The sequence below is a fragment of the Peromyscus eremicus genome, chromosome 22, assembly GCF_949786415.1.
Source record: "Peromyscus eremicus chromosome 22, PerEre_H2_v1, whole genome shotgun sequence".
In the NCBI taxonomy this organism is placed as follows: domain Eukaryota; kingdom Metazoa; phylum Chordata; class Mammalia; order Rodentia; family Cricetidae; genus Peromyscus; species Peromyscus eremicus.
The window spans coordinates 30,257,546-30,329,634 of NC_081437.1; the positions used below are offsets into that span (position 1 = coordinate 30,257,546).

The window sequence follows — 72,089 nt, forward strand, 5'->3', positions numbered from 1 at the left end:
AAAGGAGACCCTGCCTCAAACAAAATGGGAGGTCAGGACCAAGACATGAGGTTGTCCTCCAACCTCCGTACAAACACCCCAAGACACACAGGTACACACACACACACACAGTTTGTCAACACAATCCCTTAGGTCCCTATAAGTTATCCAAGAAAGGAACCAGTTATAACTTTCAGGCTTAGTAGCTCTGTTTTGTTTTGATCAGCCTGAAACATGAAAGTAGGTATTTTGTGCAAAATCAATGTTAGTAAGGATTTCTACTGATGGTGTTTCTCATTTACTTTAAAATCCTATCACTTTTTCCAAAGTCCCTCCAGAGAAGCTCCCACACCAAAATGAAGAGCAGGGAATGTTTCACTTTTTTTTTTTTTTTTTTTTTTTGCAGTTGAGCAGTTTGGAGTTTTTCGTGCATGGGCACTGCTCCACCCCATCCCACTCCATCCTAAATTGAGTTTGAGGCTTTTTTTTTTGTTTTCACTCTTGCATAACATGAAAACAAGTGAACACATTTTACTCAAAATTTCCATCTCTGAATCCCCTAAGTGGTGTGAAAAATCCTGGAAAATCTCAAACCCAAAGACGACGCTAGGAAAAATCGGGAGAAGTGGAAACAGCAGTGAGGAATGCACCCCAGAGTCTGTGTCAACACAATCAACCTTCCCTGAAGATGCCTTCTCTCCAGGGAGGCTGGGCTGCTGGGAGCTAAACCATGGGCCCACCACTGCACCTCAGTCACAGCCAGGGCCTGCTTGGTGCTCACTATCCCTGCTACTGCCCCTGACCTTTGCCCACAACCTTTCAGGACCCTGTGAAAATAATACCCCCAAAGAAGTATTGGCTGTAAAGTCAGCAAGAAAACTGGAAAATTGAAATTAATATGGTCAATTTAATATGCACAAAACAGAACAGCATGTTAACTAGTGCGTTAGAATTCACTTCACGTGCATTCATATGTGTGCATAGATACATACATATTAATATTATGCAAATGTGAGGGCATATGGGGAGGCGTTCACAAACAAATCTCTGTGTGTATGGTATTTAATTAAGATATGGATATGCTTCAGTATGCTTTGTATAGTGTAGTGGGTAGCCATTCCAGCTTTGATCTGGAAGTTCCAACCCCCATTGAGGCTTCCGTAACTGTCACGTCTACAAGGTGGGGACAAGAGAGGACCCTGAAGACCCGAGATCCGGATGCGCTGGCTGGCTCTCTTGGTTCCTGGACCCAGGACGCTGAAGGTAGACCGAGTAGAGTTCTCCAGGGGACACCTCTGGACTGCGCTTCACCTTTCCCAGACCCCATAGCCTATCCCTTTACTTGTAAGTTACCCCAAAAAATAAACCTCCCTTTTAACTACGTGGAGTGGCCTTAATAATTTCACCAATAGTATAGCATGGCTTGGGTCTTTTAAAGTATTGGAAGAGATAGGAGGAAGGCAAGAAAAAAGCTTTCAAACAGGCTCTGCCGGTTTCTGTGAGATCTGGGCAGGCAGATTCTGTGAGGTTATCTTACCGGGACATGTCTGCAAACTAGCAGAGTAGAGGTCTTGTTGAACAGATACGGATACCAGTGGCCCAAAGGCTGGGAGTTGTTCAAATTTAGCTCAAATTCTCTAAGTTCAGCTTAGACGCCACCATGTCATTTAAAAGGGGAAGCAGAGGCTTTTGCTGTGATGATGGCAGGACACCAGCCCTTGCTCTCCTTGCTTCCGGATTTCTCTGCCCCCCCCCACACACACACACTCCCATGCCCACACCCTTAAAATTCTTTGGGTGGGGTTCTTCTCAGCCTGCTTCTCCTACCCTTAAAGCTCACCCAACCAAATTCAAACAAAAGACTAACTTCATCTCTCGTTTACGTCTAAACCCCTGCCAATCAGGCTCAGGTACTGGGTGGTAAAGAGCTTGGCCAAAGGACCACCAGGCTGGCAACACATTTTCAAGTCCCCTCTCTTGCTGCTGGGAGCCGCTTCTCTGCCTCAATAAGCTTTGTTTTTTTCTTATTCTACTGTGTATCATTCTTCATCTGTATGAGCTAATGAACCTGGGAGCCACAGGCTCCGAGTGGCTTTGATGGACACTGAGTTTCCAAGACCCTGGTTTTCTAGTATAAACCTGCCTGAGGCAAGAAATAGGTTCCACCAGTCTCAAAGAATCCTGCAACGGCATGGTCTTAGTCCTCCCCATCAGCTGAACGCTGCACTTCATTATTCCTTCAATCGAATGGGAAAATGTGCCAACATGAGGAGGACAGACAGACATCTGAAAGTACAATCTTTTCTCCAAAAAGCACAGCAATACACTTGAGGTAGTCACTTCAGAACAAAGTTATGATATTTTATGAACATAACTAGATAATGAGCAATACAAAAAGAAGAAGGGGAAGGGGCTTTAGGGTGGCACTGGTAAAACCTACCACAAGAACCTGGAGCATGGCTTAGGTCTTGGGGTGGAGCTGAGGGTGTGGATAAGAGAGTCAGGCTAGAACTTCGAGAAGGAAGCGGCAAACAGAGATGGCACTCTGAGAACCCTTTCTACAGCCTCTTTCATATACACAGAAGGTGCTAGAAAGGTGCTTACACTCCAAAGATCTGCAATATTTTCATGATATGAATATGAGTTTGCTAACATCTGATTGCTAAAGTTTCCTCGGCCCATCAGCAGGATCAAGAGAATGGATGGATTTCAGAAAAAGGAGTCAGTATTGGGCAACTACTGAAAAACTAATTAAAACTATGGGACTTAATTTACCCAAAAGATAATATGACAAGATATTCAATCTCTGTGCTAATTATGACCTCTATTTTGGGAAGTCTTCAAAAATCCTTTCTTAAGTGACTTCTCACAGAGGCCATTATTGTAGGAATCACATCTCAAGGATGTTCATTGGTAAGACTTCCTTTCTTGTCAGTGGACCCTTTCTTTCCACACAGAACCTTAAAGAGATGGATCTTGGGCTGGAGAGATGGCTCTGTGGTTAAGGGCACTGGCTGCTCTTCCAGAGGTCCTGAGTTCGATTCCCAGCAACCACATGGTGGCTCACAACCATCTGTAACAATATCTGGCGCCCTCTTCTGGCATGCAGGCAGAACACTGTATACATAATAAATAAACCTTCAAAAGAAGAGACAGGGGAGAGAGAGAGAGATGAATTCTTGTTTTAAGTTCCCAGAACATTATGTTCATATCATTACACAATTAATATTTCCTTCCTTGAGATGAGGTTGTGTCAGTGCACATCTGAAGCCCCCTATGGATAGTGAGATCTGTGACCAGGCACTGGTAATGGAGATGCTTCCTGTATCTATTTCAGCATCCCCAGTACCTGGCACAGTGTCTAAACAGTAACAGAGAACTGGTGAGAACAGCAAGTGCAAAGACTCACATGAACAAATAAAAACACAGGCCTAAATAATGTCATATGCACATGGATGAAAAGATATAAACAAATGAGAAAGAGGAGAAGAAGGGAGAGAGGAGAGGAAGGGAGAGAAAAGAGGCGGGAAGTAAGACAGAAAAAGGGGAAGAGAAGAAGGGATTGAAATGAATGGGTATGTAGAGAAGGTAGGGGAGGGAACGAGGAGAGAGAGAGATGCAAAATGAAGGGGGGGAGAGAGGAGGGGATGGGAGAAGTAGACTTCAGGTTGATATAATAACCAGAAATAAGAGATACAATGGCTTGCATTTTTATACAAATTATAGCAATTGGTGGTACCGCCACATAACAGGAATTGTCACTATGACCCACCATTCCCACATGGTATAACGAAGAACCCTTGGTTCTTCTGACGCTTAATCTTGATTTTTCAACTTCGACTGGATCTAGAGACAACTTAAAGGCAAGTCTGGACACCCCTCTGAGGGAGTTCCTTGATCAGATTATTTGAAACAGGAAGTCTCACTGTAAATGAAGATGGCACCATCCCATGTCACCCCAGAGTGTTTTTGTTGTTGTTTTTAAAGGGAGGTGGAAAGAGAAATTTTTTTTTTCTACTTGCTCGCTTTCTCTCTCACTGGGACATTCATCTACCTAGCTGCTGCTGTTGTCTTTCTCTGAGAGCAAAACTCACATTTTTTGAGCTTCCAACATGAACTGAAGACCAGTGGTTCTCCAGGAATTCTTCAGGCTTTAGACTTGATTGGTACTTTGGAGATATTCAGCCTTGTGGACTGAGATGCTACCAGGTTCTCAAGGTCTCCAATGTGAGACAAGTATTGTTGGACTAACCAGACCTATATAATAAATATGATGAATCCTATTTTAATAAATAATTGTTCTATTAGTTTGGTTCTTCTAGGGAACCGTGGCTATTACGGCTCTAAAAGTCACAACAAGTTTATGTTTTTGTTCTCTGATTATAGAAACAGTGAAGATGCGATTTACTTGGAAGCGAATTGGACCAAAGAACACATCCTTGTCCAAATCTGGCATTCTTACTGATTAGTTTTGTAATATCAGTAAGTTGCCTATTCTCCCAAAATGTCTCTATATCCTTTGCAGATTAGAACATTATGCTAGCACTGTTGATGTTCTTAAATCAATACATACGGTGACACCTTATTTATTATTAGTTATTATAAAAATAACATGTCTGTTCAAATGTAGAATTCCCTAATTCAAATTCTCTAACATAAATTTACTCTATGGAGAGAAAAGGAACACTCCCCACAGACTGAAGTGTGGAGAGCCCTATACGTCACTGAGATAACGTCCTTCCTCTGATGGTTTCATCTGGAACTTTCCCTTGCCATGAGTGCAACTGGATGGATTTGAAAAACAAAAGATCTGACCTAGTCTAACCTTGGTCACTTTCCCATGAGGAGCCGAAAGGTTTTGAAAGGAGAGTAGCTTGCCCAGATTCAAAGAAGCGAGGTCCTTGTCTGGAGAGCAGCACATGCCAGCTCTGAACACTCTTTTGCTCTGGGACCACACTGTCCCCATGAGGAAAGAATGTCACATCACGTGCCTGCATCTGAGGACCTCCTTGTTCGTTTTAGCTATCTTTCTATATGAAGAACTCGGGCTAGGATTTGGGAGGAGGTAAAGTTGAGGTCAAGGGACCCTTTTGTTTGTGCTTGAAACAGGGACTCTAGAGATGAGCTTCTGTAGATTCTCACAGGAAAACTCAGTTCTAAAGAGAGGTCTAGGTGTAATTCTGATTCTCACTCATGTCCCATACCCGCCTCTCCTAGACACAACTTACTAGTTTTGAAATCATAGAAAATCATTTAATTTTAAACCCTTGGTTTCCTATGTAAGACCCAAACAATAGGTACTGACAATCGAAAGTTCTTATGGACAATTAACCACGTTTCCTTTAGCAAAGTACTTACTTAGCATGCTGTCTGGTCCACAGCTAGGGTCTCAGTGCAAGGAAGAACATTCTAGATTAGTATGTGTCTATAAACAAGATAGAAAAAGCAAATAAATATCAGCAATAAATATTACTGTAATAATCATATTGTACAAACTGAGAAAAAAATCAAAATTTGAGTATATGAAATAATATTCTACATACACACCATACAATGAATTTAGTCAGTATAAATGCATGATGAATGACTTTGAGTATACCAGAAGGAGTCGTTAAGCACCTACATATTTCTTCACAGAAAGCACATGGAACCCAAATCTCTGAGACAATCCACAAGGTTGGAATACGAACACAACACAGTGAATATTTTGTATTCCAAGGGACATGTTGGGATAGCTCACAGCACGAGAGCGAGGGTATTTTAACTGACTGAATTTACTGGGAGCCTTGGCTTGGCCAATTAGAACAGTCATATTTAAAAGACCAGTAAAAGGAAAGAAAAGGTAGAAAACAGCCACTACATAATCAGGTATAAGCTTTGGTTTGTAGTGGCTGCGTTGAAGAAGAAGAGTATCTTGGTGGAAATATACATATAATAGTATCTTCTGGGTGAACAGATGGCTCAGTGGTTAAGAGCATGTGTTGCTCTTGTAAATGACCAATGTTCAGTTCTCAGCACCCACAAAGGTTGGCTTGGATCCACCTATAACGCTCCTTCTAGAGGATCGGAGGCCTCTGGCCTCCCCGGGCACCAGTACTCACAATACACACTCGCACACATGCACATAATTAAAAACCAAAAAGCAAACTGAAATCATTTCCTTTTCTCAGCAGATTAATTAAGATTGTTTATCTGTCAACAAAAGAGCACAGTGTCGAAAGTCTGTATGTTTACAGATTTATAATTCGTGAAAAATTATCTCATGAATTAACTTTTTTAGAACCTCCCAAGATATTGCTATCACCTGGGAGCCTAGACTTGAATATGTGAGCCTATGTTGGCATTGCATATTCAAACTCTAACACTTAGACACAAACATTGTCTTTTTTTTTTTTTTTTTTAACGGTTGCTGCCTTTTCCTCCCCAGCTGTCTGAATCCGCAACTGGAACTCTGCCGCCAGGCTGCAAGGTCCATAGCCGGAGGGAAGTCTGTTCCCTCTGGCTCCAACTCTCGCAAAGCTGCGAAGGGAACTTAACTAAACCTCTCTCCCCCTAAAGAACTCAAGATTCAAAGCTTAAGGTGGAACTCTGCTCTTCTGCGGCTGAATAGCAAGTAGCTCACCTCCTCTGCTTGCTTGTGTCCTCCAAAAAGCCTTCATGCGGCTCTTGCCCCTCCTTATAAACCCTTTCTCACCTGGCTCCTCCCTACCACTTCCTGTCAGCCAGTTGCCGACTCAGCCTCCTGACTGCAGGTGAATTTCATTTAATCAAACACATCTTCGCATCATTAAACAAACGTTCCAGAGTGAGCATAAACAAAAGTAATACACCGTGAAATAATATTCTACAACACACAAATGTGTAAACACAGACATATGCATATAATGGAGAGGGAGAGAGAGAGAGAGAGAGAGAGACAGAGACAGAGACAGAGACAGAGACAGAGACAGAGACAGAGAGACAGAGACAGAGAGAGAGAGACAGAGACAGAGAGAGACAGAGAGACAGAGACAGAGAGATTGAGAGATTATTTGTTACCTAACAAATGAATTGTTCAAGGTGGGTGTGCTCTAATAACAGAAGAGATATAAGGTAGAAGCTGTGTCATTTGAAAAGCAGAATGTCTGAATAATGGACTTAAAAAATGACAGACTAAGAGGCCGTAAAATTTTGGATGAGCTCTTTAGGAAAACCTCAGAAGGTTCTTCATCCTGGGGGTTTACATATCTATCAGCTTGAAGACGGATGCTGCTGATAGCTTCCTCAGCTGACTTTTTCTACTTTAATTTTCAAGTAGCAATGGCTGCCGTGGAACACTTACAATGCTTGAATAGCCCCACTAAATACTGCATGGGACCTAGTGACACTTTTCATAGAACATTCTTATAGTGTGCATGTCCCTGGGTGTATGTGTGAGTATAAAATTTAATTTTTGTAGCAACTGTTCAAACATTTAGTTAAAGCTAATGGCCTTCAGGGGGATTAGCATGAATATCACGCAATCCCGTGATGTGATTCATACATATGTGTATCTGCTCCATACTCTCTGGTTCTAAAACATTTTCTCAAGGACGACATATGAAAACAACCTTGACATATTCTAAAATTTAAAGAATTTAACCATTGATTGATAATCCTTTAAGAGGGAATGGAGCTCATGAAAACTAAAAAGACTCCCAAGTCTGTCTCCCAAACAATGGTTCAAGCATGTGATGTTTTTAATGTCTTCCAGATCATTAAGCAAAAAAAAAAGCAAAGATGTATCCTCTCTTAAAAAAATCATTAGTGCAGCGGTTTTCAACAGGGGGTGATTTTTGTACCCAGGGGACATTAGGTAATGTCTGGAGACATTTTTGTTTGTCACAAGAAGGACCACTAGTGAAATCTAATGGAAGAGAAGCCAGGAAGCCAAACACTCTACAATGGACAGGGACAGCCCCCACAGCAGAGAATCCTCCCGTCCCCAAATGTCAGTAGTGCTGACTTTAATTTGGGGTTGAGAAACCCAAAATTAAAATAATCTGTTTGAGTTTTTAATGTTTTCCTTTTTATTTTAAGTCATGGAACTTTGTGCAGAAGACTGGAAGAGGGTGGAAGTATGGTGGTTGGGGGGGGGGAGCGCTACGCAGGATATGTTCTGAATTCCAAACAGTTACAAAACCAAAATCCCCTCGCAGAGTTCAAGTGAGCGCACAGGACGGACTGGATTGGGTCCTTTGGAACCTGGAACCTCTTAGTGCCCCAGGACACAGGGCTGCTCTCTGCAGATCTGTCCTTCCTGCGCTTTTCCCATGGTCAGGTTTTCTTGGAACTGACACTCCTATTGCATTGGTGTGCAGGCTATTCTGGGAGTTGAGATGCTGATACAAGTATGTCTTACTATTGTACCCCTCAACCGTCTTGGCCACATGTGATAAGCACAGAGCCAGCCTGGGATCCCAAGTCTTGCATGTTTGCATTCTATCTTCCTAGCCTTAGCCATAACTGTCGTTCCAGATGTTCTGTTTGTCTGAATGTAATTGTGATACGGAGGGAGATTGCAGCTCAAGGACACCAGATGACTGCAGAAAGCATAGAACGGGAATTAGACAAAAGCTAAAGACAGTGTCAGCTCATCTGTCTTTTATCTACTACCAGTTGGGCAGTTTGGAAACTCCCATGAATACCAGAGTCAACAACCATTAAATGAAAATAAATAGGTAAATAAAGAAAAACAAGTCTGTTGCAAGGTAGCTGTGTGTGCTGGGGTGGGGGTTATGAAAGTGTGTTGCTATGGCAGCATGTGTACACACACAAAAGCACAGAAGCTAGAAGTTAACCTTAGGTGCCATTCCTCCAGAGACATCCACCTTCTTTTTTGAGACAGAGTCTCTCTTCAGAGCTTGCCAGGTAGCCTTAGGGTGGCTGGCTGGCCTGTCTACCATTCCCCAATACTGGAATTACAAGGGCATGCCACCACTGGCATTTTTGTCAACAAGTTTTGGGGAAGCCAATTCATGTTCTCATGCTTGGGTGGTAAGCACTAGAGTGAGCTATCTCCCCAGCCCATGACGAAGTTTAAATAAGATAAAACTCGTTCCATGATTTCCAAAGCATTGCCCAAATGGACTAGAGTTCTCAGCAGATGGTTGGCAAGGGTGTGCGTGCATGCGTGTGTGTGTGTGTGTGTGTGTGTGTGTGTGTGTGTGTGTGTGTGTTTAGGTTAAAGCAACTATCTATGTTTGCATTTATTCATGCTATTGACAAAATCCATTTTAGGTGCCATGTAGCAGAGGGCCTGCCCTTCCTCAATTAAAGGAACAGAACTGTTTTGTGAAATTTGTTTGTTTAAACAGTCTCATTTTTTTTGGCCTGGTGGGTGGTTAAAGAGAGCAAAATAACTTGTTCTTCAAACAAACAAATGTAAGAAATACTTGATGTTGCTTGACAGGACTTGTTAAACAATGGCCAGTGCTAGCTGTTGATGGCCTTTGGGTCCAATGGACTGTGAGTGGTACCTTCAGCATCTCTTGACAGATGACAATTTGTACAGTGAAAAACACCAGACTGACCTCTGCTCTGTGTTGCAAGCTCCAGAAGACACCAAGGGTAAGAGCGCTCAGCTTCCAGGAGGCTGAGCCCGGCTTCAGGGCACCGCCCTCCGTTGTCTTTAAAGTGCCTTACAGAGGAAGTCACGGGAAGACTCTGACTCCTTTCATGAGTTGTTAGTTTACTAGGTTTTATTTTCCCTGCTTTGTTGGGTTTTTTTTTTCCCCCTGCTTTGATGGAGTTGTAGAACACGTGGAGCCAGGGGACGGACAGGAATGTAAAAACCATAGTTATATTTAAGATTCGTGTTCTGTCTCTTACAGCTTGCCACACTGTGTTACCTTTTGCTTTCACATCAGTCTTCTGTATGAGACCGTGGACCTTGCATCTCAGTATCCTGCAGGCCCTGTCTATTATATGCGATGTGTTCAGTAAATAAGATGGAGAGGGAGAGACAAATAAGGAGGCTGAGAAGGAACAGGAGGAATGGTCACGTGACCGTGTGGCCCGACAACAATAGAGTTTAGTGAACCAGGTCCCTCTGGTACATGGCTATTTGCCTGAAGTGCTTGCTTTTTGTAAAGAAGCAGGACACAGACTCTAGTTTTACAGGGTTTGCCCAGAACCTGGATTTGCCTCACCTATAGGTCAACCCTCCTGGCTTCATCTTCCCACCTACTTGTCCACTCTCTTCAAGAACCAGCCTCCCTTCATTTCTCACTCATCCACACTCACTCCCACCATCCCTTCTTGAATGTGACTATTCATCTCTGGACACTGTTTCTGTCATTTGGTGGGAAATGCTGAGGAGTAGTCCTCCTGAGAACAGACCCACTCATCTCAATGGGCAAGAGAGGTCTGCATATATGCTAAGTCTAGGCAGACTTGAAAGCCAGAGCTGTGAGCCCCACATCTCAACAGAACTGAAACCAGAAGGTATTTTCAAACAAAGGTTCTCACTGGGCAAGACTTTACAAAATGTCAATGGTACACCCCTGCTGGATGCTGAGAAGAGCACAGACCTGGGAATAAATTTGCCTTTGTAGAATCTGAGTTCCTATATCTCTTTAATGTCAGTTTGGGTGTTTTTCATCCATTGACCAATAGCCCTTGCTCAATTGCAACAGCCCTGGAGTTTGCTAGATGTCTCTCATCCACCATGGCAGACACTGTCCCAGTAAAGTAAGTTGGCTATGTGGCTTCTAACTTGCCAATCTCTTTGGATATTTCCTCAAAGTACTATGTGGTGCTGAACAGCCACTACCACCCACCACACTGGTTATCTTACCTGAAGTAGGTTATCTAACCCCATCAAGTGAAGGGTTGCTATGGATTGAATACAAGATGTGTTCTCTGGGTGGATGGATCTTACTTGTGCCTGTTTTTGATGGGTATAAACCTGCAATCCTAGGGTTTCCACCAAATGTCAGAGCCCCATCGTTGACCAGCTATCTAGTCTTACATATTGCAGGTTCTCAGATGACTCAAATAAATTCATTTGAAGGAAGATTGAGGCCTACATGATTTTTTTAAACTTAGACTAGACTTAAGTAATAAAAAAAAAATCCAAAGGGCTGCATATCATTTGCTATGGTTTGGGTGTGAAATATGCCCAGAATTTCATATGTTTTAACACTTGGTCCCCAGAGAGTGACACTGTTTTTGGTATGCTGTGGAGCCTTTTAGACACAGGGCCTAGCTGGTTGACATAGCACGCTAGCAGCAGGCCTTGAGGGTCATAGGTCATCCACTTTTCCTGTGTATCGTTCAGTGATCCTGTCACCATTTAAGACATCTCACTACATCCTCCAGCCACCATGCCCTCTCTGTCATAACAGACTGGCATTCCACGAATTATTAACCAAAGTGAATCCTTCCTTCTTCAAGTTTCTTCTGTGAGATCACTTCATCTTATGATTAAGAGATTATTCAATATAATAGAAGTTTGTTTCTTCATTAACTTTTTTTTTTCAATGCTGGTCTTAAAACATGCAAGGGAAGTACTTTCCCACTGAGCTACATTTTGAGCTCTAGACATTTATCTCTGAATTACTTACTAATCCTGTATGGCTGCAGGATTGAGGGTTGTAAGGGAGGGGATTCTGCTCCATGGAGCCATTCACAGAGTCCAGGGTGACAGCAGTTCAGCGTTTGTTAACATGATACTTAACAAAGCAACCCTGGGAGGAAGGGACAGTTAATTCTCACCAGTCTTAAAGGTTAAAACAATGAGAAAACGAAATTGGCAGATTCAAATGGGCCACAGTTGGAAAGGGTACCCACAATTCCCTTGGCTGGGGTTCAGTCCTGTTCTCACACCTAGTGCATGGGACTCTGGGATGTGCCGTCTAGTTCTGTGCTCAGAGAAAACAGGACAGTGGCCTTGGCTGTACGGCAAGTGGTCCTCGCCACAACGTTCAAATGTCTGCTAAAGGCAAAACATAATTGGATCATTTTTAGGTGAGCAATGGTTTCCTAGGGACTGTGTGGATGGTGGTTAAGGTGGGTGTGGTAGTGGAGGTTATAGGAACTAAAACATGAGTAAGATAAGACAGAAGCCCAGTTCTGTCCCTTCCTCAACTGCCTAATCATCAGCTGGGGAGTAAAGCCAGCTCCCCAGCTTCTCATTGGTACAAATTAAAGCCAGTTCAGTGAATTTGGGTATCACCCTTGCAATGAGATATGGAAAGTTGCATCTTCTATCGAGGCAATCATAGCCATGCCTGGACTACACAAGACAGGGCAGTGGTTAGCAGACTCAGGGTATTTCCAAGGGTGCTAGTGGGTGGCAATTTCACAGAAGGAGACAGGCACCTTACAGATACCTATGCTAAAACAGAACTTATGACGCTCCATGAATTCCTATTGCCACTTTGCAAGCCATCTGTGCATATCAAAGAGGTGAAGTCCCAGTTCAAACGGGAAACTGTGATTTGGCCATTGGAAAATAGTCAAGTGAATACTTGTAATCAGCTAACGATTGCACAAAGAATCCGTATAAAAGGAGTGCACTTCAAAAAAATCTGCATGCACTTGCATATTTTTCAGCTTTCTTTCCTATTTTCATTCTAAAACCAAGATGTAAGTGGAAAATGTTATTAGCATCTGGGTAAGGCCCCTTGCCAGTCTTGAAAACCGTCATCAATCACTGAGTTTCTCACTCCCAGGTTTCGATGGAGGGTGACTCATCAACACAAAGCCGTCCGAGAGGTAGCTGGATTCTGAATTCTCAGGCTTTCCTTGCTTCACCATTTTTTTTTTCCCCTCCTGGAACGTAAGATGACTTTAAGTGAATATGCATGTGTTTATGAAAGAGAAGCGAGGCAAACAAAATGTACTGTAACTGAGAAGTGATATTTATGTTTAGGATTTCCTGTCCTTTGCAGTGTGGGGTTTCGTTTTTAAGCACATTCTGCCCAAGGGGAAGGAGGTCTCCGAGAACTGCTGAGGCCCCTTCCCATGGCTCGTACTTTACCGTACACTCGTAAGTACACGAGGTCACATGCTCTCCTATTCTCTTCATCCCTAATATTCTCAGTGGGAGGGGGGCAGTAAGAGAAGTGGAAGATGTCCTTGGGAAGCAAGAGAGAGATGGCTTAACTACTTCCCTTCCTCAGAAGGAACATTCCGACTTAATTCTTTGTCTGTCACAGCACATGTCAAGTAAATTTGACTGTAATTCGTGTCAGCTGGTACTGAAGTTACTCTTTAAGAGAAAAAAAAAAAAATCAGTCAGCAAAATACCTAGGAACGAAGAGATATTTTTGCAAAATTCTTTAGTTTTCTCTTAAAAAATGTGGAAATAGGAAAACAAAATTATTGGCAATAAAATCAGCTAAGAGCTCATATGTTTTCTCCCTCTTAGCTTTGTGTCTCTCTGAGGAAGAGTCTGGCTTTCACCTGAATGCCATCATGAGCTCTTCCCTAGAAATGTAGCGGTGGGTGGGTTTAATAGTCAATGGGTGAACTTATCTATACCTGTAATCAAAGGACAGATTTGTGCAGCTCAGTTTCCATACCCATGAGAAGACACCTCCTGTTCTTCTGCCAATGGGCCCATTGCATCGCTGGCCTCAGTCTTCTTTGGCTCAGGTGACCAGGGAGTGAGTCCCTTAGCTTCCAGGGCTCACAGGCTGCTTCCTCTCCTCCGAGGAGGTAAGTGGTCTGACTTGCTCTCTGGGGTCAGCAGCTGCAGGAAGAAGAAATGAAAACTCTCCTCGCTGTCATCAGGTCTCTTTCACTGCCAAAGAACAACTGAGCCCTGACATCGCTAGCGGAGGGATGAGGCTTTCCAAGGACAGCAGAGGAAGTAGACTAGCCCAAATGATCAGCCTCCCTGGGGACGGGGAGTTGTCTAGCAGCAAACAGTAACAGGAGCAAGCTGCAAGCACAGCAGGCCCGGGGAAGAGCAGAATGTCCTGGTCCAGCCCAAAAAGGATGGAGATAGCGGGAAGGTCTGGGAATCCCCAGCAGATGCCTCTACACTTAGTAGGGCTCTTTCTAAACATGTTGCCCAAGTGTTAATGAAGTCAGACAAAATCTAATTCCAACAAAGCCGTTCTTCCCCAGGACAATACATACTTAGATAAACAATCACTGAGATGGGTAGTTTAGTGCCGGTCTTTGATGGACAGCATTTCAACTTGGGAGTTCATGAAAGGACTCTGCAGAATAGTTCAGACCTCATACAAACTGACCTCACCCACATGAGAAAACAGAAAGTATTCAATGGGCAAATAAAAACCCATGAGCTATTGACCAAGTTTACTAGCAAAAGATTCATTTTAGAAAATACTAAATCATGCATTTAAAATGAAAAAGAAGACAATCTCTGAAGGATGGGATACAACCCAACATTACTATGTTAGGAAAGACAATGGCAAAATCTGTCAGTATGGCAAAATCCCTTCAACTGGAAGTCACCAGCAACATTGGGGCGTGGTTTAATTACAACACAATGAAAACAGACAATAAGAGAAGAAAATTAAGAGGCAGACAAAAACTTTATAAAATCTTTCTCATAATGAGAAGGGGGATGAGATACCTACTTTGACTTGTTAGAAAGTTATGAATTTTAAGTTTTCATATATTCATGTTCCTCAGTAACTCCTTTTATTTAAAAAAGATTAAAAACAAGACTCCAAAACAATTGTTGTATAAGATTAACATAGTTTCTGAGTCTTGAGTACATGATAGCTTTGATTTTTTCTACAACTAAAAACATGTGCTTGTCAATGATATGGAAGCTCTCTGATGGATGACCTAATGACTTTTACTAAATACATACTTCTGTGTAAAATATGCTTGCCAAATTTAAAATATAAGAGTAAGGAATGAGGAAGATGGAATGAAAGGAAGAAGAAAAGGAATGGAAGAAAGAGAATAAGACAAAAATCCCAAGAAGACAAAGTACTCAGATACAAAAGGAAGATTTTGAGACCAAATCCCAAAAGGAAACAATGGTCTTATGTAGAGCTACTTGAAGGGAGCAAATCTCTATAAAAACCAATCAACAAAGGGTGATCTTATGACAAAAATAGGTCATCTCCTTAGTAAAAAGTGGTTAATTTTCTGCAAATCGTAACGAAGAATGTGTTTAACGTAACATGAAAGACAAAGAGCTGAAGCTATGAGAAATCTGGTACTCCTTGGTTCCTTCAGGTCTCTGGGTGACTCCAATAGGAATCCTCAAGAGATGTACTGCTGTAGTGCATGACTGTAGTGAATGATATACCGAGTTCTTGAAATTCGCTAAAAACGTGGATTTCCCATGTTCTCAACAACGGCATCAAAGCAAGTGCAGTGGTTTGGGTGGGTTTGCTGCTCAGGGGTGTTTTGCTGGGGTGTTTCCCCAGTGGGGTGGCGTTGAAGTGTCTGAAGGTTTAAGTGGTCAGGGCTAAGGGAAGAAGATTTGGCCTGAATTCACGGAGGCTCCAATCTTAAGGATGATTCGAATTATCTTGGTAGGTCAGGGCTGATAATGTTGAATCAGTACACTGTAATAAAAGAAGAGCGTGGCCACTCTCCAGTCCTTTGCTTCTGATCTCACCTTCTGACCTCACCTGCACAGGCGCCTACCATTGTTTGGCCATAAGGCACGAGGGCAGAGTCAGGCAGATACCATTGCCAGACACCTCCAGAACTGTGAGCTAAATTAACTTCTTATCCTATAAAACACTCAGGTCCAAATATTTTGTTACAGGAACACAAAATGGGCTACAAAGGTAAGAATGTGAGATAATGCTATACATTAACTCAACTCATCCAGTCCACAATATGTGCATGTTTTAAACAGTCTATATATACTTTTTATTTGTTAATTTAAAAGAAAAAAAAAGGGGACAGAAAGAAGGGATGAAGAAAGGAGGAGGGAAGAAAGGAAGGAGGGAGGGAGGGAAAGAGGGAGGGATAGAGGAAGGAAGGAAGGAAGGAAGGAAGGAAGGAAGGAAGGAAGGAAGGAAGGAAGGAAGGAAGGAATTACAGCATTCAGAATCATAAGGCTCCTATTAGAATTCCTGATGCTTGTCAGTGAAATGTGATGGATATATTATTATTGTTACTTAAAGCTTCTCAATCATATCCAGTCTTACTTAGTATGCAGACTTGTTTTTTTAATATTTTCATTTTCTTTATAATGTCTCAAGCTAAAGTATTTCTATGGGCATTCCTTTAACCCATCTACTGCCTCTCAGGTTAGAATCTAGTTAGACTTGTAGTACCAGCATGTGGCTCCTCAGTGAAAAGATACAACGCATGAAAAGATACAGCCTGCTTTTCTTGGGTTGGCTCTTCATGCTACGTGGAAAACTCTTGATCTCAGAAACACACTAAGGTGGCTGAGAATGACCTTCAAGACAACAGGGCAGTTTCAGAGAATTAGAGATATGAGATGTGCTAACAAATACTAATATAAGAGATGACATTTTTCAGAGAAATTCACGAAGTCCAGTTGTAAATGTGATCTTTCTTGAGCATTACACAAGACGCAGGGCATTTTACAGAGTGTAGCCACCCCAAACCTGAACACCTTAGCCATCAGCTGGGCATTTCACATCTGGTTTGCATCCTCTCCCTGGGATTTTCTTCAGTTGGCTGGCTAGGGTTCATTTGGAATACAACTATTATTAGGGAATTATTAGGGAATTACTATTATTGGGTTCTCCATAGGGTCTCTGTAAAGTGTAGCTTGGAGGAGAATCTCATTGGGCATGGGCACAGGGGAGCCCATAAATCCACCCAACTGTCTCTGCTATTGAGAAATCAAAATGAGAAAGGCAAACCTCTGGAGGAAAGAAGGATTTTCCTTAAATTCCCTTTGTTTTCCCCACTCATACATGCACACACGTGCGCGCGCGCGCGCACACACACACACACACATGTGTGAGTGTGTGTGTGTGTGTGTGTGTGTGTGTGTGTGTGTATGCATGACATGAAGGACATTTCACACATCTGTAACACAGAATAACTGTCACCTTTGTAGGACCTGGAATGGAACACCAGTCATAAAGCCTGGATGCCACCTTCTCTGCCTGATGAGCAATCTCTCTGGCTCACCACTTTTCTCTTCACTTTGTAGCTATTCTACCACAAAGGCAACATAAATAAGAAGGTTCTTTGTTCCTGATTTATATTTAACCCATTGCATTTCGTAACTGAGTTTTTATTGCCCGTTTTGTGGTGGGAAAAGCATAGATTATTTTGTAAGTTCTTGGGAGACACATCTTCTGAGAGATTATTTTTTACAATTCAAATTTGATATAACTTAAGGCACATTTAATCACTTAATTTATTTACCCTCTATGTGCTAAGATCAGAAAAATAACTTTACTGTATCTACAAATATGTGATTTTCAAAGCACTTTCTCAGTACAGTAACTCCTTCAGCTCTGGGATACCCTATAGGGTAAGCAAGAAAGACAATCTTTCATTAGCTTTAGTAGGTAGGGAAAGTTATGACCACAAAGGTTGCTTGGAGAACAAACAGCCAGAGAGCAACTGGAACAGCATGTTAGGACCCTCAGACAGGATGTGTTCTACTGAAATAAAATTCCTTATCAAAGAGCTACTAGAAAGGTTATAGGTCATGTCTTGGCAATGGAGCTTAAAAACGATTGGCCATTTTCACACAGGAAAGAACTCAGGAGGTAGCCTTTGAATAACACCATCCTCACAAAAGTGGACAGCAGTCTCTAAAGTCAATTTAGGTTGACTACACCGCAAGAAAGGTATAATAGTACCCAGTCCACTCTCTCCAGCTAGTTAGGGGTCATTAAAAAGAGGGTACATCCTCTTTAGCATTCGTGTTTTGAAGATAGTTTTGGAGTGAAAGAATCCAAACAAAAAACTTCCTAACATGAGATTTGAACAGACAGTGGCATCCCTACACTGGCTGAATACACTGAGAAGAGTGGAACCATAGACATGGTCTATGAGCCTTAGCTACCCTTTATGTGTGACCACGCATGTGCAAGCCTGTCACAGAGCTTAATCATTCACCATTTTGATCTGTCTGAGAAACAAGGATGGACAATAAATACCCTTTAAAGAGAAGGGAACCGAGAACCAAGAATGGAAATCCACACATCTTGTCACAGGGTACCCACTTGTGAATGACCAAGCTGGCCTTAGAAATTAGTTTTGTCTTCATCTAAAGCTTGGCCATTATACTCACTTGGAGTTAAGAGAAAAACCAATGTTAGGGTGACAGTAAGGGCAGAGGTCCTAGATTCGTCTGGGCTAAGACGGTGGCTTCAGACTTACATTTTTTTTTTTTTTTTTTTTTTAGGTTGAGAGGAACATGAATGAATCTGAAAGGGACAGATGAATAATTATGACGTAAGAGCAGGCCAGGAAAACGGTTTTAAAATACTCGTCTGTATAGCTATGTCAAGTGCAAACACATACTTTTATCTATTTCTCTGCTTAAGCATACTTGAGGCTGATGGTTAAACGTTATCCTGTTAGAGCCAAGAAGTCACTCTGAAGGGATAAACTTTCACACATTTTCTTGTTTCTGTACATCACTATGAAGTTAAAAAAAAAAAAAAAGTCCCCTTCTTGTTAAAAACTGCCAAAGGAACAGGCACAGAGCACTTTCTCGATTTTTATTTGGAAATTAGCTTGGTGCTAAGGTGAATGAACAATGAAACGCACTTACTTCAAATTAACTCTGGAGATAAGAACTAGAACCCAGATGTGCCCACTGGACCCATCTTCCACCCCAGAAAGACTGGATTAAATGGATTCAGGCTGTATTATACTATTCTCAGCCAAGAGAGAATTTCTTACTTATTTCTTCACCCCCCTCTCCCTTCCCTGTGGCAATGCACAAACAGGTATCCCAGTTGTCTCAACAGAAGGATGCTAGTGTTATATAGATAACAGAGGATGGGGACTTCGGTGAACAGCCATCAGTGAACTAGGCAGTCTTCCACAACAAAGGATGGTCCAGTCTGAAATATCTACATGGTTAATTTAGTATAAACTGCCTCACGGAGTGAGAGAAAAAAACAAACTGGAGTTAGTATTCGGCATACACTGATAGGACACAGATGTTCCAAGGGACCAACATTCATCTCTATTACCTTCTAGGTATCCCAAAATAAAGTTATCAGAGGAGATGGTCAGGATAATATGAGACCCAAAAATGCAATATGAATTTCACCGTGTGCACCTCAATTTGACCCCTGATCAAGCTTCATGTGTTTCTGCCACACAATAAAATCTAAGTGGACAAACCCTCTTCACTTCAAAACAGCTCATAGTTAACCGTGCGTGACCATTTCCGATGCATTTGAGTTCCTGGGTAATAAGTTTCCATACAATGAAAACCTTAAAAGATAATGACATTCTGACCAGGGAGCTCTCAGTCATAGCTTACTGCCGGAAATGAATAACTTCTCTGGGCAGATGGTCTAACCACCGACTCTAAGAAACAATGTTTTAATATTAAGCTGAAGATTACTCTCTTCGGGGAAAATAATCTCTTTAAAATTGTCTACTCTCTGGCTTTAATGAGAAAACTGGCGATTTGAGAGTTGAAGGCAAAAAGAACTAATTACTTCTCATGGTCTCCTTCAGGTTAGAAAGATGTTTCAGGATTTACAGTATGTCTGTATCTGGCCTGAGAGGTGTAGGGTGTAGGGAAACTTCTAACTACTCACGAGCAATAAACCTAAGGCTTAATGTATGAGGTAGACTCATAGACACTTCTCACCTATACTCTTTAAGAGCCTGCTTGACCACTGTTCCAAGAGCTGGAAAACGCTGCCCAAGAATCCCTGTTACCTAACAGCTTGGTATAAACATCTCTTCTCATTGTCCTGACACACATACACACACACACACACACACACACACACACGAGAGAGAGAGAGAGAGAGAGAGAGAGAGAGAGAGAGAGAGAGAGAGAGAGAGAGAGAGAGATTTAAGTCTAGAGTCCACATATAAAAGAAAACATGTGACATTTTCTTTTGGAATCTGGCTCATTTTGTTTATACACCAGTCTATATTTCCATCCATTTTTTCTGCAGATATCATGATTTTATTCTTATTTATGGTGGAGTAAAAGCCTACCATGTATATATACCATATTCCTTTACCTACTCCTCCACTGAAGGACCCTGATGCTGGTTCCATTCCTAGCAACCGTGAAGGGGGCTGCAGTAAACAGGACTGTGCAAGCAACTTTGCGGTGTGTTGTTGACTCTGAGTCTTCCAAGTACACACACAGAAGTGGCTGCTCTAATTTTACTTTTTGAGGAACCTCCAAACTGACTACTAAAGTGGCCCACCAGTTGACGCTCTTTCCAGCAGTGAACCAGGGTTCCTCTTCCCCCACATCCCTACCAGCTCTGTTTTCCAATGTTTTCTTGATGATACCCATTCTGACTGGGGTGAGAGGAAATCCAAAGACAGTTTTAATTTTTTTTTGATAGTCAAGTATTTATTGATATGATAGTGATTGGAAATATACAGTTAATCACATTCCACAAATTTTTGTTGCAGTACAAATTGTAAGAACTGCTGAAGGCTGATCAAAGACATGGTACTGTCTTATGTAACAATTAGTCACTCTGATGCCAGTCATCCTTCCTCTCCTGCTGTGCTCAAGTAGTTCTGCAATGACTCAATCATTTGAGCTAAGTCACATCTTACCCAAATAAGATCACATTGTGAAGGACGATATGAAACTTTACTATTCTTTGGACACTAATGATTTAAATGAAGTTTTGTATCTCATGAATAAAATACACAATTGTAGAGATAAATTGATATTTCTTCAAGTAATCATAGTACTATTTTATATTTTGAAATAGTCTCAGTATTTACAATGTTAATTTATTCATTTGATTTAGGGAAAATAAGCCAAATGACAATATATTTTTCCAAAATTATGTTTACTTATAGTTGGGACATCAAATTAATATGAAAAAATAGCATCACAAAGAATAGTAATGTGTGGGTTGTGATCTGAATCTTATCAGTGATTTCAACCTGTACTGTCATGTTCTTCCCAGTGTTCTGTGGGAACTTCCATCTTACTAAGAGGATAGACACTTATATTGACAATGGTATTTGGAGATTATGTCTTCAAATTGTGATTAGGTTTACCCTAAGTCATCAAGGTAGAAACCACACAGCTGTTTCTAGCTCTCTTACAAGAAAAGACACAAGGAACTAAAACTACAGAAATATACTTTTTCCTTGCTTCTGATCATCTAATGCTGTGTGCAGCTGGAACTTATCTTTTAATATTGTAAATATTATAAATATATAAAATTGTATATATTATAATTTTATCAAAGCCCTCTGATAAATCTTTCTCCCAAAATTCCATATGTGTATGTGTTTATGAGAGAGAAAGATGGAGGGAGCTGAGTCTCTTTAATTAATATTTCATACTTGAATGTGGGTGAGAAGTTATTTTCTTGAACAAAGGAAGTGTATCAGTGGCTATACCCAGGAGGACTGTGACTTCCCTGGTACCCTACAACTTTTGACTGCCTATAGCTACCCTGGAACAGGTACTTACTCATGAGACCATCACTGGACTCAACATCTAATTTCATGCTTGATAGTATAATTTAAATGAAAGAATGTGTTAGCTGAAGATCTATAGCATGCACATTTTTATAAGCTTATTTTTTGTCATTGATTTAAGGAAATATTGACAACTAATCAGGAGAGGCTATTTCACTAGTCAGTTTCCATAACTATTATATAGTACCTGGAAGAGGGACAATTATATTTCAGTGTTAAAGGCTCAAAACCATAGGATAACCTTTATGTAGATATTAAAAGACAGTTTTAATTTTTATTTCCCTCATGGCTAAGGATGTTGAAAACCTTTTCATTGGCCATTCACACTTGAGCAAATTTAATTAAGTTGGAACAAATGTTCTGCCATGCCAGTGAGCAAGTGCTTCAGTCAGGCCCAGCAACTGAATGCATACCTACAGTCAACACCATGGTTGGGCACATATGGATGGTCAGAGGCTTCAAAGGCACAGGAAAGACCCCAGGGTGGATGTCAGCACCTCTTCCCAGCTCTGCCCCTGACTTGGACTCCTCTGGTGCCAGCTCTAAGCTTGATTCCTCACAGCTTACTGAGTAGGGAGGGCTGAGCTGCCCCAGGTGTCATACTCAATCAATCCAAGGGGCAGCAGAGGGACAAAGCATGAGTTTACCACCTTGGGCTGGCTCTCCCTGTCCATCTCAGAAGACTGTCTCTGAAGATCTTCTGGTGGGATCTGGGCCTTAATGTGGGCCAGAGCAATATTTCAAAGATTTCAGAAAGTGTAAAGTAGAGAACTGTGTGAGGGACAGATGGGAGGAGGAGAGGGGGACTTCGCTTAGAGAATGTCAAGCAGTCAGCAAGGTGAGGATGATGAATGCACAGGGTGAGAATGGGAGTTATGTTAAAAAGCTAGTTTAGCTGGGCGGTGGTGGTGCACAACTTTAGTGCCAGCACTCAGGAGGCAGAGGCAGGAGGATCTCTGTGAGTTCAAGGCCAGCCTGGTCTACAGAGTGAGTTCCAGGACAGCCAGGGCTATACAGAGAAACCTTGTCTCGGGGAAAAAAAAAAAAAAAAAAAAAAAAAAAAAGAAAAGAAAGAAAGAAAAAGAAAAGACAAAGTCAGTTTAAGTAAGATGGTACAAAAAGTTGATTTCCCAACAACTGAAGAGTGGACTTGGTATCGCTTTGCCCATACTCATTCTTTCCATCTTAATACTTTTCATTAAAGGCTGAGATCCTCGACAACACATCTGTTCCCTCACTTTCCCACAGGTAGCCATCATAGTTGAAGCAGACATGCTCTCAGAACATTCTCTGTGAGCTTTAGACAGTGGTCCTTGAGAGGAGAACATCCTCAGCCTGCCCCAGGTGCTTTATTAGCTGGGTTCCATGTTGAGAGGGCACAAGAACAGGCTGCTGGCTAATTAGAGGAGCCGTGAAGGAGGTGAGATGGTTGTGGATCACCACATCTCTGCTCCACTATTATAAACTTTTAGTTTTAATCATTCTACCCTAAAATACGGCTGCCAGAATGAACCAAGGAGCAATTACTAACACTTACAGGCAGGCCCACACCCGGATGAGGTGGCTCCTATCATCTGCAGTCTATTTATAAAGCAGTATTGGTGCCCATTGTTACCAGATCTGGACCTACATGGGGCCCTGGTGCTCTTCCTAGGATGGAATCACTGGGAAGTTTTGTTAGGGAATAAGGGCAGACCAATGGAAGGCCAATCAGAGGCACAATGCATGTATAGAGAAATGAAAACACTTAATTGATTGACTCTTTCAGTACAAAAGCAAGTTACTTTACTCAAAGCCACAGATCCCTCAACTTCAAACAGGGACCATAAACTTAATGTGCAAGGAAGCTATAAGAATCAGGTAATAGCCAACCTTTAATTTTAGCACTCAGGAGGCAGATGCAGGTGGATCTCTGTGAGTTTGAGGCCATCCTGGGCTACAGAGTGAGTTTCAGGAAAGGCTCCAAAGCTATACAGAGAAACCCTGTCTCAAAAAAAAAAAAAAAAAAAAATCTGGTAATATCATGTATGTAAATGACACTGCCTGGGGTCTGACAAAAGTGACCCCGTATGGATGCCCTGAAAATGTGCAAAAGGCACACGAAGGCCTTCAGGTAATCAATTCAGTTGAACACTTGATAACCAAATAGAATACCCAGGCAGAACTGCCTGAGTCCTCTCCACTCCACCCTCTTCCAAAGTCAAGGTTACCAACTGCATCCCCCATTAGCATAGCACAGGTCTGCTCATCATCTTGTGTATCCCAGAGTCCTTAGCTTCTACCACAGTGCTTGTATCTGGTAAATTACAAAATGATCATTCAAATCAAGATTACTCTGCTTTTCTTTCTAAATGTCTCCTATCTATAAGGCAAGACTTTTCTCGTGGCTGGCCATCTCAGTTTACAACTTTAAAGAGGTGGTTCTGTGATTATCCTGCTCATTGAGTCTCTGAGAGTTTCCAGTAACCCAGCCAGTGCCTAACATCTGGTACCTGACCCCTCCCCCCACTTCCAGGAGGCAGTTTCCCCATCTTGATGACTCCTGTCTGGTCTTGCAAAATGTGTTTCTGCCCCTTTCACAAGAACATATTGAAGCAACATTCTTGGAGATATCAACTCTCAGAAGTAGGGGAACAAAAGAACATTTAGCTCCGGCTATTTAATTTTTGTGGGTCACAGATGACTTTAGGGATGTCATGCAAACTCTTAGTGCTCCACCTGGGAAGCTTTATCAGCCCTGTGCAGCTCTGCACAAGGTCTTAGGGTCTTCTGGGCTCTCCTAAAGCTTGCTGAGGCCTCCAGAATAAGAACTTTGCATATAGGTTGAGAAACCAAAGCCAAGAATGTTTTTAAAATGACACTGTAAGTCATTCTCTTTGATGATTCTTTTTCACACTTGCCTCCCCCATGAGTCTAAGAATTTCTCACCTATTTCCTTACAATAACACCATAGGTTATGTCCAATTGGTATTATTATAACCACCTGAAATATGTGGAGTTTACATTGCTCAACAATGTTAAAATTCAGTAGCAAAGAAGCTATTCTGGTTAAATATGGACATCCTCGTTCACAGCTATTTACTCTCAGCCCCATTATATGCCAGGCAGAGGGAAATAGATGGAGAAAGCAGCTGGGCAGGGAACTCTGAGAGTAATGCAAATGACATGACGCCTACAAAGGAGGCTCTAGAACAGCTTAATGAGCCTTGAATGGCATAGTGGAAAAAAGCAAGAAAAATTTCTCTGTGTGTGAAGAGCATTGCAATATGATTGCTGGCACAGTTTAACAGAACAGGGGTAGGGCTTCCATGTTTGGCATATGAATAGGAGGGTAGATACATGAATCACTGAAATCGGTACATTTCTGTTACCGTGGGTAACACTACCATCAACACTGTAGCTGATACTCTGCCCCATACATGTATGTGGCAAACCCATTTCTTACCCAGGATCTCAAGGCATCTTGGATCATCATTAAAATATGCAGAAAGTCCTCTGAGTATAAAACCACTGGATTGTGCTTTCTTTGGACAAGGCAAGTCAGCTTAACACTCCAAAAGGTTGCCTCTGGATCAGATGGCCTAGGTTCAGATTCGAGATCTGCATTTACCAGTTGTTGCTACCCAGTGTTTAATTTAAGCAGAAATATGCCATAGAATTTTCAACAAATGCATGTGACATGAAATGTAGAAATCACTTGGGTCTCCTATTCTCCCTTCCCACCTTAGGATTGATTAGTCCTTCTTTTTGTAAATGGTCCCTGAGACCAAATACCTCCCAGAAACAACTTGAGGGAGGATGTTTTTCTAATTTTGGCTCAGATTTCAGAAGGTTAAGTCTGTGGCCACTTGATTCCATGGGATTGGACCAATTGTGATTCAGAACAGCGCGCAGGAGGGAGCTGCTGTTCAAAGCAGAATACAATGCAGAGAAATCAGGAGTCTTGATGCTCAGTTGGCTTTCTGCCCCTGTCCCCTTTTCTTCCATCTGAACCGTCTAGCCGTGATGGTATTGACCGTGTTTGGAGTCAGTCTTCTCCCTGTCTCTTTATCCTTTCTAGAAACCGCCTTCATAGATACAGTCAGAGGTGCACTTTATTGATCACGCAGGTGACTAAAAATTCAATTGTCACTGAATATTAACTATTATATTTGGTTAAAAGAAAAACAAATAAAAATAACTTCAAGGCTTGAAGTGATCTTGAAGCTCTTTATGACTCTCTAGATCCCAGTATATTTGAAATAGCACACAGGTTGGGGTGGCTGGAATAGTCACTTTTGACACTTTCTGCCACATTAAAGCAGTTTGATTTTCTAGAGGCCACTGTGCTCAGAGGAGGCCAACATTAGCCCAAGTGGAAAGAGTCGCACTGACAGCCCTGGAGTAATACAAAGAGAAGGGAGAGGGAGAGGGAGAGGGAGAGAGAGAGAGAGAGAGAGAGAGAGAGAGAGAGAGAGAGAGAGAGAGCGCCCATAGCAAGCCCCAACCTGCTTTCCATTGGCCACTCCTTTTCGAGCTGTTGTCTTTACATGTATGTCGGCAGACCCCATTCCAGAACCATCCAGCCCCCACCTTTCCCAATTCTGGACATTCAGAATTAATGAGTTGTAAATACATGAGCAGTGATACTTCATGCCATTAAGTTTTGTGACGATGGATTGAACATTCATAGAGAATCAAAATAGATGGTCGTGTTTCACTTGAGAATTTCTTCCTTTGTGTGTGCCTACAAATTAGCTGAGAAAGAGAAATACAGGACCTACTTAAAATGACTGCCTCTCTTTAGACACTTTTCCCTCAAGATCAAGGGAAAAGAAGCCCTTATCTAGTATGGCATTGTAATCTCATCTTCAACTGGAAAAACAGGAGAAAACATACAAAATTCTGCTTGCAGTTTTAAATTGAACAAAATTGAGCTGCAGTTTACCACCGGGGAGGGCTGGGCTATAGGACCCAGTGAAATGTATATGGCTCATGTGCCCGAGCAGAGGAGCCGTGTGTCTTATCTTCAGTCAGGCAAGGGATGGGGGCTTGGTGGCAGTGGTACCACTCTCCCACAGTCTTTTCCCAAGTATCTCAGAGAAGATTCTGATGATATCTGTGCCCTGCATTCTCCTTCAGACCCCTTCCCAGTTTGACAAGCCCCGAGGAGGCAGCATATAAGCAACACCGGAAATGCAAGCCATCTGTACCAAAGCCTGGGAACACTTCCCCCCCCCCCCCGTCCCCTTGCTGGTGTGGTCCTGGCATGGGGCTGGGGCCTCTGGAGAAGAGAATTAGAGAAACAAGTCCAATGGAGAACATGGGATTCCACTTCCATTCATCTTCCTTATTTTGCAAACACCGCATTCTGCAAATCCCATGCCAGTAAAGCTCTTGGATCAGTCTTCAAATTCTTCTGGATCCTTCAGGGAGGAGATGTCAGGACTGGCCAAGAATCTAAGTGGAAACTGATGACAGAAGCTGACATTAATCAGCAACACAGTATGTTCTTCCCAGCAGGTTTCTTCCAATAAATCAAAGGCCAGCAAATCTGAGGGGTGTTTAGTCATGAGAGAGAGCAACTGTTTGCTGTTCTCTTCTCTTGCTAAAGATGATGAATCTAATGTTTAATTGAATCCAACACTGGTGGCCGTGGGGGTGTTTGCTGTAGGTGTGGGATGCACTTACCACATAGAGTCACATTTCCTTGTAGGTACTCCGTGCGGCACATGCCTCACTGTTTACATCAATGTTTCCTTGCCAAAGGAGACACCTCTCTACCTAGTGATCAGAAACAGACTCGCTCACTTGAGTTGAAATTGGAGGCTGTTTCAGTGACCAAATAATTCCTTTTCGTTCCTATAAGAACTAGTTAAGGCATATCCATACATGGATGTGTTAATGTCTGTTTAAAATCCAACAGAGACCAACGATGTTCAATATCAGTAACTGTGACGGCAACAGTGCTGGATTCAAAGTCTGGGAGAGTCTTGGGTGTGAAGCCAGATCTCCCTAGGGACATATCCTGTGATTAACTACATTTGTTTGACTCTTTCAGGTCAGCTGAAATCTGGATCTGTGATTTGTGATGAGGAGTCATGAAGAAACTGCCTGGGAAGGAAGATCTGACATTGTACGGGTGTTATGGACAATTTGTATTTCTCCTTTAGAAATCTCTCTGCTTTGTTCCATATCTCAGTGCTTAATAGAGTTGCTTATTTTCTTGCTGTTTAGGGTTTGGGTTTGTTGGGCTTTTTTTTTCCAGTTCTTTATATATTCTAGGCCAGTGGTCCTCAATCTTCCTAATGCTAGGATCTAGAATCTGGACACTAATCCACTGTCAGATGTATAACTGGTGAATAGTTTCCCCATTCTGCTGGCTGCCTCTTCTCCTGATTGATGCTGTCCTTTGCTATAAAGAAGCTTTTTAGTTTCTTGAGATTCCATTAGTCAGTTGTTGGTCATAACACCAGTGACATTGGGTCCAGTTCTGAATGCCTTTTCCTGTGCCTATGAATTGAAACATATTCAAAACATTCCCCTCTAACAGATTCAGGTTTCCCAGCCTAATGCTAAGGCCTTTAATCCATGCAGCATTTAGTTCTGTGCAGGGTAAGGATCTTGTTTCATTTTTCAACATATGTCTATTCACTTTGACCAACACTGTTCGCTGAAGAATACAGGTGACTGGCAAATACTTTTAAAACTGTTGAATATCTGCAGCCATCTGAGATAGGCATATGAAAACTATACTGAAATTTCATCTTACACCAATCAGAATAGCTAAGACTTTTTGAAAAAAAAATGCTGGTGTGAATGTACAGAATGGGAGCACTTATTCAGTGCTGGTGATAACTCAACTGGTAAAGCTCTTATGGAAATCAATTTGGAGGCATCTCAAAAAGTTAGAAAGAGATCTACCATAATGATAGTTGAGCTTTATCATTCCTGGGAATATTCTCAAAGGACTCTATATCCTACTAGGAATGCTTGCTCATCAATGCTCACTGCTGCCCTGTTCCAAATGCTAAGAAACAGCTTATCAATTGATTAATGGATAATGAAAACATGGAGTAAACAATGAAATATCACTCTGCTATAAAGAAAAATTATAAAATTCTCAAGCAAATGGAAGGAGATAAGAAATAATCATTCTTAGTGAGGTAAGCCAGACTTACAAATATAAATGACACATGTTCTCTATCATATGTGGAGTGGCCATGGAAGGCAGGAAACTAGGGATCATGGGGCTTACTGCAAGGAAGGGGTATAGAATACAGTTGGTATGAAGGAGTAAAGGGAAATAATGGAATAGGAAGAGTTAAATGGGGTCAAGGATGGGAAGGCAGGCTAGATGACAGAGTATGGTGGTGGATAATTAACACTACAGACCTTTGAGGATGCCATATGGAAACCTACTACTGTAGAAGTTTCCTAAAATATGTGCATATGGATTTTCCTTACGATGAGGAGTAGACAATGCCTCTCCAAGACAACTAGGCTCTCAAATAAAAAGTCCAATGCCAAGTATAGGTTACTTCTTTTTGAGCTGTTATTCAATGGGTTCCCATAGATGCCCCCCAAACATTATAGACATTATAGTCATTACTCTTGGTATACTCCAGAACTTGATGGCAAGAATCTATTGCTGAATACAATGCATGTTTGAATCATATGACATGGAGAAATCAAGATGGTACTAAATTGACAACTTCCTCCCTTCTGGCTGTCCTTTATCAGACTGAAAAGTTCTGTTGATGCCAGCAAGGAAGAAAAGTAACTAGCGGTCTTACCCAGCTGTGAAACCTGCAATCTACAATAGTGATCAATCAGGAAAAGTATGCCCATTGGTATAGTAGTTGGCACAAATATTATGGCAGTAACCAACCACTCCCTGAATGGATTTAAGACCTGCTCCACAAGATGTTCATACCTGGTACCATTAACTCAGCCAGAAACACATGGATAATTAAGTCATAGAACCTAGGAAAATATACTATGATTATTCTGGTAAATACTAATCTGCCCTGTAAGGCTTTGTATTTATACCCATAGATTAGTGCATCTTTCAGTCCTCATCAGAGAAGCTTCTTCTTGTAGTACATGGTATTACAGACACTATAAGTAAACAACATTCAGAAAATAAGAGACTATGGAGCTTTAAATTGGACATCTAAACAAACCCAAGGTGCAAGGATTATCATGGAATGTTTAAAGAGTCAGGGAGATAGTTTATATCTGCAGTAAAACAGTAGTTGATGGACAAGACAAGGCCACTACATTTATAAATTCATAGTGGCTGTGTCTGCATGCACAAGATGCCTGATGCAGAAGGTGCTCATGAAGTTCCATCCCTAGCTGAGGAACTATTAGCAATGGAAAACTGCTGATGAAGAGAGAGAGTCAGTTTTCTTCAGGAATGCAATCCCTGATAGACTGCCCATGCTCCAGTATACTTTCCTATACCCATGAACATACTGGTGGCCCTCAGTGGACTCAGTAGATTTGAAAATAGATCACAGCAAGCTGAGAAGGAAAACTGGTGGGTGTGATAAGGGAAGGATTGGAGGGGAGGGGGTGTGGATTTGATCAGAACATATTATATGCATGCATAAGACCCTCAATCAATTAAAAACCTCGACAAAGTGCTATGGAAACCAAGAGTGAGATTGGTGTAATTTCCATCCGCAATAAAGCATGTACTGAAGAACACAGAAAATGGGAGGCGCTCACCCAGCAAAAGATTCTGAATATAAGAGTGAGAAAAACAAACCCTGGGGTCTCAACAACATCCTATCCAAAACTCTCCTCTAAAATTCCCATCTTGGTCTGGATAAGTTGTTTGTTTCCAAGGCAAGACTCATAACAGACCCATACTAGGCCCATGATTATGGAAAAAAGTATGGAAGTAATTCAGCTACTTAGAGCCAATAACTATTCCAGGATCAGTTACTCGGATAAGCAAGGGAACAATGTTCCTTGGGTGTGAATGATGATTTAATTACAAATTTACTGCACATGGTTGTACAAGATAAACCTGGCCATGCTAACATCATTCCAACTTTTTCGGCTTCTATTCCCCCAAAAATGTCTTCTATTGATAAGAAGCGGAATATGTTGTTTTGTACTCTTAATGAGTATCAACATAGGTGAATACGAAGTTACTTGTGTTTGTATTTTTTAAAAAATACTGATACATAGGTCATGAAATTTCAGTCTTACACTTGTCCTGGCATGTGAAGGGCAATTATCGTACCCTAATTCAGACACAGCCAATGAAGCTTAGGGAGGAAATGTGAATTGCCCAAGGAAGCATAGATACTTGGTGGCAGGTCAACACTGGAGCTGACTTTTCTGACTCCCATCAAACCCACCTGCACCTGTGCTTTTAACCGTCACTTAGTTTGAGTTAAGAAGGTGAAGATGGGAAATCTAAATTGCCCAATACAATTCTATGGTATGCATCAGTGTTAAGAGTTTCATCTTCAGCATCACATAATAAGCACTAAAGGATGTTGTCCGTAGACTAGAACCGTGACCTCTGTAATGTATTTGTCATGACTATAGTACTTCTTTCTTTTGTTTTCTCCTATAAGACCCAGGGATAAAGAATGCTTGAACACAACAGTTAGGGTTAGATTAGATGCAAGCCACTTAGTAGTTGCGTAACTTTAGACAAAGTTGCCTCGAGCCAGGATCTCAACTATATGAACTAAACAAATACACCTCCACAGGGATATGGGGATGGTGAGAGGAGCCAGTGTGTGTACTTCAAATTCACCTTTTCAAGTGTTCTCCAGACTGCAGGTGCTGATTACTTCCTCACTCAATAGCCACTGCTGTTTAGGATACCATTCTACTTTATTTTTGGTAAAATATTTCATTATTTGCATTTAAATTATTTATGTATCTTTCCTCTCTGAATCATAAATTCAGTTGATTGGGGACTTGATTGTGTCACTGGCTGCTCCCCAGTGACACAGGAAACTATTCAGGCACCAATTCAAGCTGCTCAGTTCACAGTATTTTCAGTGTTAGTAGCACCACAACCAATGCACAGTGCCCAGTCTCTCTCACCAGGCCACTGGCAGCTCTTTTGCTTTCCTATGGATGCTAGTTGCTGATCTTCAGTATCCAAAGTGCAGTTGTAAAGTTAAGCATCTCACACTGGTCGGGTCTTCTGACAGGCAGACGATATATAGAGATATCACAAAGATACTCTCTGCTCTCCACCGGCTCACAGCCTGATGCTGAAATTCTTATTACATTATGATTATGGAGTTCAAGCACAACAATGATGCTAACCTCATATGGTTTCCTATATAGAAAACTAATCGACAAGCCATTTTATGTATCACTTAATTTTTTTTCATGAGTGGTGCAATGGAAGTCCTCATCCTCAAAAAAAAAAAAAAAAAAAAAAAAAAACACATGGTTTCATGACTTCACCTAATAAAGTTCTGCATTGGTTACCATTGGCAGAAATAACCAAAAGTCTGGTTCAGTGCTTACCTTATGCTAAATGTGACAGTACTTAAGAGTTCCTTCCTCATTGACTCATAAAGGGTAAAAATGTCTGTAGCTTCATGGCTCCTGAGGTGGTATGCAACATGAATATTAAGGATTCCAGGGTGATAGGGGAGGCTGAATGAAACTTATCATCTCCCAAATCTTTGTTTGGAGTTCTGCATCCCAAATTATCCTTTAACAAAGGTGGGATACTACTAGCACAAGGGAGATTCCTCATACTGCAACATTCAGCATATTCCCATTTTCCAGTTAATTCTCTGTTCTGTTCCAAAAGACCCAATCCTCAAAGCCTCCAAAATCCAATTCAAGTGGATTGACTGCTGGTTATAAGACTGCCATCAAAATATGTGATAATTTCCAGGAATTGTGCCATCAACCCCTATACTGTGCAATTTGAAAAGAACATAGAACATGACCAAAATGGACTTTCAAAGGACATGTTTAAGGACATCATGAAAGGAGGGAGAAGTCATATCTTGAGAAATATTTTAATGCTTTGCCCAAAATTCTAACTCTCCTCTGATGTCAACTGTCTCCTGCTCAAAGCATCCCCTCTCTAAAGCGTATCTGTAAGAGCGTGACTTCACCTTCATCCTTCCTTACACTGGACCAGTTTATATACTTCAATCACAGTCATATTTTCACAAGTTTATACCAAATACCTCAGAGACCATCATATCCAACCCCTCCACCAATAGATAGCCCTCAGAGAGAAGAGTTAACGCCTGGAACTGATATAGAGGAAATCCTAGAAGACAGGACTCCTCCCACCTGGAATGGGAGACACTAGTACTTCCTCAAAAGATAATTGGAAGAGAAGGAGGGCCGTGAGAAACAATCCAGAGGCTGTATAGGTATCCTCAAAATAGCAGCTCACAGATTTACTCATAAGTCATGTGAATTAGGGTAGCAAATTTTTGTAGTAGTGAATGAGAATGCCAAGTGAGTGACCGGGCCACGTAGACTCTTTAGCTGGGAGTTTTAAGGGTGAGGTTCAAATTCATCCTCTTCCCTTCCTTCATCTCTTCTTCCTCCTCCTCCCAAAAACCATCAGAAGGAGAATTATGATTGTGGCTGAGACAAACTGAAAAAAATGCAATAATTTAAGTGGAGAGGGCTAAGAAGGAACATTCGAGAATGACATCAGGGCTAGGAAAATAGAGATAGGATACTTGTCAGAGAGAATCAGAGACATTTCTAGAAACAAGGCCTGCTGAGCCAAGGGGAAATTGGATGAATATGGTGATGTTTACTTTCCCAGCTTTTCATAGGAAACTGAAGATGGTTTTGTGAAAGGCTAGGAGGGAAAAGGTGAGCCTCTACCATTAGCCTCTCAAAGCTTTGATTCAAAACATTTGTTTTCAAACATACTAAAGATTTGATATATAGCTGTTAAAATTTGCAAGTGGATTTTTTTCCACAAATTATTTGAAGAAAATGCCTTGAGGACATGGAACCATGCCAAAAAGAAAAGAAATCAAGAAAAGAAATCTAGCATAAGAAACGCTGCTGGAATTTTAGGGACTATCAGCCAGGTTCATCCCCACCAAATCACTCCTCTCCCCTTCCTTCCATCTGATACTCCTACTCTGAGGTGGCAAGGATTTGGCTCTGAGTCTACAGAAAATAGATGCCATGCCCTGAGGGCCCGACTTTAGAATATTTTGGATACATTTCCATGATTAGCTTGCCTCTTCCTCTTTATGGAAAAGTGTCAGCAGGAAGGCTGTAGGTGAAGCTTTTTTTCTGACTTGAAATAATGCTCACAAACAATCCTGGATTAGGTAAGGCTAGGATTGACAGAGGTCAAGCATGTGACCACCTCTGAATAACTAAGAAATGTGTTTATTGACAGAGTTCGTGTACAATCTGAAGATCCATATCCAAACCATGGAGGAGAGAAAACTTCTACTTGCTCTCCATCATCTGATGGGAGCAGGATCCATGATGGCCTGTGGGTCCTAGAGTTTGGCACAGTGAAGTTCCAAATCTGTTTTGTTCTTGGAGACATAACAGAAAATGTGCAGGGACCCAGAGGGCACCTCTGGCTGAGTAAAATTCAGATGACTCTCTGTGCCAAAGGGAAGAAAATCAAAATGAGTGAATGGTGTAGGATAAAATGTGGATGTGTCCAATACTTGTAGCTAGAAGAATTATGGGATATAGTTCATTCCATTGCCACTCTGGCCTTCACACTTGGTGAGACTTTTTAATCTCAGGACCACTACAGGAGGACAGTAGACAGGAGTCTGTGGCTTTAATAGCTTTCTATGTCCTGTTACCAGTACAGGATGGTATAGCCCACAGAAAATAAGAGCAAGAGGCAGCTTACTCAGCATAGAACCCACGGACTGACCACCAAAGACCACTTGAAGGAAGGTGAGGCATGGGGAAAATGGGTGAACAGAAGGGAAATCAGAGAGAAGAAAGACTGTCTATAGTGGGCACGGTGAAGTATAGACGTTGCATATCTCTGATTGCTCAGCCTCTTCTCATCAGTCCCTAGGAAATGCTACCATCTCCGTAGTTCAGACCTTTAAACGACTTGTACATTACGTTCCTCATAATGACCAGGATATTGTGAAACAGAGCCACACTGATAATAAGTAGAAAGAAGTCCTCCACACTCCTGCTCCACTGCAATAGGAAAGAAGGAGACCATGGTTCATCTAGAAGCTCAAGATCCCCGGGGACCAGCTGGGGGAAGAGACACATGCTGAGTTCTGTGGCAAGAAAGTTGGAGGAAAATGCCAGAGAGACAGGCAGTGAAGGGAGAGGAGGTGTGAAAGACAAAAAGCATCCCTCCGCAGGCACAGTCACAGCCACCGCACCATCGTGTTTCACTTAGACTGCGTCCTGGACTGGGAGAAATGAGAAGATAAACAACTCCCACATAGGCTGACTAAGGGCTGCTGGACCTTAGTCCTGGGGAGGGGGAACCACAGTCTGATGTGCACCCAGACCATTCAGAGGAAGGAATGAAGCAAGATGCTGATAGAGCCATCCGTTGGGGTCAGAGGCGGGGGCGGGGATGCAGTTCGAGATGCACCAACTTCTGGGCAGAAGTGGTGGGAAGATGGGAGCAGTAACGGTGCTGATATCTTCTCTCTGTAGTCAGTCCTGGCGACCCTGACCAGCCCCCTTGAACTTCACACTGCTGAGTGAGTCACTGTCTACACTGGTTCTTGCTGTGTATCTAATGGGGCTGGGGGAAAGAAGGGGACATGGCTTGGATTAAAGCTCTCACCCAGGTGTGAGCTGGGCGTGGCGGGGGGGGGGGGCTCCCAAAGTACTTTCGGCAGGGCCCAATACCCGCAGAGATCTATCTGTGCAAGCCCCAGTTGTGCTAGGACGCCCCTCGTATAACAAGATATGCATTAATCAAGTCAGTTGCATCCCTTCATGTATTCAATATTATTCAGTACATGTTCTTACATAACCAACACCTTGCTTGACATAAGAAGGGACCAGCTTAGAAGGTCTTGGCCTTCCAGGAGATCATGGCCTGATGGGGCAGATGGGTAAGCCAACAAGTGATTTCAATTTAACGTGGTTATGGTTATTTCAATAGGATTTTGTCCAACGCTAGGTAGAGCTGTATTGAAGCAAGATGGAAGGTGGGTGGTGGGTGGGAGAGGGGTTTGAGCAATCCAGGAATTGCCTAATAATGCCACAAACCAGTAAGGATGAGACTCCATCTCCCAATTTACTCCTAGGAGTCAATGAGTAGCCTTTGTCTTCTAAGCTCAGGATAGTTAATACTGTCCCAGTCATGGCCCCTGCACATATCATGACTTAAGCAAACTTGATAGGCCTTAGATCTAGGAACTAAAAAGGACCTTTGTTCCTTTTTGAACTTAATTTTCCAATTTATTATTATTGTGTATGTAGTGTGTGTGTGTGTGTGTGTGTGTGTGTGTGTGTGTGTGTGTGTGTGTATACCATGGCATATGTGTTCCTTCCACTAAGGCATCTGGGTATTGAATTCAGGTCAGTAAGCTTGTAAGCGCCATTACCTACTGAGCCATCTCACTAGTTCAGAAGTATCCCTTTTCATACACGTCTTTATCATTTTTCTTCTGGATTCAGTGTTCCTTCCATGTCTTACTTTGACCGTGGAATATTAGACTGCACAAGGGATACCTGCTGTAGACCTACTGACTTTCTCCATCCACAACACAGGCACATGCGCATGAACACACACAGGGATACATGAGCTGCATTAGCCACACCCCTACCACGGAAAAAAGACATGAAAGTTACTGTCAAGGAAGGTGAGTGACGGAGGCAAGACTGGTCCAATGCAAGGCTCTATCTGTGGGTTCACATTCTTTCTTCTTTACTTGCCTCTAGGCTTTCTACTTGGAAAGAGCCCACCAGAACTTAGAAGACTCTGGATCTAAGCGCCCAGAGGACTGACCACCAAGCAGGCCTTTGCTAAGCTGTGTGGTGTGAGATGAGACACTTCAGCGTCCAACCTGTGTCTTGTAAAAGCAGAGCTGGCAGCGATACCTGCCTCGGGTTTTTTTTTTTTTTTTTTAATGAACGTTAAATGCAGACAAGTCTGGTAGAACCATTCAACAAAAATGGGTTTCTTTTCTTTGAAAGCGGGTTTTTCTCCTCCAAAATATTTGCAATTCTAGGCAATGGAACTCTTCTAAAAAAAAATAAATACAATTTTTTTTTAAAGGGGGGAGTAGCTCAATCACAGAAGTCAAGTGCGAGCCTGGATTTGCAGAAGCTCGCAAAACAAGAACTTAAATTTCTTCTTCCTTTGGCTGATGGAGTTGGAGGCTTGTGTCTGACACTTACCTCTTTTCATTGGTTTCTCTGCGTGCACGTATAACTGCCGTGTCCTTTCCAAAACAGCGGCCCTCCCACACACGTGAGTGAAACATTTCTCCACAGTCCCTAGCTCTTTGTGCTCTGGTCCTAGCTGGATCATTAGGCTGTGCTGAGAAGACAGCCTCGTTCCCACACCTCTGCTAAGTGAGGGCTGACACAAACTCTAGAGAGCGGAAAAGTGACCTGCAGAGACCTCCATTGTTCCCAAGGTCCTGGGTCCCCTCTGCATCTGTGTGAGCAGCTCAGCAGATGCCAGCCAGGTATGCTACTACCTTGGTGCCTAGCACAGTCCTTTCCAGCACTGGACTTTAAGCCTGGTACCCAGTTCAAAATCTCACTTTTCCCATCACTCCTTACTGAAACCTGGTACCCAGTTCAAATGCTCACCTTCCCCATCACTCCTTACTGAAACCTGATACCCACTTCAAAATCTCACTTTTCCCATCACTCCTTACTGAAACCTGGCACCCAGTTCAAATGCTCACCTTCCTTTTAAGTCTTACTAAAGCCTAGTACCTAGTTCAAATGCTTTCTTTAGTTGTTCTGATGTCCTGTCTACAAGCTATCCTCTTTCCCTTTGAATTTATCACAACCCTGTCTTTGATAGATCTCAAAAAGGCAAGGGCCATGTGCCCTTTGACATTATTGATTTCAATATCTATATATGATATTTCAGATGTCTCTCACCTGAAAGAAGCTACCTAGAAGAGCTTGGATAGGCGTATGGGTCTAGGCTCATGTGTGTTCTCATTCCTCTGTTCATTTGTCTATTAAGGAAGATGTATTAGTTCTTCCTCAAGTCTCAAGAACAGTGGTTCTGAACCTATTGGACTCAACTCCTCTAGGGAACAAATGAATTTTTCACAGGGGTTGCCTAAGACCATCAGAAATATCAGGTATTTGCATTAGTATTCATAATGGTAGCAAAATTATAGTTATAGAGTAGCAATGAAAGTAATTTTATGTTTGGGGGTTACCACAACATGAGGAACTGTATTAAAGGGTTGCAGCCTTTAGGAAGGTTTAGAACCACTGCTCTATAACATCAGAGGTTTGTAAATAAAATTTCTGTTTTTAGCCAATGAACTGACTCCCCAAGACCCCATGAAAGAATGACATCCTTTCATGTGATAAGAGTCCTAACTTCATCTGTTACCAAAAGCCCTACTTCCTATCTTCTCTGTCCTTCACAAATCCACCCAATCTCCACATTTAATATGTGTCGTACTTCAGGGGTGTATCAGGTCAGGTCCGAGGAATATCTGGATGGACCAGAACTTAAGCACTGCACCACAGGAACTTCAAGCTTCTCCACAGGCACAGGCAGGTGCCAGGGACGACTTGTTAGCAACTGATGAAAGAAATCTACCAAATCCAGCCTTTCCTGGACCATCTGCTTCTCAACACCCTTCATTCCTTTAGAAACTCAGCTTTGAAAGTGAGTGCTATTGAAAACAATGTGTCCTCCCAAAAGTCATTAGTTGAAGCCTTAGATTCCACACAATGGCACTGGAGTCCGGCTCTGGGAGGTGAGGAAGTAGAGACAAGATGATGAGTATAGAAGCCCTTGATTAGATTAGTATTCAGCTAAGAAGAGGTCACAGCTCTCTTCGCCAATGGTGAAGACACAAGGACAAGGCAGCTGTCTGAGACAAGGGTCCAAGTTCTGATTCATCAAGTCCAAGTTCTTGAACTTCCAAGACTCTAAACTATAAGACATGATTGGTGATTACACGAGCCTGCAGCATTTTGTAACAACAGACAAAACTGATTATATGACACTGAGGAAGACTGAAGGCCAGTAGATTGCTCTCTTCAAGTTGTTCAGTGGCCACTTGGAAGCAGCACACTCATGCTGGTGGAGTACCTTGAGCTTAGCTTCAGAGCCCAGGATCTTATCTTTTGTGCAAATTTGTCTTTTTTGTCTGTTTTTTTTTTTTTAATTTTTTGAGAAAGAGTCTCACGTACCCAGGCTACTCTCAAACTTCAATGAAGCTAAGAAGAGCCTTGAACTCCTGATCCTTCTATGTCTATCTCCACTTTAAGTGCCGTTAAAATATATAGGTGTGGCTAGGACATGGTGGCGGATGCCTTTAATCCCAGCTCTTGGGAGGCAGAGGCAGGTGGATCTCTGTGAGTTTGAGGCCAGTCTGGTCTCCAAAGCGAATTCCAGGAAAGGCACAAAGCTACACAGAGAAACCCTGTCTCAAAAAACCAATGTGTGTGTGTGTGTGTGTGTGTGTGTGTGTGTGTGTGTGTGTGTGTGTGTGTATGCGCGCCACCACCCAGAAATCCTCCTTTCCCCATCTACTCAGCTCTGGTATTACAGTTGTATGCCACAATGTTGAGCTTTTTACATAGGTGTCATGGATGAAACTCTGGTCCACATCCTTGCCTAGAAAATAATCTCCCCAGACCCCACTAACTACCCTTTATTTTGATTTTCTACTATGGCATGCAGGTGCCTTCATCATGGCATCTACAACATTTGCACATTTACATACATTATATTACTTGCCAAGCAGAGTTAGAAAGGGCATTCCATGCAGTGGAAAATACCTTTGAAAGGATGGGTCATGACTTAGTCAACACTACACTCAGACCCAGGTAAGGGTACTTTCCCTATGCCCTGAACCAACAGAAAATCCTAGGAACTTTCTAAGTTCCCTTCAAGGACCAAAATTCATGTAGAGTGAGCATATTTTCTTGGGTAGATAAAGCTGATCAGGGACTGTATGGCCAGTCGTGATTCAAAGATCTTGAGAGGAGTTCCAGTGGCCAGTATAGTATTTTCATCATTAAGTGGATTAATATAGATTCTCAGATGCTATAGACATAATGATTATTGGTGACTCAAGTAGTATTATGTATAGAATTATTGCCGAGAAGTTGGAATACTGGAATCATCTATGACCGGTATATCTCCAGCCCCAGGCACAGAGTAACTGTTCAGTGGTTATTTATCAACTCAAAGACAAATGGTCTTCAAATATTTCATAATAAGTCAGGGGCATTTTAATTTTTCTCCTGTGGAGTTGATACCATGTAATGGCAATTTTCAATAGACAAACTGTATAAAACTCACTCCAGTATGTAGTGAGTATGTCCAACTACTGGACAGCTTCCAGAGTTGACTGAGAAATGCCAATTGCTCCATTCAGAAAGTTCTCACACTCCTACAGAACAAAATGCTTTTAGACTTTGGCTGTCAATGTTCTTACATCCTAGGCACAAGAAATCTATGCTTTTTTTTTTTTAAAGATTTATTTTATTTATTATGTATACAGTGTTCTGCCTGCATGTGTCTTTGCAGGCCAGAAGAGGGCACCAGATCTAATTGCAGGTGGTTGTGAGCCACCATGTGGTTGCTGGGAATTGAACTCAGGACCTCTGGAAGAGCAGTCAGTGCTCTTAACCACTGAGCCATCTCTCCAGCCCGAAATCTATGCTTTTTAGTTGTGAAAATCCTAGAAATATTTTTCAATATTTTTCTTAATTCCTTGAGAACTTTATGCAATGTATTGATCGTATCTATCACCCTCTCCAAATTCATCCTAAATCTAAGTCCCTCTACCAACCATTCTTTTAAGAAAAAAGATTTTTAAAAAATCTTATATGTACAAGTTCCTACCTACATGTACATCTGTGCACCTTATGTGTACTTTGTGCACATAAAAGGTCAGGACATTGGATCCTCTGGAACAGGAGTTATAGACAGCTATCATCCACTCTGTGTGTGTGCTGGGTTTGGTTCCCAGATCCTCCACAAGAACAGCAAGTGCTTTTAACCACTGAGCCATCTCTCCAGCCCCTCTTGGTGACTAGCTGCTTTTCCATATGGTTATGTGTGGGTCACCAGGGAAAGCAGGGGATGTTCCAAGGAAACCGAAAACAAGCAATGAAAAATAATAATAAAGCCCATTCATCTCAATTTCATTCAGACATTGTTTTTATTATTCCTTCAACTGAGTTGAAAATGAAATCTTCAAGAAAAATGACTTCTGGGCTGTGGAAATCCAGGCCCCCAGAGGAAAGAAGAAAATGAGTTTTCTCTACTAACGGCCGAAGCCACCAAGACTGTTGTATGCAATTGGCTGGTGCATTTTCTTTTGAGTGAGGACTGACATGACCCTGTGAAACTATTATGTGATTGTATGGAATATACTTTCCTTCTTCCTTACCATGTGATTTCCAGAAGAATTGGGCCTCTCCTCAGAAATAGCAGGCTTCCCATGAAATACAGATTTATTGTACTTTGAAAAGTTATTTACGGTCTTGGGTTTAGGGATTTAATAACCTATTCTCCAAGAGGGTGTCTAGAGAAGGAAGGTGAAGCCTCTGGAGAAAGGCCAGCGAATCACACAGCTAGATGAGATAAAGGGGAGGCTACCTCTCCTGTCTCACGGATGGCTCGTGCTGGCAGAGGTTCTAACCAACTACTGTGTGCACAGCAATGCATTAATACCAAGTGCACGTGCACTCACAGACCCTACTACTCACAAGGCCTTCTAACCAAACCATTATAGAAATCAAAACATGATCAGTTATTTGATGGAAATCCTCAGATAAGTGACCACAGGTGAGGTGGATTGGGCAGAGCCTGTGCATTGGAATTGTATATTAGGACTTCACATTTGAGGAAGGCATTGAACTAAACAACACGGCTAAAAGAACAAAAGGAGCAGAGTTCAAAAACAAGAAGAGGAAAAGATGAATTACAGAGTAAGGATTTGGAGTAAACTCTAAGGAAATAAGGCTCCAAAGGCAGGTGTCCAGATTTTTATTCCACTCGGCATCTTTCTTTAAATGACTAAAGCAGCCTACATCTTTCTCAATAGTGTTTGAGACAATGTTTCAAAAAATATCACACTTTATCCTGTTCCCAGTGTCTATCATTGAGTATCACATGTGAGCTTTCATGTACAAACGGTAGGTGGTCAGTGTGTGGTGTATATATGAGGAGATCCTGGGTGTGTATACATGGCATGTGATAGCATAGGCATTCTGTGGGCATATATACAATGTATCAGGGGATTTCAACTAACATGAGCAAAAACATATTAAAGTCTTCCATTGTCTCCCACACTTACAAAGTATACTTTATAGGATAGCACAAAATGTGGGAGAAGGACACCCCAACTTCCACACATGCTTTATGAGAAAAACATCCTTCATTATGAAAAGACCATTGGGAAGCAATCAGCTTCATAATGATATATTCTGACATCTTTTTGCCACCTTAACCGTAGCATGTGTGATTTTGCATATCTACTGAGCGTCCAGTGGAAGGAGCCAAGAGATTTGGCCCAGTTATTTTCTTTGAAAGCTGTGGCTGATCTCACTAAAATGAACAGTTCAGGCACTGACAACAAAATGACAGTTTTAAGCTGTGCTTTTGGACCCAACAGTAGCCCACATGGTCCCAGCTCCCAGAGAATTTGCTGATGAGTAGAGCCTACAAAGAAGCTCTGGTGACATCCAGAAGAAAAGGAGACGCATAAAATAGATACAAGCTACATCCAACAGAAATGCACACAAGGATGCTGGCTGGAGACTTCGGGTTAGTGAGATCATATTTGCAACTGTGGCTGCACATTAAATATGACTGCAGAGTGGACAGAAAGGAAAAGAGATCTATCCAGGATGAGGAACGGTATGAGCCGAGAGATGCTGAAGTTAACAGTGGATGTGGAAAATCACGTGTGACTCCGGGATAGTTAGGTCACAGGTACAGCAGTGGAAGGTGGCTGGGGCAGCAGCTGAGACAAGAGTGAAAGTGGCAAGCTTGGTTTGTAGAAGGAGTTGTCCAAAGGAGAAATGATTGGGTCTCAGCTAAAGAGATGCACCTGAGTGTGAGCTAAAAGGAATGGGATTATGACATGTCAGCCAGCCAGCCTTATTTCAGGTCCTTTAAATGTCTCCTCCTATTATTCCTGAAGCTTTTGCAAAGCTTCATCTGAGCTTTTAATATCAGCTGTGCATTTGGAAAGCAAAGAGATGTGCCTTGGCTCTAGAGGACCTTCTGTTAGAAAGTGACAGAAATCTAATTGACCAGGTAGGTAACTGGGAACCTCTGAGATTGGGCTGAAGGATTTGATTGGGGCTGAGAGTTCAATAGAGCTGCTGAAATCTGTTTCTCTTCCCTGCCTTGGGTTTCAGCGTCTTTTTTTTTTCTTTTTGTCACTTTATATTTATACGCTTTCTTATTTAATTTATGTCATCCAGCAATGTGTTCCTTTGTGTTGCCAAGGATGAGGCTACTGCAAGCTTCGCTCTTTCATAACTTTTTGTGTGTATGACTTCTGATTAAGAGTCCATTTCTATTCCAGGAAGATTAAAATCAACCACCACGGCCAACCCAAAGTCCTTCACTTGAGTGACGTGTTTATCCTTGAACCAACTGCCATTGCCAAGGGGGGGTATATCTACTGGCACACGGAAGGGGTGGGGCGAAAGAGCAGAGCAGACCACACAATGGACCAAGAGTGGTTCCCCACATGAGAAAGCAACAGTGATTTTCCAGACAAAAGGAGAAGGAACCTGAGTCACTACAAAGAAAAGATTTTTTTTTTACAAAGTCTCTTGTTCTTTTCAATACACAGTCCAGAGTCCCAGGGAGGAGGCAATACTCCACAGAGGCCAGAAAGATTTGTAGCATTGTGGAAATAGTTGGGAGACACTAGAAGATGAAAGGTGAGAGATAAGGAAGTATATAACTTCAATAAATGCCTCAGACTCTTTTCCTAGACACCAATGCCCAAATCAAAATACTACAGTCAAACAACTGACGGCAGTTGAAACAGAAAATACTTGGGAAGGGGGAACGTTTTTGGAAAGACATGCAAACTCAAACTAGAGGAAGTAAAGGCATCATCCTTGACTATGCAGATTCTATATTATGTAACTATAGAAGATGCCATCCATGCATACTAATCTCTTCCAGGAGGTCTCAAAGAACAAAACATCTTTCTCATGCCAAGTTTTCAGAAGCAGCAGAAGAAAACGCGAGACCTGCCCCAGCATCTTCTAACTTGGAAGGTAAAGGACAGTGACAGAGCCAGACAAGCACTGTCCCAGCCACTGATCTTTGGAGGCAGACAGACTTAAGTTTCTGGGAGCTACAAAGATAAATTTGAAATAGACACTCCAAGCAGATTTCCAGTCTCCCCTACTGTTCACTTAGCTGAAGGAAGAAGAGTACAGACAACCAGAACAAACTGAAAATTTGCAGAAAGTTATCCATACGTTTTAAGTTCATATTATTTGTATTAAGCTGTGGTGCCAGAGATTGAACAGGACCTCCTTGCGCATTCTGCTCACAGGCTCCACCCTCCAGGTATATATCAACTTCAACAGCAGGAATTTGAAAGCATTAGTAGCTAAAGCACAGTAGATTTCACTCCCAACATGAAGATAGACCAGCTAGCTAACGGGTTCAAACAGAGAAGCCAGAAAAGGGCTCAAAGGTTGGTGTAAATTAATTTGTGAGTAATGTAACTGCACAAAAAGAAAATGGTAGACATTTAAATAATTTATTTAATTTAAACAAAGCAATGCTGAGAACAAATTTATAGCTGTAAAGAGTGACATTAGGCTCTTTTTCCTGCTGCCTTCTAATTGGTGGGCTGTGTCAAGATGAATCTGAATATCTCCTTCTCAGTTACTGTCAGAAACTCATTGAAATGGATGGTGAACACAAGCTTTGAACTTCCTACGAGAAGTGCAGAGTCATTGACGTGGCTGCTGATGCTCTGGGTGAAGACCAGAAAGGTTATGTAGTATGAGTCAGTAGAGAGAAAGACAAACAAAGGTTTTCCCACGAAGCAAGGTGTCTTAAGTGAGTGGCACTCTTCTCATAGACCCCAGAGAACTGGAAGAAGGAAGTACAAGTCTGTTCTGGGTGCACTGTGTGTACCAATCTGAGAGTTATCAATCTGGCTACTGGGGGCACGTGGGGGGTGGGGGGGAGTGTCTTCCTGGACAGACAGATCCTATTGTTTCTCCAGAGTGGTGGCCCCAAAGAGCTGGTTGACTCCACAAACTTCTTAATCTCTCTGAGGAAGATGATATCCACCAACTGTTTTCAGAAAGCTCTTAAACAAGAGAGGTAAAAGCACCCCAGACTCAGTGCCTTGATACTCCACGTGTCCTGCAACACAAAAGCTAATGCACTACTCTGAAGAAGCAATTAACCATGGAAAAGAAGGAAGAGGTTGCAGAATATGCTAAAATTTTGGCCAAGAGCATACAGGAATCTAAAGAAAAACATCAGGAACAAATTACCAGGAGATGAGGGCTGTCCCCACTGAGAGCTTTTACATCTAAGTTTAGTAAAAAGGGGGGATGGGGCAAGAGTCTTAAAGAGTAACAAACAAATAATAAGAAAATGTTTACATTAAATCAGAAAAATGTTTCAATTAGCAATCTATTGTTATACTTTGAGGAAGCAGGAGAAGAACAAACTACATCCAAAGGCCACGGAAGGAAGGAAATAGAAAAGATTAAACATGAATAAAAATAGAAAATGAAAAAGCTACAGAAAATCCATGAAATTAAAATTGTTCTTCAGGGATTCTTGAGATGGCTCAGTTGGTGAAGAGCTTGCCTTCTAGGCCTGCAGACCTGAGTACTATTCAAAATCCATACAAGAAAGCTGTTGTGGTATCAGCATGTGTAATCCAAGCACTGGGGCTGTGGAGACAGGTGGGTACTTGGGATTTACTAGCCAGCTGGCCTAGCCTATCCCCGAGAAGCCAATGAGAGACTCTGCCACAAAGAACAAGGTGGGCAGTGATTGAAGAATGACAGCTCAGGTTTCCTCTGGCCTCTGCATGCACGTGAGTACGTAAAAGAAACTGCACACACAGGGGCATGCACATACATGTGAAAATGATTTAGTTATTCTTTATAAAGATCAATTCTGTTGACAATATAAAATTAGTAGGTGGTCTATATATAAAATAGAACCTAAATAAGTAAATTCAAAATGAAGAGAAGCAAATATACAATAATGGTTCCTGACATTCACCTCAACAGCTAGTTAAGGGTTTGCATCATTTCTAGTATAAATCATATTTTTGTTTGTGGTGACTCCCTGGTCCCTGCCTTGGAAAAGAAAATGCTTTCTGTTTACTGAAGGACACAGTTCCAAGCATAAACCATGGGTAGGCTTTCTGAGACTTACAAGAAGTAACTCATGAACCATGAGCAAAGATGGAGTCACTAGGGGAGCCTCTGGAAGCTCCTATTCTATTTCCCAAAGTATCATGGCTACTGCTTTCCTTTCCTTTGGTGGGAATATCCCAAGCACAGAGTCAATAAGACGAACCTGGAATATCCCCATGCTGTTTTCTTTATGATTGTGGTCCTTAATGTGATTGGGGAATGCCACAAAGGCTTAGAATGTGTTTCTAGGGTGAAAGGACTTCAAAGTACACATAAAGTAAAAGGTATCCATGCTGAGGAATGGTATGAACAGAGAAATACAATGAATAAGGAGGATCACAGTAGACCCAGGTAGTCAGGTCACAGGTGCAGCAGTAGACAAAGACTAGGGCAGACAAGAATGAAGCAATCTGGGTCTCTCTAGAAGGAGTTGTCCATAGGAGGAATGACCAGGTCTTGGCTGAAGAGATGCATCTGATTATAGGCTAAATGGAATGGGATTATGACATGGTAGCCAGCCGGCCTTATTAGATGTTGTCCTTGGAAATTTTCCTACTGTTACTCCTGAACCTTTTGCAAAGCTTCATTTAAGTTTTTCATGTGGGTTGTGCACTTGGGAAGAAAAAAAGAATGCACTAGTTCTGAATCTTCTGTAAGCAAGTGACAGAAATCTAATTGGCCAGGTAACTGGGAACCCCTGAGATTAGACTGAAAGATTTGATTGGTCCAGAGAATTCAATAGAGCTGCTGAAATCTGTTTCTCTTCCCAGGCCCTGGGTTTCTATCTTGCCTTTTCTTTTTGTCATTGTATATTTATGTATGTGCATACTGCAATTGTGTGGGTTTTTTCATTACTCTTAGGACTGAATAGCATGGGTTGAACTGGCACTAGATAGGAAATTTCAAAAAGTGGATTTTTAAAAATTGTTTTTTACTATCTTTACAGTTGTGTGTGCGTGTGGGTGTGCGTGTGGGTGTGGCTGCATGCACATGAGTACAGAAGCCCATGGAGGCCAGAAGCATAGGATTTCCCTGGAGCTAGAGTTCCAAGCAGCTCTGTGTGGTCTGCCATGGGTGCTGAGAACTGAACTTTGGTCCTCTGCAAAAGTAATAACCTGTACCCATTGAACATCTCAACCGCCCCCAGAAAAGTTTTCACCCTTCATTTCAAGAGGCATTAATTCATATTTCCAAGGTGTAAGGGAGTGAACTGTGCCTGTAGAAAAATAAACTTCATTTTCCATGCATTATCGTACAACTCCCAAATAAAGGAGTGCCAACACGAACAAGATCATTTCCAAGGGTAGTCAGTTGCTCTGCTTTCTGTAAAATCCTGTTTCCTTAAATGACACAGAAGCCCTGGGGGATGGTTCTTCAGGGTACTTGGATACACTTCTAATCTGAGTTTTAGTTAATACTGTCCGTATGACTAAACAAAACAAAACTAAAGGAAAATTGAATGAATCAGGGCACTGCTAAACACCAGGCATTTCGGACATTCTCCGCACCTCAACTTGACCAGGATTATACAAATATCTCAGTAAGGTTTGGTCCTAGGAATATACACCTTATCTTCCAACACACATGGCTGATTATGTCTTGATTTAGATTTTTTTCTAAATTAAGTGGCAGTTGCTAAAGTAGTAGGGCTATGGAGCTCACCTGAACACAGCAAGCCTCAGAAAATATGTTAGAAAATGTTTTGAAAGTCCCAGCAGTAACACTGTTCTGATAAGAATGCCTCAGATACGAACTCCCAGCCATAACTTCCCAAGGGACTACCTCTTTATAATAACAGGAAGGTGGTGTGTAACGTGACCTGATTCAACACCATAGTTTTCAGCAGTGAATCTGGGCTTTTATTGAATTATTGGAGAAGATATGGTGGCCTGTGAAAGGATATTTTGAGAAAATCCATGGAAGGTGGACCGCTGACTTAACAAAGCCCAAAGCAATGCCCATGTTATGATCTCAGACCAGTTAAGTTCTCTAGCACACAGTCACAGCCCTAAGTAACCTTCTCCAGAATGTCTGGGACATATCCAGCTGTAGGATCTAGGAGGTAAACAAGCTGCCTGGACCATGATTTGAACACACATTGATGGATTGTGAGTGGCATGTTTTCACAAATGACCGTGCTTCTTCTTTTAACTATGGATCTGCTCTCTATCATCTTGTATCTTAAAGATATTATTTCCTGAGTGTCTAGAGGCTTTATTTTGAACAGCCTTACCTTTTCCTCTATCTTGGGGTGCATTTCCTACATTTTCCTCTAGCACTTTGCAGTTTCAGGTTTTAAGTTGGGGTCCATTATCCATTTGGAGCTGATTTTTTTTGGATGGTGAAAGAGAGGGATCTATTTTCATTCTTCTACATGTGGATATCCAATTTTTACAGCACTATTTGCTGGAGAGACTTTTTTATTCAGTGTGTGTGTGTGTGTGTGTGTGTGTGTGTGTGTGTGTGTGTGTGTGTTTTACTTCTTTACCAAAAATCAAGTAGCTTTAGTTGTATGGGTTGATATCTGGGTTTCCATTCTGTCTGTTAATCTATGTGTCTGCTTCTGTGTAGTATTCTTATTGCTTAGGGTGGTTTGGGCTATGTGGAGTTTTTTGTGTTTCTGTAAAAATTCTGGTTTTTTTTTTCTATTTCTGTGAAGAATGGAGTTGGAATTTCGATTGGGATTTCATTAAATCTATAGAATCATTGTGGTAGAATAGTCATTTTCACAATATTAGTCTTGCCTATCCATGAGCTTGCGAGGGGATGTCTTTCTAGCTTTTAGAGCTCTTCCTCTATTCCTGTCTCCTGTGTTTTAGAGTTCAGGTCTTCTACTTCTTTGTTTGGGTTTATTTCAAGGTATTTTAGGCTATTGTGAATGAGAATGTTTCTCTGATCTCTTTCTTAGTATGCTTGTCATTGGTATATAGGGAAGCTATAGAATTTTGCATGTTGGTTTTGTACCCTGCCACTTTATTGAAACAATGGAAGCTATAGCCATGCTTATTTGTTGTCTACTGAAACTAGATGATAAAATCCCATGGCCAAAGATATCACACACTTTTTAGTGTGATACATAAGGAAATCAAGCCAGGACTGATCTGGAAGCTTCCTCCCTGCTGGCTAAGTTTCACAGTGCAGGTAGATGTCGTGCAGGATGCTGGAGATAAGGCATTAATAATCTTACCTAAGTATGAACTCTATGAACTGCAATGCTAACCTTCTAGGCAAGATGTGCCAACTGGTGAAATAGCAGCATTACTGTGATGTGGTAATCAATCATTCTCAGAACAGATTTGGAACATACTCTAAAGGAGGGAATACATGCTTTGTACTATAAATCCAATAAAATTAAAACATGACAAGATCATAGAATCTAAGGGAAATTTCAGAACTACTGTTTACTTAATGGATGTGGCATTAAACTTCATTATAAATATTTGTGTTTTTTACCTAAAGACAAGTGCAACTCCCATCTGTTTTTGTTTTTGTTTTTGTTTTTGTTTTGACAGGATTTCTCTGTGTAACAGCCCTGGCTGTCCTGGAACTCACTTTGTAGACCAGTCTGGCCTTGAACTCACAGAGGTCCACCTGCCTCTGCCTCCCAAGTGTTGGGATTAAAAGTATGTGCCACCATATCTGGCTGCAACTCTGACCTTTAATCAGAGATGCATCTCTTTACAGTAACAGCAGTGAATGCAGAGACTAACTGACTGCTCAAGGTACTTAGAATAAGTGATGACTGAGTGCTAAGCTCTAAATGGGGACATTTATACTACCCCCTCTAAGGCTCACAGACATTGTCAAAGAGGGAATGGAAAGAATAAGAGCCAGAAGACACATAGAGCAGCAATGAAATGCTATCTTCCGGACCAGACACATTCATTGCAAGGATGGTCTCACAGCAGTTGAAACTGCCTACACAGAACCTGCACAATATTGGGCCTGTCGATATCCAATTATGGATCAGGAATGGGCTCATTGAACCCTACCCTCCTATACTGATGTACTAGCTATTAATAGATTACGGGGAATGGACAGTAAGTATCTTCAGTTGTGTATCTAATAATGAGGCCACCAGGCTTCAAAGGATATTTCAAAGCCTGTTGCCACCCATGCAATTGTAGTTAAAATCGGTGGGTCACAAAGCAAAAGGACATTAGTGTGGGAGAGGAAAGTATAAGGCAAAACAGAGGGAAAGGACTGTGGTGGGAGGGAGATAAGAGAAGGTAGAGGTAAGAGTAAATGTAATGCTCTACATACATATGTGGACTTGCCAAAGAAATTTAATCAACAGAAAAATAGATACTTTTAAAGCTACCATTGAGTAGCTCCTGGACTCAATTGATCTGTAGCATCTGAAGCAAGTTTCTATTTGTTCTGATTTATATCCCTCTGCTGCTCCCATGTGAAGAATGACATTTATATGAAAGTGCTGTTCTTACTGATGCAAATTTATGAGTGCATTAGGCAGTTCCTCTTTGAAAATCCTTGAAATCTACAAAACGGGACATCTCGGGCTCTGGATCTGAAGCCCAAATATCCTTTCCCTCATGGTATGGATTTAATTCTATCCTTAAATCTGGAGGGAAAAAAATCTAAAACTGGTCTTTTCAATAAATACATTCTTTCTCCTAGTTTCTAAATTCAGTCAAACTTAAAGAGATACCTTATAACTATACATGTTTTGGGCTAACCACTCCCAGAAGTTCATTCCATTTCCATACAGGACCCTTTGACGTCTTCATTTCAAGTTATATGGGTATAACCACACCTAGAGATTGCAAGGAAACAGGCTTGTTAATGGTCTTCATTTTCAACCTAAAGCCTAATTAACATTCATAACCAACATGTATTTAATCTCTTAATGATGGTAATCAGGAACATGCCTATCACTCTATCTTTCAAAAATGTTGCTTGTTTAATATGATTTAAAATTATTTCTTTCTAGATAATTAGAAAGAACTGCTTTGAGTAACTGCAAGATCTTCCACTGCTTCCCTTGATCATTATAAAAATGCTCTAGGAGTGTCATCCAATCATCAACATCGGCATCCTCAGCAGCAGCAGCAGCAGTACCAGCAGCATCATAAGCATTAGCATCATCAGCATCAGCATCATCAGCATCAGCACCATCTGATCTTATAAACTTAAAATCTCAAATCTATTCCTAGGAATCAGAATCTGTATCTTAATAAGATGTCTAGGTGATTTGTATGCATGTGGAAACTCTGCAAGCATTTCTTTGAAGCACAATGTTCTGTTCAGAAAACCACAAATGTAAAACTTCAGAACAATGAAAGAAAATATAAAAGGCATTAGTTTTGAATTGAGGAAAAATCTAGGGTCAAATTTTGGCTACAGGTCTTAGAATGAGTTACTTAGCACCTTTAATATATGTTAAAATTAATCAATTTCTGGAAGATACCAAGCGCTCAATTCGTTATTCCCACCTCAACTCAGGGAAACTGCGTCAATGAGGTCTTGGTTAACATGGTATATCTAATATTTAATGAGTAATTAACTAACAAATTATAGTTAACAGAGAAGAAAGTATTTAGTGTGTTAAGATAATGAGATTATAGAGTTAATTTGTCTTGGCAACATAAAATTGGTATGAAAAGTGAAGATCAACCCCCAAAAGGTAATGCAAGTATCATTTACTCACATATGAGAAAGTGTTAGAGGTTCCTAAGTATACCAATATTGGAGGTGAGAAAGAAGGCAATTCATGGAATACATGACACAAATGCTAGGTAAAACAACCACTCATAGATATATAAGAAAGAGACTATTGGGGCTGGAGAGATGGCTCAGTGGTTAAGAGCACCAGCTGCTCTTCCAGAGGACCCAGGTTCAATTCCCAGCACCCACATGGCAGCTCACAACTGTCTGTAACTCCAGTTCCAGGGGACCCAACACCCATGGCAAAACACCAATGTACATAAAGTAAAGTTAAATAAAAAATATTTTAAAATAAAAGAAAGAGACTACTGATTTAATGAAATTAGGGTTCTAAGATGCAGGGTGGGGCATGAGATGTTAAAGGTGGCAACACTTGGCAAAGGGCTCTATGGAAGCAGTAAGCTCAGGAAAGAACCCATTGGTTTAAACGCAGAAATGGTGGGACGATGTCTAAGAAAACAACAGAGCTCCTGAACACGTCATCCAATATCAGAAATGTCCTGCCTACAAAGATAAAAATGAAGAAAGCAAGACTCGCTCAAACATCAGATCCAGAGGCCAAAAGAAATAAACACTACAGACCTCCCCTAAGAGAGCAGAGTTGGGATCTCATCAAGGAAGACTCTCCTTTGCCAAAAGCCTCCCAGGTGGATTGCAGTATTGTCGGCTCAGTGACTGATGGGTAACCTCATTCTCGCTCCAGCACAGCAGCATTGATAACAGCGACTGCCCTATCCCACTGTCACACTGCACAGGAATCTTTGGATTGAAACAAACAATCTTCAGGCCTGGTGAAGAAACTGACATCCACGTGTGATGTTTCAGATGGTACCCTGGAGATAAAGGAATCAGAACATGTGCCAGCAGACAAGTCTCATTTGAGCGGAAAGAAAGTGAAGCAACCGTTTGGTTACCAGAAAGGGACACTTTGTCAGCACTCCACTTCGGCCAATATGTGATTGTTTTTCCCTGAGAAGTGCATGGGGTATTGCATCTACCTTCTTGAACTGGGGGACTCATCTGATCAGATCTGACAGAAGGAAAGAAATAACAAATGCCACTTTGGGTGGAGGCTGGCCTGGAACAATGAAAAGCTGAGGTGAAATTATCTCGTCTTTCTTCATTTATTTAGAGCCACAAAGACCAAAGAAGGGAAATCAGATCGCCTGGGTTCTTGAGATGGGTAGTGGACCCTCTTACTTGTGTTGAACACGCCATATAAAAATTAAAATGCACCTTTTTGTATTGAAGCCTCATATTAATGACTAATTTGCTACTATGGCTTAGTTTAAAACTGTTTCAATAAACATGATGATCATGCCTCGGGATTTTACAAAATATAATTATTCACCCTCCTGAGACTAAGCAGTCAAAATTCCTAGTGGGTTAAAACTGCTCTCTAATCTCCCTGCATTTGCTTTCAAGTTTCTCGTGGCTCCACCAATAACAGGGATTGTCACTATGAAGGATCACTCATCCTTCCCTGCTGCTTTTAGTTTAACAGATCCAATCTGTTGTGATCATTTTAAACCGGGAGATGCAACAAGATGAGTCATGACTTCGTAATTGGGAAATATAACCAGAATGTGCCAAATCCAAGAAAACTGGGCTGACAGAAACATAATTCTTTGGCGGCGGTGAAGCAAACACCAGTCCAATCAGAGTGGACAACAAAGAATACAGTATCTCTACTCCCTAGCAACACAGGGAACATAGGGGACAGACAAGAGGACTTCAGAGCAGGAGCAGGGCCTGATCTCAGAGTGAATGTCTGGCGCATTTGCAACAAAGGGAAGACTTTAAAAATAAAGGACCCAAAACAGCTCCTTTGGTCCATTGTTTACACAACCACTTAACACTAATTTATTACAAAGGCTGTTTTAGTGTGAGCACCAACTGATGGGAAAACATGATGTAAAGCTATAAAGATTTATTTTTCTGAAAACTGGAGCCATTTGCAACCAAAATAAAGAATTGTAGGCAGAGACCTTCCCATTTATTTATTCAAAACCGTGAATTTCTCTAGATCCAGTTTCCTTCCACTCTTAAAACTTACATAGCTTAGAAATTCTCAAAGTGATTTCATGAATCTAATGAAGGAGAAATGGGGGAAAATGGAATTGGCTCTATTCATTGTAAATGTTTTAGCAAAGGTCTGGACTTGCCCGACCCAGTTGCCATGTAGCTGGCAATAGTCCCACTGAAATTGTGGTGAGTCTATCCTCCAAGCCTGGGTTTCATGTCCACAGCTTGTGAGTAAGCTCAAGAGTGGAGTTCACTCCATCTACGTCAGTGGGTTAATAGAGACACAGGGCAGCTGCCAGCCTGTTCCCCATGGGTCTGTACCACATAGTGGCCCATCCCTTCTTAGTCTGGGACCTCATCCTACAAAAACAGATTGCTTAGTGCAACCACATGCTTGTCCGATGAAATCATACTTCTCTCTTCGGCAGGTTCTCAATACCCCCTAACAGATCAGACTCTCAAAGAGCACCTGCCAGGGGTCTGTCTCTCCTCTAGCTAATGCAGAAGGGCATCAGTTTCCTGCTCTGTAGAGCAACTGGAGAGAAAAGTTGCAATTAGACGTACATACAACTAGCAGTGACCATTGATCGTAAAACAAGGTAGCTCTCAGAATGAGCTGCTTTGTATAGTCCAGCAGCCTGCTGGTTCCAGGGATTTTGCCATAATTTCATAAGCATGCAGCCTATGCACATGTGAGTTTGTTCCCCATTCTCCTAGGTATTAAAACCTCACCTGTCATTCATTATCACAAGCCAGTGCCACCTCTTCCATGACGGTTTCCTTTAGCTACCTAGAGGGAGCTATCTGGTCATCCCTTTGAATTTTCTGTCTTGAATCCCTTATGCATACCTCTGCTTACCTTCACTAGCATGTGAGCTACTTTGGAGGATAAATTAGGAGGCTTAGGATCACATCATTTTCTTAGGATCATTTCATTAGGATCACATGTTATTACTCAGAGAACTCTTGATGGCTATTCACTGAATTTAGTAAGAAACTGGGCAAATGGTATTTTCTTTGGGAAGGCATAGAGAGATAGAAAGGATTCAGTCTCTTGGATGAAATAAAATCCCAAGTCAGAAGAGGTAAGATGAAGGTCATTCTGGTTGAAAGGGAGTCTCAAGGTTGGGGGGAGAGCGCTGTCACTGAGATGAAACATGAATGGAAAGCCTGTGTTCGATCAAGAAGAAGAGAACCTGGGATCTGAGCCTGGAGACTTCAGAAAAAATCCAAAGCAACAGAGACCAAGGGGACAATTAAGTGTTTGAGCCTTGAAGAATTAGAAGTCTAGAGAGATTCCGTGTTCTCCAAGGGCCTGTCTGAGTTGACAGTCTTCTTGACTCTGTGACAAAACAGAATTGGTTCTCTCAGCAAATTGTCAAGTTTTTGCTCATTGACAACTAGCGTGAAAGTCTACTCTTGAGGCAGCCAAGCTTAAGAGTTTCTGACATGGAATCCTAGAATGCCAAGTGTGGTCATTTCATGCGATATCATGCCATATCCTTTTCTGCAGGATATACCCCATCTGCCCCCCCCATCATAAAGGATCCTGATGACACCCAAGGTGGATTCATAGATCACCAACATGTTCTAATAGGTCACACTCATCTGCTTCACTGCCACACAATGTCTTCCCATTGGCTCTAGTCCTTCTTCCTAGACATTGTTTACTCCAGTAAATTAACCATCACTTATTTTAATTTTGTCTACTGTTGGTTTACAAGTGTCAATAGAGTTCCCGAATGTTCAAAGCTAAGTTTCATGTGCTGTATACTTATAACTTGGTTATAAATAAAGACAGTTTACCATGGCTATGTCAATATACAGTGCCAAAGAGGCTAAAAAAAATACATGAATGACAGTCAGATAGCTATATGTGTTAAGTATTTAAAAAAAAAAAAAAACCTTTCTTGTTCTTGCCCATGCCATCCTTTTCTTTGCCCTAGGTAGTCTTGCAATCTGAGTCATGTCATTCTGAGAAATGTCTCATCCACATTCTTCTCCAGTTGTTATTACTGTCATGAACACTGCCATCTGCTTATATGATGTGCTAATAACAAGTCACTCCTATGCTCATTGACTGACAAACTTCATGGGACTCCTGAAATATGAACCATATATAAAGCAATTCTGTTTGTCAAACCAGCGAGGGACCTGACATAGAAATCCTGGGTGACACTAAGTCAGTACCACTTGTGGTAGTTTGAATGAGAATGGCCCCCCATAAGCTCATATATTTGAATATTTGGTCCCCAATTTTTGGACTGTTAAGGAAGGATTAAGGAGCATGACCTTGTTGAAGGAGGTACATCACTGGGGCCAGGCTTTGAAGTTTTGAAAGACTCATATGATTCCCAGGGTTCTCTCTGCCTCATAGTTGTAGATTAAGATGAGGGTTCTCAGCTCTTCCATCTCTCCACCATCATGAACCCCAACCCTCTGCAACCAAAGGCAAAATGAAACACTTTCTTTTGGCAAGCCTTGGTCATGGTGTTTTAAACAGCAATAGAAAAGTATCTAAGACACTACTAAATGTGTTGAGAAATATTTAAAGCACATAAGTTGGATGGAGACTCAAAGAGTCTTGATCTGGCTCTGTTTCATGGAAACACTACCAAAGGCCACTGGCCACCAACTGCTCCAAGATGTCCTGCAATCATTGTAAGTCCCTGCTGCTGTTTCACTCACATTGGCTGTCTCTGGACCCCTGTCTTTCCAACCTTTCTCTCATGTCTTGCATTCTGACTTAAAGGCAGAAGGTGGCCCATGGTTTCAGAAGGGATGCCACTTTTAAGCAACTTGACTTTTCATTAACAACATATAACTTGGTGAGACAAGCTTGTAGTTGAAATCAGCCATTTCCATTTTGTTAGCTTAGGTCAATGGGATATTTACTAAGTACTTATAGTATTTTTTCAGACAATACATTTAGTCATAGACCTGGGCTCTCTATTCTAAGTTCATTAAAAAGCAATGATTGCCTATTTTATGCCTGACATGTTTTGAAAAATGAAATAAAAACATTATAATAATGTATGAACAACATAAGTGATTTAGCTCTTGCCTACTATGGACATTTCCTCATGCTTATAGCAATATAGTCTCATATGAGTTCTGTCACCATATTGTTCTTCTCTAACTCCAAACAGGATTGTGGTGGAGTGTCACGTGGATATCACACTGTTTCATTCTATGCCTATGGAGTTGGGCATATGATCCCAGTCAGAAACATTCTATGTTCATCATCTGGTAGAAGCCAGCTGCTAAAGTAGGCATGGGACCAAAGTAAGCCAAGCATAGTCCTCCTATAGGATATAGCATATTTACAGAAATAATTTTTATTATTTCATATATTTCATTATAAAAACATAAAGCTTTTATAATATATCTGAGGGTAATCCTTTTCTTTTGCTTATGAGTACATTTTTACTTTTAATCTTTCATACCACTCTAAGTTCTACCCTGTGTCTAAGATAGAATCCATCTGTTTATAACACTTTATAAAACTCTCTCAAATTGGCTCCATTATCCAAAATTGTTTCCCAGATCAGTGACAGAAACAATTAAAACAGGGTGTGTCGAAGAGTTAAAAAGAGAGAGAGATAATTAGAGGGTTATGTCCTAGGTTTCAGCATCAACGGAGTTTAACGTACAAAACATACGGGTTAAAATCAAGAGGAGGAGTCAGAAGGAGAGTCTGTGAGTGAGCTGTGTGTGTGACAGTCGAAAAGGGAGTCGAAAGAGGAAAGAGAAAGACAGGGTATACAGGATGAGCAGTGGGTCCCACTAAGCTTCGGAGGGTTGAGTGGGTTAAGAGGAACCCCGGAGTAATGGCCCTCAGGAGAGAGAGTCTTGTCTATTGGTAAGAATGTCTCTACTCTGTAGCCATATTGCGCTCAGTCTTGAGAGCATCCTGAGGAGGATATGGGATTAGTCAGGAGGTTGAAATGAATCCTGGGAGTTCCGTGCTAGGAATGGCAGCAAAGCTCAGGGGTTTGTTTTTTTTTTTTCCTTCTTTCTCTCTGTCTCTCTGTCTCTCTGTCTCTCTCTCTCTCTCTCTCTCTCTCTCTCTCTCTCTCTCTCTCTCTCTCTCTCTCTTTCTTTTTTAAAAGTGGATCTGAATTACAGTACATTTGCATGATTTGCCATAGTGATCCCCAGGAAGGTCCAGGAAGCTGCTGAAGAAAAAGCAGAGCTGAGGGGAAAGCTCAGTTGCAAATGTACCTCTTTTGAAAGCAAAATGACTCTAGTGTTATCTCCAGAATCCTTGTTTAACAAAAACAAATCCAGGTTTGGTAACACACTCTTGCAATCCCAATGCTGAGGAAGAAGAAACAGAGAGATCCCCAAGGACTGCTGGCCAGAAAATGTAGCCTATATGATGAGTTCCAAGTCTGTCTCAAGAAAAGTTTGATTGGTACCACACGAGGAATGACCTTGGAACTTGTATTCTAGCTTCTGCATGCACCTACATCCTTGCACATACATACTCATGCATTTGTGCACACACAAAAAGTGCTCCCCCTCACCCCCTGTCTCTCCCCAGCACACATACACAAACACACAAAGAAAACTCAAATGCTTAACTGGCTCAGTGATGGATCTGAAAACTGCAGCCAGCATTTCCAGCTCCTAGCCCATTGACCTTTCTATGGTACCGTCCTCCAGAGCAGATGTTCTTGTTTTCATATGATCTGCTTCTTGTCTGATCATGCTGTCCATCGTGTACTGAGGAGTTGAAGCTTCCTCTTCGGAAGGCTCAAAATTCTTCAGTTTTGTGCCTGCTCTGGGGAGCCAGAAGGAAAAAAAAAATGGTCCAGCCAAAGCAGTAGGAACCATGAGAAGTCTCCCTCAGCTGGAAGGTGACATGTGAACATTTAAAAAAAATGCATCATTCTTTAGCCTGATGTCATCATAAATCTTAAAATCTTGTCTAGCTAGAAACATCCTATCCAGAACCATAAAACAGTGGCACAGACAACTCAATACTCTTCTTTTGAAAAGCCCCCTAGGCATATTCTTCCTAGACATAAGATCTCCCATCCAACTTTTCCCCACCATAGTGTTAGGTTTATAAATTTTATATTAACAACCAAGAATGACACAACCACCTGTAGAGTTAAGCAGCCTAGTATTTGCCCCTCTGCTGAGACAGGAAGGGGCTGCCTAGCTGTGCTCGTATCTCCCCACATGGCTGAGCCACAGCCTTGCCTCTCCCTACCAGCAGGAGTCTGCCATCACGTCAGGCATGTCAGCATGTTGACAAGAAGAAATAGCATCCTTTGTTTTATTAGTTGGAATCTGAAGTATGAGAAGAAATGTGTTGTGGTGCAGGGGCAGTCCTGCTTCTCTGGAAGTCTCCCCGAGGCTGGAATTGTTCATGCAAATAAAATCATAAATCACTAAAGTGGCCACTGATCCCTGAAGACGCCTAATTCATCCTTCTGACACCAGGGCTTTGTGGTGCTTTGAGCAAGCCTCTTTCTTTAGGTGTAGGGGTGGGGAAGGAGATGGTGATTATGACAAAGAGTGCAAGGGGAAGGCAATGCTAGTACATCACAAACACGGCATATATACTTTCATCCACTTCTATCCGTATATGATTATAAGGAAATAAAATCGTATACTCATAGGATGTTCAAAGCCATTGATTTAATACTGTTGCATACACACTACAATGTGGTCTTGTATTATTTTGGTGTCAAAGTCAGAGTCGGTTCAATTTACAGGGGACCTTCAAGTATAACTCAGAGTGAAAGCTGGCTAGTAAAGACAGATGACAAGACAAACCCTTTAAATATAATCTCTTTTGTGCATATGTATGTATGCATGTTCTTATTGTGTGGGTATATATATATATATATATATATATATATATATATATATATGAATTGTGTGTGTGTGTTCCCTAAATGCGCGAACAGACTAATGAGTCTCTTCTTCAATTGCTCTCCACCTTACATATTGAAGCATTCTCTTGTGAACCCAGAGCTCACTATTTTGCATAGTCTAGCTGGCCACTTTTCTCTGAGAAGGCTCCCTCTTCCATGTGCTAGGAATACAGGTGGGCTACCACACCCACCTAACTTTTCTGTGGATTCTTGGGATCCAAAATCTGTTCCTTATGCTTGCAAGGCAAACACTTCATCCACTGAAGCATCTCCCCAGTCCTGTTAAGCAAGATCTTAAACTGGTAACATTTACACTATGAAATGCACACTGTGAATATTACCAGTTTAGCAATAGTTAGATGCTAAATTTATAGAATTCCCACTATGGGACAAATGCTACTATTTTTAATGTACAACGTCAATGAATCTGGCATAATTCTACAGGTGCATGTTATCACTGTTTTGGAGACAATGTTAGCGAGGCATGGATTATTTATCTAATTTTCACAGAGCTATGAATTATTGAAAAGCTATATTACATTCAGCTAACTTCATTTCAGTTAAAAACAAATCGTGCCAGTTGCTTTAGATATACCTCCTTTCAAGATGTCTTGATGTCATCTCTAAGCTAACAAATTTCAGTTTACTTTAAAGAGCACTGCCTGTATATTTGCATTGTATCATTCATTAAGTCAGTACCAAGATTCTGTTGATGCATTAGACCAAGCTCTATTAATATCTTGTGCGTGTCTGACGTGGGTTGTATGGTTCACTAATGATGCCAATCAGTTACAGCTATCCTAAGTGCAATGCTCAAGCCAGAGCTATGCAAAGAAGGAAAATGCACGGTGCATGCTTGAGTATAAAGTTTCAGCTACGCAAGACAAACATGTGCTAGAGATCTCCTGCACAACGTAGAACATAGTTAATAATACAGTACGGTGCACCTTAAAATAAACTAAGACGACAGGTCTCTGGACTCCTTTAAGCTGAAGCACTTATTAGTTCTAACAGTACATTACATATGTTCAAGGTCTCTCTGTACAATGCTGCCAGCCAAACTTCAGGCTGTCCAAGGCAGGTATCATTCAGTCACCAACATCTACTTACCCAGACATCTGTAACATATTCCCCCTTTATGTGTACTTGTTGATCAATACTTGGAAAGGAATGAGTCATTTCCATTATAAGGTATTGGATGGATTCTGATATAGATTATATCAAAGATGTTGATCTAGCCAAATATGAGCTCATTGCTCTTAACAGTTAAAAATCTCACTACGTTGTAATCAAACTCAAAGGTCCTCCGAGAACCCTGGTAATTCTTGTGAAAAGTTTATCCTGATCTTAAAAATACTATGTATGGAACCTGTCATTCCATATCTTAACATGTCTTTGTGGACTGGAATTTTCACACTTTCAGACATAAAGTACAAAAAAGAAAACATGAACATTGACCAAATGCCTGTAATGACATACGTGTTGCCTTGACAAAGTCCAACCATCCTTCAATATCCTTATCCAAAGCAAGCAACACGATCTAACCTTCACATTGATATATGTGAAGATTGTGGTAACAGTTACAGACAAATTCCTTCTTTTGTGATATTATACAATTTGTTTGAAGTATTTAAAAATAATTTTGTTTCTAAGGTAAGCATGGGATTCATCAAAGTACCCAAGGTATCTACCACAAGAAGAGTTAAGACTTTATGAACTAAACAGTTTCACAGAGACTGCAGACCCAGAAGGCATGTACTTTCAGAGACTATTCACATGTTCTTTGAGATACCCTGACAGAATGGTGACTTGCTGTTAGCTTTCACTTGCCCATATTAGTATAATGTCAGCTGCCAAAACAACAACCCAAATTACAGTGTTTTGAAATAACATGTGTTTCTTAGCCATGTTAATGGTACTGTATGGAATAAACAGGTCTTCTAGACTATCCCTTCTTCCTATGGTATTTTTATAATGAAAAAGAGCTGAGTCTCTGCCATTTTTTCACAGTTATTAACTCCATTTATTTAAGCCAGTAAAGAAAGGAAGAGAGAAAATACAGACAAAAAGTTACAATGCATGTATTATTTCCACTCCCAAGTCACATGGTCACAGGGCTATGTAAGGGGGTGAGGACAACTGTCAAGGAATAAGAGGAATTAAGCTTCAAGAATATAGTCCTGCCAGGAACAATATAGGTGACAGACATATTTTAGTATTCATACTATTAATAGTATTTTTAACTTGTTTATTTCACAAATTATATGTAAGAGGGTGTTGTACCAATCATTTGATTCAGAAACTCCCAGAGAACTTGTAAACAATGATTCTAGAGAATGAAGAAATGGGCCAGCAGTTAAAATAACTGACTACTCTTGTAGCAGACCTGATTTCAATTCCCAGCATCCACATGATGACTCACAACTGTCTATAACTGTAGTTCTGGGGGAATCTTGTGCCTTCTTCTGGCTTCCATGGGCACTGCATGTATGTGGTGCACAGACATACATGCAGGCAAACACTATGTACATAACATACAATTTAAAATATTAAACAATACTGACCCTAGATTCACTGAAGAAGTGACTCCAAGATTTCTTGGGCACATTACTGCAGAATGACAAGAGCATTTCTCCATATACTTACTGGTGAATAATGTCACCAAAGTCAATAAAGATAAAGAGTTAAAGCTGCAGGCATCTGAAGGAAAATGGGTAAAGGAATCAAGGAAGACATTTCAAGAAAGGAGTGGTCAAGGCACTGAATACCTAGAAGTCCAAACAAGATAATAAAGGAAGTCTTCTCTGTCCTGTGACTTAAGTGAGTAGATCTATCCAGACTTGTGAGAATTAAATTTTATTCATCCAAAGAAGCCCTATAATGATTAAAGATTTAAGATAATCATTGTAAGAGTGTGAACATTTATTTTGTAGTTGAAAAGACTGTTGATGTGGTGATCATTCAAAAGATTTCAGGACGGGGGAGAAACTGGCTATGGGTGAACATAAAGGATTTGGTTAGAGGCCCACTGTGCTTGAGTGATCCTCCAACAGTTTGGTATGACTTCATATCTCTTTAGGGGCTTGCATCTACAGTTGACAAGTTAAATGTTTTCATTCTGTATATGGGGTTCAGATATGCAGATGAGTGAGTTTGCCTTGAGAGAATATGTAGCCAAAGTGGGTGGCAAAACAGGGAATTATTTGTGTGATTAAATCAAGAAAAATCTTTTATGATTAGTCTACGGTGGTGCTGGGTGATATGATAGACAATGGATAATTATTGAGCTGGCTGAAATTTTTGAAATCTCCGTTTTGGATGTCTGTGTGTATCCTACAACTCCTGCTTGCTTTTTCTGCCCATATTATTTCACAGAACACACTGGAGAACGCTACAGAGAAAGTTGGCTTGGGCTTTAATCCCCTCCCTCCCACTGGTGGTAATTATTTTCCTTTTGACTTCATTTCTTGGTAAAAGGCATCAGGCTGCTGTAGTCATTCCCTGAAGTGTTAGTAGTCCTTTTCCTGGATCTCTTATCTCCAAAGGAGACAACGTACCCATAGGGGGGAAGGGGGTTCTTTCTTCATCCTCCCTGTGGACAACTTCCTTTCTATCAGCACCAACTTGGAGACTCCATGAAAGGAGTGAGTCTTGCACAAGCGAGATCAAATATATAATGTATTTTTAAACTCACAATCTTTCTGACTCCCTTAGGAGAAAACAAAACAAAACAATTATTTCCAAATGAGAGTCGGGCCAGCACCATGGGCTATCTCCTTGGACTATTCTGTAAATAGCCTCCATATCAGGAGCAAAGAATGAACAGTTGCAAGTCGGAAAATCGGGTCCAGAGAAATTGCCACGTTGGCTTGTCATTCCTCTGATGATGTCCCTGTTGGCACTGTTCAGTCCAATGTCAACAGGACATATTTATTGCTTCACACAGCCAGGCTTCGTCATGTGGAATCAGTTGACATGTGGGAGGTGTTTCATGCCTCTTTCCTTCATCTGCCCTCACTCAAGCACTTGAAGACACTAGTTACTAAACCAAACACAAATAAATAGAGAGACATCTATCAGGACATCTTGCATAGTGCATTGCACATGATTAAACTGTATTAAAACGCAGAATGGAAGAATTAATTCATGTACAAATCGACTTGCCTGAGTCTAATATAGGGGCTGTTTACAGAGATTGTTAATTTCATTAAAGGGAAAAACACAAGACAAGCATAGGGCACATGCCTATAATCCCAGAACCCAGGACATAAAGCAAGGAGATTATGGGTTCAAGGCTATGCTGGAGTGCACATCATAAGATTCAGTTCCAAAAAAACGTCAAAGAAGAATATAAACTGAGAGACTAGTCTTGTGAAAAATGTGCAGGATGTCAGATATTGGAGAAAGATAGAACACAATTTTTCTTTGCTTCTTTTTCACACCACAGCAGGCTTTTGGAAGTAGTGTCATTCTTTGTTTCTTGACGTGAATTTGTAGGGGTGAAAGGGTCTGTGGGCAGTGGTGTGGCTAAAGAAGAGAAGAGAGAAATTTCTTGCATGAGTCAAAGGCAATACAGAATGATGGGAAGTGTTCTGAATGGGACAATGATTAATGGGACTTATGGCAGTGTTCTCAGGAGCACCCCAGCAGATTTACCAGGACACCAGCCTTGGGTGCAGACATTGATCTATTCAAGGATTTGAATTTTAAGAAAAGTAGACCAATTCCTGAATCTATGTCATTATTAATAAGCATTCGAGCATAGCCCTGAGATGAACATGTGACTGTATCCAGCCTTTGTTGCCTGTCCACTTACTCACATCAAGACAATTGCTACTTAGAACTGTTTACATTCTTTTCACATCTTTTTTTTTTTTTTTTTTTGCCAAACTCTGTTGAAGCTACTTTCCAGGAACAACTTAAACCACACTTCTAAGATTGAAGCCAGTGGAGGGAATTAGCTCTAGCACATACGTATGCGTTTTTTATATTGTGTGGGCACACCTGTGTGAAGTGTACTTGCCTGTGTGTGAAGGCAGAGGCCCACGGCTGACAACAGGAATCTTCATAGGTGGCTCTCCACCTTATTCATTGAGACGGAGTTTAGATTGAACCCACGGCTCACTGATACGAACTGACTGGCTAGCCAACCTGCCTTGGAGATCCCCTGTCTCCGCCATCTAAGACCTGGGATGACAGGCAGACCAACTTGGCATGTATGTGTGTGTGCAAGAGGATTCTTGCAGACTGCACACTTTGGCAGCAAGCACTTTATACCCAACCCTCGGCCCATCTGTCAGTCTTATTTTTTCATGATTTATTTTTATCTTTTGGGGAACCTGAATCGTCAGAGGGAGCCTGCCTGTCCATCCCAGGTGAGCGACTCTGTTGGACAAAGAACAAGTTACTGGGAGTATGCCTTTCTCCACAAACCAACCAATGAAGTGTACAACCCTCTTGATTCCTTACCTGCCACACAATGGCCCACATTACCTCTGCCCTACGTTAGTCCATAGCTAGGTTCCGGACAAGCAGAAATTATCCCCAGATCTCAGCTCTTGCTACCTAATTTAAATTAGTCCATCCCAAGATCTTCTCTTGCCCGGCCTTCGTTTACCACAAAAACACAGTACAAGCTCCGGGCACGCTTCCTTCTTTTGGCTCTCTGAGCCTGATGCTTCCAAATGTGGCCCTGCTTGCTGCAGATTGCACCTTCCCTGCAAGTCTGTCGACGGCAGAGTCTTCTTTCAGTGGAGCTGACCTATGTCATCACTCCATCAGCTCCGTAAATCAGCATCCCATGGGGACGTTTGGTAAAGTCAGGCGCACTACTGTTGCAGGACGAGGTCACTCACGGATACATTTTAAGAGGATTCCCTCTCTACTTCCCCATTTCTCTGGCCTCTTCAGCTTCTTCTCGTTTTACATTGATGTTATAGTATATTCACTTGAAAATTGGATTGCTTCGGCAAAAAACAATTAAAGACTTTATTTTTAAATTGAAACATTGTGGAAAAAATTCATCAGGAATCTGATCCAGAAAAAAGCAGGCAATATTTTAATTGGTGTAGTTTCAGGCTTTCTTTCTTTTTTTGTATAGTAATATATGTGTTTTCTAAATATGAATATTTAATAAACAAATTGGATACTACTCATTTTATGTCAAAAATACGTTACTGAAAGCTTTACATTTCCAGAAAGTTCTATGTTACTAATTTTAATAGATAAAAACAAGGCATAACACAACTTATTTACATGCTGTATATTTTATTGTTTTAGTTTTTATGCTTTAACCAATAATACAGTAAACCTCTATTTATTTATATTTCCACTTTTGTATATTTATCTTTGTATATTTGCCTTTGGTAAATTCCACAAAGAAAATTTGATATCTCAGACTGCACATCGCATTTCTATATGAAAATCTAACAGCAAATTTAAAGCCAGAAAACACGTTATATTTCCTAGTTTCTCCCTAGTCCTATAGTAAATTTGAGTAAACTCTTTCTTACCCTTCATAAAAATATTATCCAGTCTTTTTGACTGAGTTGCCAATCTAAGCAGCTGACAATAACCTTATTTTATTTGAATTTCATTGGCCAGAATTTAATCAGATTTTTTTTTGCATTGATGATTCATATTTCTATTTATGAATGCCTCCTTCACATTTTTGGCCTATGCTTTGGTTAGCTATTTATTACACTTGTACTTAGTCTATTTGGAAGTCAGTTCTACGTCATTCTATGATTACCACACATGTGCCTTTGGTTGCCATTTTCTCTTCATCTTAGTTATTACTGTTAGAATCCTTAATTTTGAACAGGACCAATTTTGTCAGTCCCATGGTGGATTTTGTTTGTTTGATTTTGATTTTGATTTTAGCTCCCTGGAAACTTAGAGACAGAAGAAGGTCTCAACCTCTACATTATGAAATCTCTTTTTGTGCTTCTGTCGTTTTAGGTATAGTTGGCCTTTGACCCATCTCTGGATGATAACACGTCTTTCTTCCTTCTCTTCGGTTTCCAGCTATGTGGGCCCCACCTTCAGATTCATTACGGCTCAAGACCCTGAGGTTCACCTGACCACAGCCTTCTGCTGCTGCCACACATCCAGGTGGCTTCTTTAACCACAAGGAGCTTCTGAGAGATCTTCAGTTTTTATTAAGTTCTTGTGTATATTCACTCCCCTGGCCCTCCCACAACCTAGGAGGGCTTCCTGGACCCTCAACTCCCACCAAACTTTCAGTGATCCATGGGGACCTTTTCCAGGAGAAGGAAAGGGGGGCCTGGAGAAACTGCAACAAAACATGGGTAGATCCAAAATCAAGTCAAAATGAAGTTCAGTCCAGAGACCCTCAGATTCCCGGAGCCGTCCACCTCTCATGACACATAACTTCTGGAACCCTGCACATTTCTCTGCTGCAAACCTCCTGCCGTGTACCCTCTTCTACAGACCAATGTGGCTTTTCTCACTATTCGTCTGCATTCTGCAGGTGTCTCCTCCCCCTCTACTTAGAGTACTGATCCCAGATTAATCTTCCTAAATGAAGGTTGTGTGCGGACTCAGAATCCTCTGGTCAATAGAAGTCTTTATCTTCTGTGATAATTCTCCAGGGACTTCAGGGACACCAATGATCTGCCAAACACTCAGCCCCACCTCATGCTGTCCTAAAGGGATGGCTTGTTTCCAGTTACCACTTCCCACTACAATCAGCCCTGCATTTCTCTTCTTCCAACACCCTGTCCTTCCTGAGGCCCAGCGCGAATCTCATGTCCTTCATTAATCTCTTTCTGGAAACTTCCAGTAGACATTTCATGTCTTTCCCGCTTTACGTTCCACCGAGCACTATCTGTAACTCCCAGAACTGACAAAGCTGTGCTTTGTAGCTCATGCCAGGGCCTTACTTTCCTTATCAGACTGTCAACTTCTGGGGTTGATGGATAGTCCCCTCTTTATGTTTTTATTACCCATCTCCCAGTGTGTGGAACGAGCATAGGTAATCTCTGAAAAATAAAGTAACTAGTGAATAAGTGAGTAGTGAAGGAAAGGCCTATTGAGGAATAAAATATGGGGTGGCTTACTTCTTTGAGAGCCTCCATTTTCCAAAAGGTTTTGTCCTTTCATGTTTTCTGCTTGCTCAGCTGTCAATCAACAACCCCCCCCCTCCCAAGAAGGCCGAGTCCTGACATCCCACTAGCACAAATCTATGGTTTAAGTTATCACTTTGATTCCTGCAAATAAATGTGGAGGCTCTTAGGAACATTGGTTTATCTGTCTCAAAGAAATGTCCTCTTGCTTGCAGTGAATGAAGGACTTTGAGAATTTCCCACCACCACCACCACATTACACAATGATTACAAGAGTATATGACATGAGAGGCTGTGGAAGTGTCAGCTGGAGGTACCGTCCTAGACATTTGGATACAGCTGATTTGTAGTCCTTGGAGATAAAACTTGAATTCTGTATGTTTTGCTCCCTGCCCATTACAGACAGACTGCCTTTCTATGTGGCCCTGGGGTTTCTGAACTACTCCTAGGAACAGACACACACAGGGTATGCCATCCCTGTGTCCAGGGAAGTCCTTGTCCTTGATGGAAATCATCATAGAGAAGAGGAGCAGCCATGTGACATGTGGGAAGAATGGAATGCTCCAGAAGAACTCCTTGCCCCAACAATGAAATGTTATTTTAGAGAGGGCTGAGGGCCAGTTTGCTAGAATTGAATACATCAGATTTCCAACATCTAATAACAGATGTTCTGGCTACAATTCATGAAATCATTTAATATTGCTTTATGCTGTGGTAATAAAAATGTCATCTGGCTCTAGTCGGCTCAGGTTGCATATCTTCCTCAAAGGGTCAAAAATGACTTGATGCAGTTCCTGGATCAAAGGGGCTGATGGTGTCTGAATCTTAGAGGCTAGTGGACAGGATTTGATCTAAGAAGGGACATGTGCTGCTGCCCTAATGTGTGCTTTCGATCCAACAGCCTGAGGGATGCCTCTGACGCCTAAACTTGCCCAGACTCTAATCCTAAGAGAGAAAGAACAGTTTAGGGAGGCTCACACTTCCCATCCATCTCACATCTCACATCTGGCAGCATGAACATCTGGGAGATGCTAAAATAGGTGGACCAAACATGCAGAATGTGACTGGCATGGTACCAGACTTTATCATCAAGGTCTTGGAGCAGCTTAAGTAAGTAGAGATGATTTGGTCTCTCAGAACAAGTATTGCAGGAGGGTTGGAATTATCCACTGAGGCAGGGGAAGAGAAAAGGCATCTAGTGGAGTCTGACTGTAAATCAGGAGACTCAGCAACATGAAGAGATAGTAAAGTTGCCAAGATGACTTGAAGATTGAAATAACAGTCTAAAGGAGATAACAGTAAAGCAAGTGGATTTCTTATGCTCAGAAAATATCTCAGGTAAAAACCAAACCAAGGACACAGTAGAAGTGCAAGACAGCAATGCTTGGGGTCTGTTCCAGAAACAAATTAAAGGGAAATAAAGGGTAATCCAGGGCCTATAAAAAATGAATACGTTTCACAAGTTTTTAAAGAGTGAAAATTCCTCCTCAGAAACCATGATACCAATGATTCATAAAATGGAAAACCAATATTGAATATCAACAATGGCATCACATAGGCTGTTTAATCCTACAGCAATCTACTATATGGGCTCAGACTCGTAGAGGCAATGAATGATGGCTTTTCAATGTCAACTTGACTGGGTCTAGAATCAGCTGTAGTTGTACATCTGGATGCATCTTCAAGGGTGTTCCTAGAGATATTTACCTGAGAGAAGAAGACCTAGTCTGAATATGATGGCATCATGCCATGGGCTGGGGCCCTGAATTGAATAAAAATGACTTAAAGGGAGAAATTTACCCAGTGCCATCTGTCACTTCATGCACCTACCAACTGATCCTGAATTGTAAGTCAAAATAGGTCCTCCTTCTTTAAGTTCTTTTCCCCATGTTTTATCACAAAGTTCAATGTAAATGATATATAAACAAAGCAGATAAACACCAGAGTCGAATTAACAGTTGCAGTAATAACTGTAGAGAACTCTAGTGTCTCCGAAAATATTAGCAAAAAAATTGATTATGAGGATGGCATGACATTATAAACCTGCTGCACAATTGGAAAAAATTACCAGAGTAAACAGATAATCTACAGAATATGATAAAATCTTTGCAGGCTGTTGACTTTCAAGGAATTGATATTCAGAATAGAAAAATGAATGCAAATACCCAAAGAACAAATAATCTAACTTACAAATGGGCAAATGAGTTAACCACTTTAACACACACACAACAGCAACAACAACTATAAGTCGCTGCTAAATGCGTAGAAAAAAATGTTCAACATCCTTACCTGTCAGGAAGATGCAAATTATTCATTCTTTTGTTTTTGAAAACTCTATACATGTGTACTGTAAAATTTCATCACATTTACCTCATTTTACTGCTTCAAATTCTTCCATTATTTTCATGTCTCTGTGTGTATGAGTGTGTGTGTGTGCATGTGTGTGTGTGAGTGTGTGTGTGTGTGTGTGTGTGCGTGTGTATGTGTGCGACAAGTTAGTGCTTACCTTGTGTGTATGGGTGAGGCCATCGAGTAGAGAGCATGGGAAACCCATTAGAGCTATAACGTCTATAAAGAATGATTCTCTTTTTCCCAGCAACTATCAACTGCCAATAGTTCCTCATAGGAAGTGGGACCTTGAGATCATCTGCCCCATCAATATCAAGATGTTGACTGCTGGGAGTTAATAAGTGCAATAGCTGTGTCCCATCTAGAAAGCAGCATCTCACAGCATTTCTCCCTGCCTTTCGGCTAGGATACACTTTCTTCCCCCTCTCCCACCCCTGAGCCTTCTAGGGATGGGGTTTTGTTTAGGGCTCAGCACTCCGTTTTGATTCTCAGCACAGTGACTAGTCCCACATCTCTCCTCCATTGACCTCTGACACTGCAGGAGGAAGAAGCATCTCTGACCAAGGCTGAGAGCAGCCTGGGTCTGTCAGAGCCAGGAGCTGGGCAGACTCAAGAAGTCTGAAGTGCTACCACGAGGTTCTATTCCACCCCTGTCAGATATCTATCATCGGGGAAACAGAGCCATGGAAGCTGGTAAGGATGTCTGTGTGGCAAAGTACTTGAGCTTTGTTGACTAAAACATAAATGAGTTCGCTATGGAAATCAGTCTGGCAAAGCCTCAAGAAAGCCAAAAAGAGAACCAGAATATGAACTTGTAAGAGAACTCCTGACTGTATATGCAAAGAAACAAAATCAGCATGCATGCCCAAACATACATGCTTATTGTAGCACTCGTCATTACGGCCAAGTTATTCAACAGCCTTGGTGCCTGCTGATAGGTGAATGGCCAAAGTGTGGCTTATTATACACAATGGGTATTATTAATCTGTCATAAAAAAGAATGAAACTATCTAATTTGCAGAAGAACTATTGGTCACATTAGAGATCTTATTACACAAGATAGCTAAATTCATAACGACACATCTTGTTTTCTCTCATATGTAGAATTTAGATATTTTAAAAATCTTACAAGAAAGTAAAAGGAAATAATTGGGAAGAGGAAAGGGGCCAATGGGAGGGGGCAAAGAAGACAAGGGATGTGGAGGTGGTGAAAGTACACTGTATACACATGGAAATATCAAGACGGAATGCACTGTTGTATATAACCAATGTATGTTAATATTGTAAACATTGTAATATTAAAGTAATAACACACACGTCACTAGAAAACATTTTTCAAGCTGAAGAAAGTAGACAGTAATCTAAGAGTTACCGCTGAGAAGGTCTGATTAGAAAAGGTACTTGCTGCCAAGCCTGAAGACCTGAGTTCAATCCCCAGGGTCCCCTGACCTCCTCACCTGTTTAGATGCACTCATGCACAAAATATAAATAAATAAAATGTAGAAGAGTAACTAATGTCTAATACTAAATGTAGATATTAAACGCCAATTATCCTTTCCTTAGCCCTCCAACCAAGCAGTTTCTACCCCCAATTAACTCATTAAGATTGTCTGGGTAAGTATAATAATAGAAACAGTTTTCTATGGTTTGTGTTTTAAGTGTTCTGATGTAGTAGTGTCTTAAGGGGTGGAGTCAAGTGGAAAGTGAAGGATAATGGGAGGTTTCTGTCAAGTGGGGATGCACCCGTGAAGGGCATTATAGGATTTTTGTCCCTTGTTTCTCTCTGTCTCTGGCTTTCCAGGTACGAGGTGAGTGGTTTGTCTTGGCCACTATCATGATATACTGCCTTTTCCAAAATAAGAGGCAAACTGATCATAAACTGAATCCTCTAAAACCATGAACCAAAATAGTCATTTTCTTTTTGTAAGTTGATTATCTTAGATGTTGACTCGAGAGTGAGAAGAAGCTAATAATAATTAAT

The 72,089-nt window shown here is 41.3% G+C and overlaps 1 long non-coding RNA gene across 2 annotated transcripts; it reads left to right on the forward strand.

The window, feature by feature from the left end:
- Positions 1–15,619: 15,619 nt before the first annotated feature.
- LOC131897611 (uncharacterized) lies at positions 15,620–36,659 on the forward strand. Of its 2 annotated transcripts, XR_009375739.1 has the most exons (6): positions 15,620–15,731; positions 18,293–18,342; positions 27,590–27,664; positions 28,516–28,694; positions 35,176–35,222; positions 36,415–36,659. It is a non-coding gene; the product is annotated as an uncharacterized LOC131897611 (long non-coding RNA). The 2 variants fall into 2 exon arrangements; XR_009375740.1 differs by lacking the exon at positions 28,516–28,694 and having other exon boundaries at positions 36,415–36,656.
- The last annotated feature ends 35,430 nt before the right edge of the window (positions 36,660–72,089 follow it).